Source organism: Amborella trichopoda, chromosome 4 (assembly GCF_054954075.1).
Source record: "Amborella trichopoda isolate Santa Cruz 75 chromosome 4, AtrichopodaSantaCruz75HAP2 v2.0, whole genome shotgun sequence".
Lineage (NCBI taxonomy): Eukaryota > Viridiplantae > Streptophyta > Magnoliopsida > Amborellales > Amborellaceae > Amborella > Amborella trichopoda.
Window position 1 is genome coordinate 44,380,340 of NC_142339.1, and position 72,089 is coordinate 44,452,428.

General features: G+C 35.2%; 3 protein-coding genes across 4 annotated transcripts; all 3 read right to left on the reverse strand.

The window, feature by feature from the left end:
* Positions 1–29,477: 29,477 nt before the first annotated feature.
* Positions 29,478–32,239, reverse strand: LOC18435833 (uncharacterized). Its single transcript, XM_006845871.4, has 3 exons — positions 30,926–32,239; positions 29,966–30,194; positions 29,478–29,853 (listed from the first exon to the last, which is right to left on the reverse strand). Exons 1-3 carry the CDS (start codon positions 31,786–31,788, stop codon positions 29,689–29,691), a joined length of 1,257 nt encoding a protein of 418 aa, XP_006845934.3. The 5' UTR covers positions 31,789–32,239; the 3' UTR covers positions 29,478–29,688.
* A 15,178-nt stretch (positions 32,240–47,417) lies between these two features.
* Positions 47,418–55,301, reverse strand: LOC18435834 (Pyridoxal phosphate (PLP)-dependent transferases superfamily protein). The gene is made up of 2 exons (XM_006845872.4): positions 55,200–55,301; positions 47,418–48,923 (listed from the first exon to the last, which is right to left on the reverse strand). Exons 1-2 carry the CDS (start codon positions 55,248–55,250, stop codon positions 47,775–47,777), a joined length of 1,200 nt encoding a protein of 399 aa, XP_006845935.2. The 5' UTR covers positions 55,251–55,301; the 3' UTR covers positions 47,418–47,774.
* A 9,396-nt stretch (positions 55,302–64,697) lies between these two features.
* LOC18435835 (Peroxidase superfamily protein) lies at positions 64,698–70,682 on the reverse strand. Of its 2 annotated transcripts, XM_020668193.2 has the most exons (3): positions 69,910–70,682; positions 68,802–68,993; positions 64,698–65,484 (listed from the first exon to the last, which is right to left on the reverse strand). In XM_020668193.2, the coding sequence occupies exons 1-3, from the start codon at positions 70,138–70,140 to the stop codon at positions 64,864–64,866; spliced, it is 1,044 nt and encodes a 347-aa protein (XP_020523852.1). In that variant the 5' UTR covers positions 70,141–70,682; the 3' UTR covers positions 64,698–64,863. The 2 variants fall into 2 exon arrangements, with proteins under 2 accessions (XP_020523852.1, XP_088721453.1); XM_088865327.1 differs by lacking the exon at positions 68,802–68,993 and having other exon boundaries at positions 69,910–70,388.
* Between the last annotated feature and the right edge of the window lie 1,407 nt (positions 70,683–72,089).

The following is a 72,089-nucleotide window of genomic DNA, read 5'->3' on the forward strand; positions in this document are numbered from 1 at the left end:
TTTGAGAAGTTCAAAAGTTACACTTTTGAATTAGGGGTAAAATAGAAATAAAAAACTCAAAAAGTAAGGCCTTGTTGCAATATATCCAAAAAATCTGTACGTCCATTTCTCTAATATATTTGTAGTGATCAAATTGAATCAATTTTATCACCAAAGTGTTTAATACAGAAATTTATCTTACTCAAGTATCTCCTCAACTATCTTGTTATAAAATACCATAATGCCCATATTATTTAGAATTCAGAACAAGAAAGAGTGTTTTGATAATTTGCCCAACTGAAGTTGCCTAAGACATTCTTAGTTTGGCACCGCGAACACTATTCAATCATTTTGTTCAAAACTACCAATGTTTGTACCAGTTTTCAAACTAGAGCATGTGTTTTTTGTCTTGTTTTGGAAGTGAGGATTTTTATCCTTTTATTTTTACTTATTTATTTTTATTTTTTGTAGTTGGCTGCATTGTTCGACAAATGGCAGGTCCAACTTGGAACCGGCCGAGAAAACTAGAACAGGCCACTGGTCGAGCTAGTTAGGTAGTCTGACCAGTCATTTTTTAAAAATATAAAAATATATATAAAATCTCAAAAAATAAGGGATTTGTTTGTAATGTGTTTTTGAATTTTTTGTTATTATTATTTGGGCAAAAATTGGAATGTTTTTTTGGCCATGAATACTTATTTTTACATTTTTCCTTGTTTTCTAGATTATTTCTAAAATACTTTTGGGCACAGTTGATTTTTCAAAATCCATTATTTTCGCTACTTTTCTACTTCATTTAGATGTGTTTTATTTAGTTATGCCTTAATTATACTTTTGATGTTGTTTTTAGGATCTTTTTATATATATTTTAATTTTGTGAACTATTTTTGCTCGCCCTGAACCTGCCTAGTCAAGCCGGGTGAACCGGCCGGTTTCCGAGTTACTTTGTCCCGGCCCTTGGCTGGTTTCCGGGTCCAGTTCGAACAATCGAACACTGGTGGGCTGCCCTTATGAAACAGAGCAAATTATCAAAATGCTATTGGCTATATTTTCTAAATCATAAACAAAAGCACTTCTTTTTTTTCTCTTTTTTAACAAAGTACTTCAGGAGTTCCTTGAATGAAATGTCATTATTTATTAATAATAAATTAGTTAAGAGATTGTCAGCAAACAAACTATTTATCTTTGGGCATGGCTTGTATAGAGCCGAGGCTCTAAACAATCAAAGTAAAACCCACCTTCAAATAGTATCGAGAAATGTAGTTCCAATACTGAAAATCTTTGTGATAGCCTTAAAATATATTTTCACCTTTAGTTATAAAATTTAAAGTTTAAAAAATAGTGTAGATCAAGCAGATATATGAACACTTGAAAATCTTGAAAATTGACGGTCCAACGATAGGTTACAAGATACACTATTTCCAAAACTTAAAATTCATTTTTTTCTCATGTCCATGCATCTTGATATCGAGATGATCAATTTGAGGATATTTGGACATCAAAACAACTTCTTCTAATGAAATTTTTGAGGTGGGCCCTAATTTGATTATTTAAAGCCGAGGCTCTATATAAACTATTTACTTTATGTTTTGTACATGAAAGTGAAAATTATTCCGACTCATTAGATGTTAAATTAAAAATAATTTTTGATCCTTGGCATGCGGATTCGGCGTCACGCCGTACCCCCATGATAATGTACCCCGCATGCACAAAGACAGAATGAACATCATATGATCAAAAGAAAGAGGTCCAAAAAAAAACAAAAAAACAAAAAAACAAAAGAAGAGACGGAAAAACCTGACCACTTGGAGTCGGAGATTAAAGTGTACTTTGAAGTACGTAGGAGGAGTAAACCGTTATGCCACAACTCAGCACAAATAGAGGAATGTATATAAAAGTTTTGGGGTTCTATAAAGAATTATTTTGCCAGAAGGGTTCATCAAGTGGGCCAAGTTGAAATGACTTTCATGTTTTAAACCCAAAGACCACTTCTGCGCCTGTGCTAGCGGACCGTCATTGCCGGCATAGAACTCCCAATAATTTTCAATCATCATCTCCCACCCCTTGCTCAAATAAATATTAGAAAAGTGGCTGAAAGGTACTAATGGGTCGCGCAGGTCGGGTCTAGGTCACCTCCGACCTCACTGGGTCCTAGTTGGACGTGCACCCAACCTGAACTCGTGGCTGATCAAAGTCATTGGACCTGGACCCGAACAGTCGGGTTAGGTTAGGTGGCAGTTTACGTCTGCATCTAGATAAATGTATAGGGCTTAGGTTCTAAACAAGCAAAGGCGCATCCTCAAATAGTTTCGAAAGATGCTGTTTCAGTATAAAAAATATTTATGGTGACCTGAAAATTAGTTTTCTCTAATTATAAGTTTAAAGCTTCAAAAATATTGCAGATCAAGGATATCTATGAACCTATGAAAATCTTGAAAATTGACGGTCTAGATAATGCATTACAAGATGCATTATCCTAAAACTTGAAGTCCCTTTATTTATTTATTTATTTTTTCGTCCATGTATCTCAAGGTCAAGATGATCGAACTTGAGGTTTTCGGCACTGTAAAAACTTTTTTATTAAAATTTTGAGGTGTGCCTTAAGTTGATTGTTTAGGGTCTCAATCTTATATAAACTTTTTCCCTAGATAAACGAGAAAATCTCGAGGACAAATTTACTTCGAGAATTTAGATATACACTAATTTTATTAGTAAGAGGCAAATATTGCCTTGTGATAATAATTTTTTTTGCCCGAAAATAATCATATTTTTTCTACCCCGTTACACCGACTATTCCAATAATACAAGACAATGGTGTGCGAAATATGGAGTCCTCTATGGCATCCATCAAGATCATGAACCAAACCTTTGCTAGACTCAATTGCTTTGATGGCTCAAATTTTAGAAAGAGAACAACCAAAGCTTCTATTTTTGTTGTCAATACCCAATGTAGCTTATGTTCTTCATAATGAAATGCTGGAGGAGCCACCACAAGTTAAATGAGATACCAAGGAAGAAACCAAGTTACATGACGAACAAAATATTTTTTTCTTGAAGTGGTTTGATAATAACTACATATACAAAGTCCACTTCCACAATCTCTTAACCGATCTGAATATCTGATATGTATGTTTAGTAATTTTGGTGAAAAGACCTTTGGAACCCGATAGAGAGTATTCAGATTGAAGATTTAATGGAACAACCTAAATATTTTGAAGAAGTCTCTATCTCACTTTTTTGAACTTTTACGTGAGATAAAGATTGTATATTTATAACACAAGATATATATATTTTTGGATATACATGGGATGTGTTGTTACAATAATATTTTGAATGAGTGTGACTTTATATTAGGGATAACTCAAATATTTGGATGATTATGGGGTTATCCCTTTACACGGCCCCTCAAGCTCAACGTATTGTCACAGATGTTCAGTTCGGATTGTAGATCTTGAAATCTGCTGCCGAATAAAGTTTTTGTAAAATATCAACAAGTTGATCCGTTGTTGAGATAAATTGCACATCAAGATCTTTTTTCCAGACTTTGTCATGAACGAAATGATTAGTGCCTACATGGAAAATTGGGTTGACAGTAAGATAGGTGGCCCCCACATTGTCACACCAAAGAATTAACGGTTTGTAAGAAGATGCCAAGCTCCCCAACGAGCAATTGCATCCAAGTTAATTCTACAGTGGAACTAGCAAGCGCACGATGTTTCGCCTCTAGGCTTGAATGGGCCATTGTCTGTTGTTTACGAGAGCTCCAAGATATAAGATTTAGTCCCATAAAAATAGCATAACCGCCTGTGGATTTCCTGTCATCAGGGCAACCGGCCCATTCAGCATCAGAGAAGGCAGAGAGGTCTAAGTTATGGGGCCAGTGAACAAAGAGACCATATGTCATGATTCCCTTTAGATATCACAAAATTATTTTCATTGCTGCCCAATGATCAGACGGGCCTTTGGCTGAAAGTGTTTTGTAATCAATCCCTGGTTGTTGATATACCCTTTGGCCTGTGTCGCTCAATCTATCCATCGGTCCAACGCTTTATTTTGAAAATCCATTTGCAGCTTATAACATTGATGTTGAGCGGGGATGGAACAAGCACCCATGTTCCATTTTGGATTAAAGCGTTAAATTCATTACTCATAGCATCTCTCCACTCCTTGTTTTTGCTAGCTTGAGAGTTCAACATCATGGAATCCGGAATTGGTAATGGTATATTTGGATGAAAGATAGGATTTTGGCTTAAAGATGCCATTTAGAGATCTAGTGCGCATGGCATGCGTTCGATGTGGATTAGAAGGGTGCTCATCAATGGGTATTGTCGGGGCAATGATGGGGCAATGGTGGGTCACAATATTGGGTACAGTAGGAGCAGTTAGATCAACACGTAATGGGTTAAGAGGCTATGATATTTGAGCTCTGTCTATACTGGGTGGTGTAGGTATGGTGGTGGTATTGGAGTTTGGTGGGGTGAAGTGAGGAATATGGGTATTTATGAGTGGTAGAGCTGCTTGGTTGGAACATTTACATCGTAGAGAGTGTTGGTTTAGAGGTCCATTGTGAGGTGGACTATCTGATGGAAAATTAGAGAAACTTGCCAGGCTATTGTGTTGTCCACCTCTAGGTTCAAGGTGAGGCCTCCCTTGATCAGGTAGTGGTATAGATGACCCCACTAAAGGTGGTAGTACTGGAGTGAGGGACTACGCAAATGTGCGTACTAGTAATGGAAGATGATGACTTTCCTTATAGATCTATAAAAGGAAATTATTTTCATCCAAAATTACATGTCGTGAAATGATGAGCTTTCCAATGGTTGTAGCCTTTATGACGTGAACTGTAGGCGAAGAATGCACATTGGACTAAGCGAAACTCCATTTTGTTTGAGTTATATTGTCATATATAAGTGTCGCATGCACAACCAAACACTCGTAGAAATGAGTACTCTGGTGTGATCTTAAACAACTTGCCAATGGGTGTTTCATTTCCAATAACGGGAGAAGGGAGTCTATTTATTAGAAGAACAGCTCATTCAAAGGCATGATTCCAGTAGTTAAATGGTACTGATCCATAAGCAAGTAAGAACATGCATGTTTCGACAATATGCATGTGTTTTCGTTCAGCATAACCATTCTGCTTATGAGTATGTGGGCAAAATAGACGATGCTATATCCCACAAGAAGCTAAATATGGAGATAGACGACGATATTCTCCACTCCAATCTGTTTGTAAACACTTGATACGTCTTTCAAATAAATTTTCAACCAAAGCCTTAAACTTTAGAAAAGTGTTATGAACATCTGATTTTTGAAGAAGAGGAAATATCTATGTAAATTGACTAAAGCTATCCAAGAGCCTTCTATAGATGCAACTGGTGCAAGTCCCTATACATTAGAAAATATTAAACCCAATGGCTCAGTACTAATAGTGGATGAGTGTAAAAAAAGGAGTTTATGAGTTTTCCCTTTCTGATATGGTTCACAAACATGGAGAGCCTTATTACAAGAAACACATAATTTATTTTTAAAAATTATTTGCCTAACTGTGTGCATTGCTGGATGGCCGAGTTGATTATGATATTCCGTTATTGTAACTTTTTCTCCAATGAATGTTGAACCCATACTCTTAATATTCCTCTTCTTTGCTACCTCCAGTTGGTATAAACCATTATTAGTTGACCTGTGCAATAGCTCTCCCCATTGATCGATTATTTACAACAAGATGGGAAGGGTGAAATTCAAACACAACATCATCATCCTTCGTAAGATGTTTAACTAACAATAAATTGCGGTAAATGGAAGGAACATGTAGAATATTACGAAGAGCAAATGTAGCATTGTTTGTAATGAGGTTTGATGAACTAATATTTTTTATACTCAAACTTGTACGATTACCAATCTTTATCTGTTCTGGCCCTGCATATTCTGAGTGGAGAGAAAGATTGGAGAGTTTATCAGTAATGTGGTTAGAAGCTTCTGAGTCTGGATACCATGCATCGTTGATGCTGGAAGGGGTCGCATGAAAGGCATTCGTGTTTACATCCAACTCAAGTTGAAATGCTTTGTTAAAGTATTGTCGACATTGGAGGGCCGAATGACCCACGTGGTTGCATAATTGGCAAGACATGCGAGGGTAGTTACCTTGTTGATTTCCAAAGTGGGAGTTATTGTTTTGCTGCTGACCATGGCCTTGACCACGACCACGACCACGACCACAACCACGGTCATCGTATCCACGATTTGGAAATTAACTACCACGTCTCCTTCTTGAGTTGTAGTTTAGTGTGGTTGCAAGATTGACCAATGGAGAGCCAATATCCAGCATGTCATGTTGGTCGGAGTGTCGAATCTCTTGGCTTAGCAACATACCATAGAGATTATTGTGGGTAATTGGATCGAACTTTGTAGTCGTAGAAGTCTAAAATGAATTGTACTAAGGGGGGAGCCACCAAGAATGTGAAGTATCTAGTCATTATCAAACACTGGCGTTTCTACTGCAGCGAGATGATCATATATGCTTTTTGTTTGCTGAAAATAATCAGCAATGTTCAAGGATCTCTTCTTGATAGTCTGCAACTGGAGTCGCAGTTGCATTATGCATGCTCGTGAGTGATTCAAAAACGAACATTCTAGTACAGTCCTGTAACAATCCTAAACTTTCAAATAAATAAATAAATAAATAAATAAATAAATATAAATATATATATATATACACACGTATTAGTGGTGTTAATAGAAATAAATAAAATAAAATAAATAAATAAAATAAAATAAATAAATAAAATACTTACAGGAAATAAATAATTTTGAAGTGATAGTTCATTATGTCGAAAATAATTAGTATTCTCTCATAATGATTAGTATTATGCCCAATATTCATTGGCCGGTAACTTTACATTTTTTTTCTTGAGGATGCCAAATAATAGGAGCATTAGCTTTTTATAAAAATGTTTCAATAAAAACAAAAGTTTTGGATGGTGCAATTGTATTTGGGTGGACCTTAGGTCCACCATCAATTGTTTTAAGGTTTTAGATGGAAAGTCGGTTTTCGCCACTTAGGTGGCAACTCAACAACCATGGGACGTGACACTTCACGAATGCCTTTTTCTTCTCTCTCCTTTCATACACCGCCTCTCCCTTTATCTATCTCTATATCTCCTCCTATTTACGCATTCAGTCAACCCGCAAGTTGAGCATAGAAGAGAGTCTAAATAAGAATAAGAGAGAGAGAGAGTGGGAGGAACGGCCCCATAATGAGCTTAGTAGGATTACCCAGGTGGTGTCCTATGGAGCACACTACCTTTGAAAATCCATAGTCATCAAAAGTAAGCGATCTCATTGTCTCGAAGAATAATTTTTTTAGTAAGAATTGTAATATTTTATCTATTGTAAAATATTCTAAATGCTGTAAATTATTAGAAATAAATGTGAAATTTCCGCTTTTAGTAAAATTGTGAGATTTCTTTCTATGGTTTTTGAATATTTAGACATTGTAAATTTTATATGCAAATGACTGCCTTACTGTTTGAAAACTGATATTTTTGCAATTGATTATAACATCGTCTGTGAAATGTTTATTTACGAATTGACATCCCATAAATTGTGATAATTCCGTGTTCTTGAATTTCTATAAGAGTTTTTCTATACATATTAGATTGACAATTATGCTAAAATGTCTTTACGAACTGCTACCTTTCTAAATTTGAGCCCAAAATATTTGACTGGTTATTTTGAAATGTTATTGAAGGTGACTGTTATTAATGGTTTCAGTGAAATTCATATTAATAATTTCAGTGATATGTTGAGTACATGATATTGCTACTTTCGAATGTTTAAAGAGATTTAGAAATACTTTAAGTATGCAAGTAGACTCATCCGGTTCGCCGTGAGGTATAAGTGGACCTTTCCGGTACGCTGGCAGGGATTAAGCGGACTCATCCGGTACGCCGGTGAGGTATAAGTGGACCTGCAGGGATTAAGTGGGACATATCTGGGATGCCAATAGGGATTAAGTGGAACCATCAGGACGCTGATGGGGTATATAGGTGACCTACTTGGGACGCTAGTAGGGTATTTTGTGAAATCTTTTGAATTATGCATTGCCATTAAAATGTTATACACATTTCAATTATTCAAATTGTACTTAATTATGCATTTTTGAAAGTGTAATTGTTGATGCATTTCTGTTAATAGATCTCCTTTTTGAAAATATTGATATCTTTCATCCATGATTATTTTTAGGATTCTGATTATCAATTACTGAGTAGCCAAACTCATCAAATTATGGTAAACATTGTTTCTGGATAATTGCGGTTTCATTTTGCGTGCTCGTCAGGATCAACTCTGGAAGATATTGTAGTTGTGCTTAAACTTTCTTTTGTTACTTTGTAAGAATTCGCCACTGTAAATTTATCCTATTAAGATATGTATATATGTTTTGACTGTCACATCTCAAGAATATCAGTATTGTAAATTCTTGTGGCGTGACAAGACCATACTTCTTGGGAGGTGGTAAGACCCACGATTTGGGCATGGATGCCATCTGTGAGGGCCAAGATAATCCAGCTAAATAATAGTTGGTCTTGTCGCTTCCAATTGAGAAACGTGTGGCTGATCTTGGGCTCCTCATTCTTTTCAGCTGGAGGAAATTCCGCAGGGCAATGGAGGGAGCCATCCACGTCGCCGAGAAGATCATACTCTCGAAGAATGGGTATGAACTCAGTTGTGAGTTTGTGGGGAAGAAAGTGATGAAGGTTCTTAATAGGGGGGTTGGATTTATCGGCAACAAGTGTATGTGCGTTGTTAGTAGCTGTGGCCATTGTTGAGTGTAGCCATTGTTGAGTGTAAAGAAAAAGGTAAGAAAAAATATGGGGAGGATAGGTGGGCACAAAGAAATTGCTGGATGCTAGAGAGAGAGAGTGAAAGAGATTTTAGAGAGAGAAAAAAAGTTTAGATGGAGTTAAGTAAAATAATAGACACAATATGATAAGGCTATAGAGAGAGACATTTTAAAAAAAAATAAATAAATAGCTTAACTAGTAATGAAGAGAGGGATTTGTACGCAGAGAGAAGAACTTGCGTTAAGGAACATTTTCAAGATAGTAGGCTGAGTGGATAGACTCTGCTCTGATATCATAATAGAACAACCCAAATATTTTGAAGAATCCTCTATCTCACTTTCTTAAACTTTCACTTGAGATGAAATTGTATATTTACAACACAAGATATACATACTTTTGGATATACATGAGATGTGTTGTTACAACAATATTTTAAATGCGTTTGACTTTATATTAGGGATAACCCAAAGATTTGGATGATTGCGGGTTATCCCTTTATAAGATTCAAATAACCAAATTCTTTTTATCTCTAGTTCATAAGAATACTCAATCAAATGTACAAGTCATCCATTGATGTGCAATATAGTTGAATTAGGCTTTCCATGCAAGAGCAACCATCCAAAAGTTACTCCCACCATAAAAAAAGAACCAAAAGAAAATGAAATAGAACAAGGTTGATGTTGATTTAATTTAACTTCAATGCTTTCTTCGTATTGAAGAGGATAATAAACTTTAGGAAACAAAGATGAGGCCGTGGATGCATAGTTAGCAAGGGATTATCTAAGGTAAACCTTGTATAACATAAATTGAAAAATAAGGCTCAAAGCAAAAAGCATTTTCCATACTTTCAAAGGGATATTTCTAAAGAAAAGAAGTCAAAAAGAAAGGAAATTATTATACATGTTATAAACCATGGCACTACTATATGGAGTATTAATGGCGAGACAGCGCTCAAGAGCCCCAAAACTAAGCAAACATGACCTCCAAATCCCCAAAATCAAATAAATATGACTGCCGAAGAAGATAAGTTGGTATCTATGATCATTGTGGTCAACATAATGGACACAGAGGTTGGTTAGTGGGCCACCTAATATATTTTCAACAATCAAGACATCTTTAAGACATTTGAACCGGTAGGAGAAGCAAACTTAGTCCAATTGATAACTGATGCTTTGGCTAGGATGCTTAGTAAATGTATGGTGAAACCAAAATCCAGTTCAAGAAACGTTGTCCTTTTGATGAATATGTTATTTTTGCAACATATGAGGAGGAAACTTGTAATAGACTACCTTAATAAACACAATCTCAAAATAGTTATTGTACATGAAAACGTAATTTTGATCAAGAGAGATGAACTTGTCGAGAAAGAGTACTATTGCAACAAAATGTTTGATCATTATTTAACGGATAAAATAAAGAAATCTTCCACTTATTATAAGTGGATGCAACTAAACTAAGTCCTTGAATTTTTCTTCTATGAGAATCATTGGTTAAGCTGGGCCTAATCCCTTAATGTGGCAGTATATCGATAAATATGAGGCATATTGCAAGCCATAATAATAAGAAAACAATTTCGTTCAATGAAAAGGAATATTGAATTATTAAGTCTCGTATATAGTGATATTGGGATCTGAATAATGTTCTCAAAAGAAGAGGAAAAATATACATCTTCACATTCATCAATGATTTCTCTTGGTATACATATATGATTTGTTAATGAAAGATGCTAAAGCTTGCAAAAAGTTCAAAATTTGTAAAAGCTGAAGTTCAAAATCAAAATTCTAAGAATTGACCAAGATGGCGAATATTTATCTAAGTAGTTTTCTATATTTTATGAAAATAGTGGGATAATTCAGCAAGTCACTGTCATATAATCCTCAATGAAATGGCTTGGCTTAAAAAAAGGATGAAAGATTAGTGTAAATAGTTATTGTTATGATCATTATTTTGTATTTGCCTTCATTTTTGTGGGTTGAAGTTAATTCTTTTCACATGTTTCATTACTAATTGAATACTATATAAGAAAGTGAAAGAGGCGCGCCCTACGAACTCTAGTAATAAGGAACAAACAGTTGGGTGAGTGGCCATTGAAGGCCTCGTGAGTGCTTGTAAAATGAAATGGTATAATGGAACCTGAACTCAGTGGGAGTGTGGTCCCTCGTGGACCATAATAAGCAAACAATATTTGCTAATATCGGACTGAGTTTGACGAATTAGGTCAGTCGATTGGAAAAAATCTATGTTACATGAGCATAAAAAACTATTCGATACAGATTCTAATAGGTCATCTTTTGATGAGGTTGGAGTATGCCCGGATGAGTTAACCGAGGGACTGCGTGACTGTTGTGTATGATAGCGGCCTTCAAATACGGGGGCCAAAGCCTCATTGCCGAGCCATCACATGACATGCATAATGATAGTCGTTCGGGAAAGCGAACTATTTTTTAAGGTAAAGCTTATGCATGTGCGAGAGATACCCCCTATGCGTTATAAAAGCTGTGGTCGCATCAGGTCTAGGTGACTTTGGTACGTCTCTGAGGGAGAACCTGAAATCTACAAACTGAGATTACGACCCTTTGGCTCATTGGCCAGACTAGGTGGAGTGGCCCAACATTTATTTATTTAATTCCTAGACCATATAGATCATTGTCCCATCTAATGAATTTAGTTATGTTTGTTTTAATGATATATAATTTTTTTCAGTATTATTTGAATGTTTTCAGATCTCTAGATATTATATTTATTAAATTTGGATTTATAAAAAAAGAGATATTGATTTTAGATTGATTTAAATATTCAAATTTGATTTTATGAATTTCTAAAAATTATATAATTAATTTTAGTAGTTTTAATATTGCATGGGAGGCCCAATATGTTAATGAGCCCACCATTGCATGTAGGTGGGGCCCGTGAAGTACCACCTAGGGCGGCACACCCCACCTTAATGAAACTTTCTTTGTGTTAATTCAAGCTTTAGCTTGAAGAGAAAGCTTTGAAATATTTTGGAAAGATTTTGCCTTGAGGAAGCTTTTGAAGGATTTTTGGAAAGCATGAGAATGTTTGTGCATAATTTTCGTAAGCACTATATTATGAATGAAATTATTTTATTTAATTTATATTGAGGGAAAAATACTTTAGGAATGAGGGACAAAGGTCCTAACACCTTTCATTATATTGATTGCCCATTTATGGAATTGAGGATTTAAATTTCTCACCCCACAAGTCACTCATTATCAATGTTTCATATTCAATATCACAAGAAGAGACAAGCCGATGAGAACCCTAAAAAAACCTAATCTTGTTCAAGCACTAAAAAAAATGGATTGATCTCTACCAAATCTCTTACACCTAATTCCCATCTCTCTCTCATATCCCACAAAGGGGGCACACCCCATTTAGAATATCTCTCTCTCTTAAGAAAGTTTCTATCTCTATCTCTTGAGAGAGACCAAAAGGGGCACACCCTACTCTCTCATCTTTGATATTTTCTCTCATTGTGGTTCTCTTAACCTTGTCATGATCTCTCATCTCTCATTGGGGTTTTAGACTATAGGGTTATAGTAGAAAAGAGAAATATTTCTTTCAAACTAGGCTGCTAAGGGATTCATTTAAGAGTTTGAGATTTGTGATAAAGGAGTTCATAGTACTATTAGAGGGCTTTCCTAAACTTGCTTTCCCGATTGAGATTGAAGGTTGATCGTTGTCCCGTGCCATCGGATGGTGATGACTCCATATGGGGTGTAATAAGCACAGTTGAGGTAATCTTTAATACGCTCTTTTGTTTCTTACCATATTTAATTATATTGTCTTTATATTCTTAAGCATAAGAATTGTTGATATTTTCTTTGTTTAAAGCAAATTGGTTTAATGACATTAAGGTTTTTAAGATCTTGGATTTGTTAGTTTTATTTTTTTAAAAGCAAGAGTTATTATAATAAGATTATTTGTAAGTGATCTTTGCCAAAAAAAAAGAATAAGAAAAGAAAATTGGTGAAAAGAAGAAAAATAAAAAAATTATATCCCCCTGTAAGATCACATTAGTCTTTCTTTCACAAACTTTCGGGTTTTTCAAAGTGTGAGGTTGTTTGGCAAAATATGTAAAATTGCCAGATTTGTTTTAAAAAATTGGGACCCTGAATCTTTAGTTTGTGTTTTTGTTAGGTATATACATAATCAAATGGTATACTGATTTCTAGAATATAGTTTTAATGCTATAATCAAATCTAGAGACGTTGAATTCTGAGAATTTAACTCTCCTCTCTTCCAAGAAGAGATGAACAAGAAACTTGTAATGATCCTATTGAAGATGTTATAGAATAAAATAGAAATAAAAAATCGAGAAAGAATTTATCATATAATTTTGAGCTTATAACTCTTCAGCATTTAAGAGCAATGAACAGTCATATCGGATGAAGTTGAAAGGATGCTTTCTCTCTATATATGGGACTAGAACTTCTCTTTTTTAACACAATTTCACCTATAAATTTCATACTTTCTCTATCTTGTGTGAACCCTCTCTAGGAAAAAGATGATTCAAGCGCTCTAGATCTTGATGTATATGGTGTTTAATCTCTTATTTTCTTGTATTCTGAGTATAAATTTTCCTAAAAAGCTTAGATGCACGCTAATTTTTAACCAAGAGGGACAAATATTATGTTGAGAAATAAAAGTTTTCTTGCCTAAAAATAGGAAGATTATTTTGTCTATTTTTTCCTCCTATAAAGTATTTGCAATTTTTTCGGCATCGTTTAATTTGCTATTTTCAACACACACGCGTACACATACACACACGATATGATTTAGGAGGATAACTAGCCTATTGAATTATAGGTTGGGCGACTCATATTCAATTTGTGAATCTATGACTAGCATGTATAGGCACGTTTTCATTTAAAAAATTTTCTATAAATCTTTGGGAAAATATTTTTGTGTCCCCTAATTTTGGCTTCCATTTCTCAAGAGACCCAACAATTTAAACTATTTTTTACGGCATAAAGTCTCAATCTTTCTATCTTCCTACCCCCTAAACCCTTTTGATTATACATTATCGACCTAAACATTTTGTAAAATGACCGCATTTCTATCTCTCTCAAAACTCTGTATCTCTATCTCCATCAATACAAATAACTCCTTATATAGAGACGTCTGTTATCCCTCTAATTGTAATAGAAGATGATCATGTGGCTCAAATGCCAAGAACAATGACAGAGATATACCTAAAAAGTCATATGCACCCTAATATTGGATCATCAAATGGTCATATACAATCAATCCAGATGAAGACAGATGGGAGTATATTCCTAAATTACATAGACAAATATCTATAAAATTGTGGGATAGATATAATATATATATTTTCCACAAAAAATTTGGTACTAAAAAATATCCCTAAAAAAACCATTAACCACAGGGTTCACATATCGAATTAACAAATACAATATCAAAACCCTACTTTAACTAAAGAAGAGTTTAAAAAACAACTCTTATCACTATTGGATGAGGCAGATAATATGTCCACCTCAGCCACGTCAGCAAAAGAAGAAGAAGATGAATACGTTTCAAGAGGAAAAGTTATGATCCCAACTATGCCTCTCCTTTTTCATCTCAAAACTAAAAGAAAAGCACAAGGGACGGACCGACTCCATCCACTACCCAAGACATGTGTCCGTACTTTTCAAAAGATTTCACTATAGCGGACTTAACATCATTTCGAGTCCACCGACACTACTGTAGTGTACCTGAAGTCACTTCAATTCCACTAATACTCCTGTAGTGGAACTGAAGCCATTTCAAGTCCACAGATATTATTGTACTGGAACTGAAGCCATTTCAAGTCCACTGACACCTTTTACGGACTTAAAGATGTTGTAAGTCCACTACAAACCTCTATAAAAGGGAACCTCCTTATTCTAAGAGGCATCATAAAAATAAGAGTGAGTTTGTATTGTGAGTTGTGAGAGTAGAGTGAGTTGAGAGGGTATTCTTGAGAGTAGGTTTGTTTTCTAAGTATTTCAGTTGAGTGTGCTTTTTTAAGTTACCATCTGTGTATCTGGTGGTATGTCAAGTTCTCTGAGTCCTTCTCCCTTCAAGCTATGTAAGTTTCTTTAAATTTGTTTATGGATGATTCTATATTTGTGTCTTTTCATTCTATATTGAAGAGAATTATGAGACTCTTCAATTTGGTTGTGTAAGTTTGCTGAATTTTGTGAATTAATAAATTATATGTGGTTTTGTCTTTGTTAGTCTTGCTTCTAGCTTTGTCTCTATTAGTCTTGCTCCTAGTTTTATATTAGCTTGTGCTAAGTTGGTATCAGAGCTCTCGACAATAACTCGAATCTATTTTGAGATTCATTAACTGTGATGGTTTTCTCAACAGTCGTTATAATATAATCACTTTCTAAATTCAAATGATCATCTTATATAAACATCACATGAGGGGACCCTAGGAATGTTCCAATTTTGGAGTTGTTTTTCTATATTATTTATTATAATTTCCTCACTGTTGTTTATTTTAAGCTTACCATTCGTATAAGTAAAATTGTGAGACAATGTTATAAAAAAAACCAGCCATTTAAATAACACTCTTATTTAGTAGTGTCTCTTAGCGAGTCAACAAGAACAATGCCCTAACCTTGCCACTTTTAGGACTCACAGCTAATAGGCCACTGCGACTTTGCTAATCGGGATTAGCCTCACTAAATTTCTTTCTTATTTAAATATTTGGTTTTAAGCATATGAATATGTTTTTAAATATACAATATTACTCTTCTTTTCTTTTTATTGGTGTGTGTGTGTGTATGTGTGTGTGTGGGAGGGGGGGGGGGGGGGGGGGGGGGGGGTTTCTAGATGGCTGCAACCATAAACAATCTAATTAAGATGCACCCCTAAATTGTATCATAATATGTAATTTGGGTGTAAAGAATTCTTAGGATTATCTGAAAATATGTTTTCGTATCTAATTATAAAATTTTAAACTAAAAAAAATGGTTAAAATCAAGTAGATCTATAAACTTATGAAAATCATGAAAATCGACTGTCTAAATAATGTGTTGTAAGATGCACTATTTCTAGAATTAAAAAATAATAATAATAATAATAAAATAAAATAAATAAATAAATAAATAAATAAATAAATAAATAAATAAATAAATATATATATATATATATATATATATATATATATATATATATATATACATATTCATATTCATATTCATCCATCTTGATATCGAGATGATCAATTAGAGGGTTTTTCAACATTAAAAGAACCTTTTCCGATAGAATTTTGAGGGGCATCTTTACTTTTACATTTTAAGGTTGTAATCTTATATAAACTTTTTCCGTCTAGATAATGTGTTGTAAGATGCACTATTTTTGGGACTCAAAATATATATATTTTTTCATATTCATCTATCTTGATGTCGAGATGATCAATTAGAGGCTTTTCAAAATTAAAACAACCTTTTCTGATAGATTTTTGAGGGGCATGTTTACTTCTACATTTCAAGGTTGCAAGCTTATATAAACTTTTTCCTTATATATATATATATATATAGTTATGCTCAGTGGATAGTATTAGATATATCAATAGTCCCTTTATTAAGAATAATCTTGTTCTGTCTTAACTATTATAGAATTTTACAATCAATAATCAAGTACAACAGTTTGTTGTTCACATACTTATTATAAATTAAATATTCACACTCGGAAGCCTAGATAACAATAAAATAAACAAAAATGACAGTGCTGTAGATCCTGGCGAAAGTGGTATCAGAGCCATAACAGTGAAACACTATCAACAAATTACAACAGTAAAACTGTTCAACAGTGGAACTGTGTAAACAGTTACAACTGGTGAATTTGTAAAACTGTTCTTTTAACTCAATAAGTTAGTGATAAAGTTACGTTTTACCATAAGATACTAAGTGAGATTGACCTCCAAGAAAGTTGGTCCGAGAGTTAAGACAAGAGACAAGTGAAAGCCGATGCGAAAAGTACTGCCAAGGCCAGGAGAGCCGCTTAGGGAAAAAAGCTAAGGCCACTGAATGTCCAGATTGTCATTATCCGCAACCTACGAATGGCTAATCTCATAAGGAATCTTACAGGAAAAACTGTAGCTTCATCTTCAAAACTTAGAGTAAAGAATAAAGAACAAATTATTATAAATGATATTGAGGAAAATATTCAAAACTGGAATATTCCTAAGGTACCAATTCATGATGTTTATAATAAAGGATCATTTAAACTTAAGATGGGTTATGCCATCAAGACTGTAGAAGAAAGTCTATCAGTAACACAAAACCAAGAAGACTTTCACCTACTTTCAAAGAAAATAATCGAAAAACATAAAGAAAATAATTACTAATATTTACATATTGGCCTTATTCAAATAGCCGTAAAACCTTTGACCCGTTTAGGGTTGAACACTTCTGTGCTTGTATGCCTAAGAGATATAAGACACAATATATTCACAGACTCTCTACTTGGCATGGTCGAATCCAGCCTTTGTAGTGGTCCAATATATTTTCATTGTTTCCCTAATTTTTCTATTTCTTTGACCGATCCAAATATTTTAGATATTTTAACAATAAACCTAAAAACACATGGATTCAACATGATCCATGGTTCACAAAATTTGGCTATAGTATACAGAATATACTATAAAGTTATGAATACGTTAAGTCCAAATACTTTAAAACTTGATCAAAAAGATCAAACAATATTGTTTCAAACAAATATAGAAAAATCTAATATGATTGTCCCAAAAACCATAAAATGGTCAGATATTGTATTACCTCAATCATGGGCATTACAAAATGCCAACCAACCACAAGAAATTCCTCAAAATCATATTCCCAATCAAATAATAGAACATACTAATGGAAATATTGAAATTAAATTTCAACAACCACAAGTACAGGAAGATATAAATATTAATAGGAAAAGAAATATTAAAAATAGAATACCAAATAGAAAATCTTATTCTCACAATCCCAATGTTATTATATTACCTCCTCCTAATCAACATTCTTCATCCAATTCAGATATTCAATTTCAAGGAACACAAAGAACCACAGATAATGTTGTGATTCCCACATACACATCTAAATCTCATACCACAACAACTAATACTGAACCCAGTATAGAAGAATTACAAGATTTTCAAGTATGTGCACTACAAATAGAGGAAGATACTTATGATAATACTTACTATTCAGATGAATATATAGCAGCCTATCTAGCCGCCAAGCTAGAAAGGAAAAAGAGAAAAATAAATAAAGATTATATCAAAAGAGATTATTTATCAGAAGAAAATAAAAACATAAGAGAATGGTATTTGAAAAGATTTCAACCACCAAGACTACTAGAACTGATACATAAAAAATATAATAAAGTTCTACATAAAGAAAGGTTAAACATAGGATTTTTCCAATGGTTAAAAGAAATGTGTATAGAAAAGAATATTACTATTCCCTCATTCGATAAAATTCAAACAATAGAAGAAAAAACATACATTAGTACTGATGGTACTACAACAGCTAGTATCCATCCACCTGAAAAAAGTATTATACTCAAGGCAGCTATTCCACAAAAGAATGAGCCTCCACAACCTCAAACATTATATGACATAGTGGCTACACCATATAAAATCATACCTAAAGAGTTAAATAAAAAACAAGAATACATTCCTCATATAGTAGAACAAAATAATTATACAAATTTATATTTACAATCCCTAGGAAAGCAAACAGAAAGAATAGAAAGAATTGTATCCAAAGAACAATCTGCTGTTACCTCTATTCCTAAATCAGTATTATTTAAACCACCTCCAGAATTAAATAAAAATAAATTCCACATTGGAGATAATAATAAATCCCTTATAGATCAGTTAATATCAAAATTATCCCAGTTAGAGATTAAAGGAGTACCATCACCTCAAATTAATATCCCTCAACCACCTGAGTCTTCTGGCAAAGGAAAAGCCATAGCAATACCTGAGCATGAAACAATGATGCTTACAGAAGAAGAACCAATTATAGAAGATACTATCCAAAACCAAGAAAAAGCTTTTATGGATACTACACCTATAACTGACACTATTAATAAAATAGCCTATGGAAAATATTGGAAACCCATAACAGCCTTACCCTATCATAAGAGATCTACCCCTGTTGATATTCAAATGGAAGAAGATCCGATACAACATGCAGTAGCATATTCAGGAAGATCAATAGTTAATTGGCAAATTGATGGGTTATCTGAGTTAAAAATATTAGATGTCATGAGGCATATGACAATAAAATGGCAGGCAACCATGATCAAGAAGTTGCTAAAGCCATAATTAATGGATTTACAGGATGGTTAAGAGGATGGTGGGATTTTTATGTAGATGATGATACAAAACAAAGGATCCTTAATAATACTAGGCAATGGACAGGAAGAAATGAACAAAATCAAGAAGTTATATACACAGAAAGTGATGCTGTTAATACTCTCATATATACCATTACTTTACACTTTGTAGGCAGTACATCATTACTAGCAGCAAGATCAGAGGATCTGCTCTCTAATTTACGCTGTCCTACTCTATCCCATTATAAATGGTATAAAGATGTATTTTTCTCAAGATTATTAATAAGAGAAGATTGTCAGTTAGATCATTGGAAGGAAAAATTCATAGCTGGTCTTCCATATTTATTCGCAGAAAAAGTTAAAGAAAGACTGCGAAAGAAACATAATGGAATAATTGTCTATTCATCACATACACTCGGAGAACTCTCCGCAGAAATATGTGCTGAAGGCTTAGCTTTATGCACTGATATGAAATTAAAAAGACAACTAGATAAACAAAAGATCACCAAAAGGAAAGAACTAGGTGATTTTTGTGAACAATTTGGATATTACCTAGATAAGAAAAATATGCCTGACAATCTATACAAGAAAAAGAAAAAATACAAAAAGGAAAAATATAAATCCAAAAATAAGGAAAAAGATAAAAAGTATTATAAAAAATCTAAAAGAAAAATAATTAATAAATTTTCCCCCAATACAAAGAAAAGGAAAAAATTACCAGTATGCTATAAGTGTGGTAAAATAGGACATTATAAACACCAATGTAAATTAAAAAAGAAAATAGAATCATTAAATCTAGATGATACAATAAAATCAAAATTATAATTTTGACTTGAACAAATCATTTTTGTACAACTATTTTGTTTATTAAGTTGACAGAAGGAATTGGGACTGTAGGTACTTCTGAGGGTTCAGGAGTATCTATTACTTGATTTGGATCAAGATTTATTAAGTCATTGAATTCTATTTCATCTGTATCAGATTCTTGCTGAGACATTTGTTGTAATTCAAGTGATTGAATTCTACTTTTTAATTGTCCTATTTCTGTTTTTATTTCTTTAATCTCTTTTTTGAGATCTGAGATTGTAGGTTCCTTTTGCTGAGAAGTGTGTTGATCACTTACTCTGATACCACTTTCGCCAGGATCTACAGCACTGTCATTTTTGTTTATTTTATTGTTATCTAGGCTTTCGAGTGTGAATATTTAATTTATAATAAGTATGTGAACAACAAACTGTTGTACTTGATTATTGATTGTAAAATTCTATAATAGTTAAGACAAAACAAGATTATTCATAATAAAGGGACTATTGATATATCTAATACTATCCACTGAGCATAACTATTTTCTCCGATCTTAATATTAAACAAAATCTTAAATTGCATAATTATAACATGTAGGCAAACATATATTTATTACACATGTGCTTTACAAAGGAGATACTACAGAGATATTACAGAACTGTATATTACAAAAGGAGAAAAAGATATAAGATAAAAAAGAGAAAAGAGATAGATCAGACTGGGAATAGGTAAAACAGGGAAGAGATAGGAAAACTTACTGTGTACACAAACAGTAACTGGAAAATAACTTCCAGTGATGAGGGCAATATGAGGGTAAATCGTTGATATTACAATCACTCATAATTAAACAAAGTAAGGTAAGAAAAAACCTGATTATGTTGAGCTATGAGGGCGAAGATAGCTCTAGCTTCAGACAAGGGTAAGGGTTTTTAGAAGGTAGGTTCGATTGCAACAGGTTGGTACAGGTTGCAGAGGTTTTGCAGAGGTTACAGGTTGCAGATGTAACAGGTTACAGGTTGCAGAGGTTACAGGTAACAGGTTACAGGTAGGTTGCAGAGGTAACAGTCTGATGAGCAGAAGAGAAGAAGTGAGAAGAAGGTGAGACTTGAGAGGAAGAAGGGGAGAGCTTTCGAGGAGTGAGGCCATGCCTAATGAAGAGGGTCTGCCTTCCTTTTATAGAGAGGAGGAGTTCCTTCCTTATGAAGAAAGGAATAAAGTGAGAGGTAGAAGACGACAAACGGAAAAGGTTCGTCGGTATAAAACGACAAGGGTGAGTGGAGGTAAAGAGATTCGTCGGTGCAAGACGACAAAACGTCAAGAGAGATTGGAAGCAAAAGGACAAAAATCAAAAGAAAAGAAAAGCAAAAAGCATTTTTGTACAGTGGCCCTTTTGGCCGTATTACATAGTGGAGCACAGTGTTTTGTCGGTGACATGACCATTATTTTGTCGCATATGTCGGTGATGGAATCTTGGCATAGTTCTTTTGTCTTTTATTGCTGATTGTTGTTTGTCTCTTTGTACTGTCATGGAAGATGTCATGGCCTTTGGCTGAATTCTTCTGGATCGTCTTCTTCCAGATCTGTTTCTTCTGGATCTGTTTCTTCTGGATCATTTTGGCTCAATTGAAGGTACCTATTGGTATGGAGTGGAGAGGACTGTACGGTTTCCTCTGAAGATGTTGGCTTTTTTCCTGCTTCGGCAAAAATTTCTTTCATTTTTTTTTCCAGTTCCTCTTTGGATGCATGGGGATTGGTTTGGAGCATATTGCGAAGATAAGTTGGAAAGTCAAAAGAGGTGTTTGCAGTATTTAGGTTTTCCTGGTATTTAGGTGCTTTTGGAGGTATTCTCTTTGGAGTGGCTTTGGTGAGATCCATTTGAAAGATACCCCACCATTTGATAGATATGGTTTTTCCCAAGCGGGGAATATAGGTATAATCATTTGTGGTATTGGGTGATATAGTATAATCCCATTTCATAATCCAAGGGATTTGGTACAATGCCATAAAGTAAAGGTGAGTGTCAACTGAAGTATCAATATTATTGTATTGTATAAATTGTTCTTGCAACTCCTTGAAAGCAGGAGGTAAAATTAAAGCAGTTGATCCCCACACAAAATACCAGTTTTGAAACCATGTGGGGAACCTTTCAAAAATGGGCAGCCGGAACTATAAATACCAGCTGTGTGTATTGTTGGGGTTTTGGTAATAGAAGAATTTGTGCCAAGCTTCTATATACTCAGCATATTTAAAATATTTATAAGAAAACTCTGGGTTTTGTAATTTCTTTCCTTGTTCGGGATTGGAACCCCACTCATCATAAGAAAGAAGTTTTTTTATTTGAACTTTAGAATAAGCTATTATTCTAGTATTTTGTTGAAAGTAGTGGACAACAGAGATGGACCCTGTTTCCATGAGTATGGCTTCATAGTATTCTCGAGTCTTAACCCCATTGATAGGATTAAGATGATTGAGTAAGTATAAGGGTGCAAGCTTACTTGGATCCATGTGAACCTGATGTTCATCAATGGTAATGTCCATTAAAAAGGCTCTTTCAAGATAAACAGATCGTGGAATATTTGATGGAGGAACAGATTTTGACTGTGCTGGTGAGAATGTGGGTGTAGAAGCATGTGCTTCCGGATAAGTTATTTGATGGATTGGAGATTGAGAAGGTGAACGGATATTTAAGGGTGAAGGTTCTCTTTCATATGGTACTAGTGATTTCATGGGCTGTTTATCCCTACGAGTATTGCCTCGGGATCCCATATTTAAAAATGAAAGAGTAGTATTGGTTTGATTCTCTTGGAATAATTGGAGAGCAAGAGATAGTGGAGCGTCGTCGTTGGCGTCAGTGTTGCCCCCTGCAAAAATTCACGGGTAAGAAAATCGGGTAAAGAATTGGAAGACCCGGGAAGATGTTCGATTGAGAAATCAAAGGCAGAGAGAATGGCCTGCCATCTAGCAAATACTTGTTTGGAAACCAAATTTTGCACATCTTTTTGCAGAATATCTTTGGCTGCTTTGCAATCAGTTCGTATGAGAAAGTGTTGGTTTAAAACATCGCTTTGGAATTTGGTGACACAATGAACTATAGCTAATAATTCCTTTTTTACCATAGAATAATTTAACTGTGTGGAATTCCAGGCTTTTGATGTATATCGTAATAATTGTTCTTTGGAATCAATTTGTTGTTTTAAAATACCTCCAACACCTTTATCAGAGGCGTCACATTCTATTATTTTGAAAGCAGTAGGATGTGGAAGAGATAAGCATTCGAGAGTTTTTACCTTACTCTTTATTACCTTTATTGCTTGGGTGTGGATATCAGTCCAAGGAGGATGATTCTTTTTTAGTCTATCATATAAAGGTTTAGAGTCTAATGCAAGGTTAGGATAGAAATCACTAACATAATTCAAACATCCTAAAAATCTCTGAAGTTCAGTTTTATCTAAAATCTTATCAGGGAATTTGTCTGCAAAGGCTATGGATCTATCTATTGGAATAATAGTGCCATGGTGTATCATAAGTCCTAAAAACCTAATATTGGTTTTGAAAAGTGTAATCTTTTTGGCTGAAACTACTAAGCCAGCATGTTTTACTGCATGGATGAATGTGTTAATATGCTTGATGTGTTGGTCTATGGATTCTAAGAAGATCAATACATCATCAATATAAACTATCATGAAATGGTAATAAGCATTGAATACGTCATTCATTATTTTCTGAAATTCTGATGGAGCATTCTTCAAACCAAAAGGCATAACATTCCATTCGTATTGTCCAAATGGAACATTAAATGTGGTCTTATATTTATCTTGTTCTTGGATTTGTATTTGCCAATATCCTGATTTCATATCAAATTTTGAAAATATACATGCTTGAGCAACTCTATCCAATAAATCTTTTTTATTTGGAATAGGGTATCTTATCCATTTTAAAACTTTATTTAATGGTTTATAATTTATAACAAGTCTTGGAACTCCTCGTTCTTTTTCGGCATTTTTGTTAACATAAAAAGCTGTACAACTCCAAGGTGAAGAACTTGGTCTTATGAGCTTTCTTTGTTGGAGTTCAGTTATTTCTTTTCGACACATATCTAATAGAATAGTATTCATTTGTATTGGTCTAGCTTTGATAAGTATTTGTTTTTCATCAAATCCTTGTTGATATGGTAGATTTATACTATGCTTTTTCCTTTCCCAGAAAGCATTAGGATGTTCACTGCATATTGATGTTTCTATTTGTTTTTGTAATGCTTGAATTGTTTGTTGTATTGAAGGAGTTTGTAATTGTTCTTCAATCACTTTATATTTAATTTCTTGTTTTAGTGTACAAAGAAATCTTTCTTTGTCCTTTAATTGGCTTTTGACATTATTTAATTCTTTTAATTTTGGTTTATGAATAAAATTAAACTGTATTGGAATATTTTGAATTGTTGATGAAATTCCTGTTTCATCTATGGTTATAGGATAGAGCAAGGTTAGGAATGGGACTCCTAAGATTACTGATTGGCTTAATCCTTTAACCATGATAAATGGTGTATTAATACACTGATGATTGTTGCATACAGAAGCATTAGATAATTTATATTTAATAAATAATCTACTGCCATCTGCTGTATTTAATATTTGAGTGGTTTTGTCAAAATATTTGGAAGGTACAAGCCCTTCATTTATACAATTTAAGTCAGCTCCTGAATCTATCAGAGCGGAGGTTTCGAAACTATAATTTTTTGTAACTATAATTTTGACTTGAACAAACCATTTTTGTACAACTATTTTGTTTATTAAGTTGACAGAAGGAATTGGGACTGTAGGTACTTCTGAGGGTTCAGGAGTATCTATTACTTGATTTGGATCAAGATTTATTAAGTCATTGAATTCTATTTCATCTGTATCAGATTCTTGTTGATACATTTGTTGTAATTCAAGTGATTGAATTCTACTTTTTAATTGTCCTATTTCTGTTTTTATTTCTTTAATCTCTTTTTTGAGATCTGAGATTGTAGGTTCCTTTTGCTGAGAAGTGTGTTGATCACTTACTCTTTTTATTATGGCAGAAAAATTATATTCATCTAGATTTTTATTGATAGGTAATGGTTTGGATTTATTTTTGGTAATATTAATAAATTGAGTAATGACGGCTCTTTTCTCATTGGGGTCACTAATTTTGTCAATAATATCTAAGATGAAATTATCTTCTTGAGTAAGTGTGTGAACATTATATTGAGGTAAGGGACAACTGCAATCATTGTCTTCTATTGAATTAGAAGATTCTGTATCAGTGGTAGAATCTGAAGCGTTTGTCCATATAAGATCATCATCATCTATTTGGTCTAGGTGAGAAGTACTAGAAGTAGAAGAAGAAGAATCGTCAGAAATTATATGATATAATTTTGATTTTATTGTATCATCTAGATTTAATGATTCTATTTTCTTTTTTTAATTTACATTGGTGTTTATAATGTCCTATTTTACCACACGTATAGCATACTGGTAATTTTTTCCTTTTCTTTGTATTGGGGGAAAATTTATTAATTATTTTTCTTTTAGATTTTTTATAATACTTTTTATCTTTTTCCTTATTTTTGGATTTATATTTTTCCTTTTTGTATTTTTTCTTTTTCTTGTATAGATTGTCAGGCATATTTTTCTTATCTAGGTAATATCCAAATTGTTCACAAAAATCACCTAGTTCTTTCCTTTTGGTGATCTTTTGTTTATCTAGTTGTCTATTCATCATATACACTCGGAGAACTCTCCGCAGAAATATGTGCTGAAGGTTTAGCTTTATGCACTGATATGAAATTAATATATATATATATATATATATATATATATATATATATATATATATATATATATATATATATATATATATATATATAGTAATGATCCTATGAGACCCTCCCACATACATGTGTGTAGGACCCAAAGGATCACCGTTAAATTTGGTACAGATCTCTAGAAAAGTTAGCACATAGGTGTGGGACTTGACTTTTCTAATGATCTGTGTCAAATTTAATGGTGAAAGGTTATTCAATTTCGCCTATAGTTTTAAGAGTTATATATATATATATATATATATATATATATATATATATATATATATATATATATATATATATATATATATATATATGTGTGTGTGTGTGTGTGTGTGTGTGTGTGTGATATTCTAAAAGGTGTGGTTTGTATAGAGCCTAGGTTCTAAAAAATCAAATTAGAGCCTACCTTCAAATAGTATCGAGTAATGTGGTTTCAATACTGAAAATCATTGTGGCAGCCTTAAATATATTTTCATCTTTATTTATAAAGTTTAAAGCTTCAAAAATAATATAGATCGATATATCTATGAAAATATGAAAATCTTGAAAATTGACGGTCCAAAAATGCATTACAAAATACACTATTTCCAAAATTTGAAATCCATTTTTTTCTCATGTTGATGCATCTTGATATTGAGATGATCAATTTGAGGATATTTGAGCATCAAAACAACATCTTTTAATGAAATTTTTGAGGTAGGCTCTAATTTGATGTTTTAAAGCCTCGGCTCTATATAAACTTTTCCATATTCTAAGATACAACACATTCATGATGATATTCTATAATACATCACAATATTGGTGAACTTAGAATCTCCTACACCAAAATTTTTGACAATAAAATGCTCTTACAAATTTTGAAAAGTACATTAGCAATTGTTTGAAAATTTCGAAGATGTATTTAAAAACCCAATCATTATTCAAAAATCCAAATGCATCTTTCTAAATTAGACATTGAGTTGGAAGAATTTTGTAAAGACAAAAATACCATTTGTAAACTAGCAGAACTCGTCAGGGTCAAAAATCATTTTTTCACATACAAGGGCATTTCTGGTAAACCATTTCATAGTAGAAAGTTGTACTCTAAATTTTAGAACGTTAGTCTTTTTAAAAAAGGTGCGGTTTCTATAAGGTTACAACTTTAGACAATTCAATTAAGGCTCACTTTAAAAATTTATCATAACATGTACTTTTGTTATAAAAACTTCTTAATATTATCTTAAAATTTATTTTCATGACTAATTAAATAAATTTAAATTCCAAAAATGGTTAAAATGAAGTAGATCTATAAATATATGAAAGTCTTGAAAATAGACGGTCTAGATAATATATTGCAAGATGTACTAATTCCAAAACTCAAAAACTTTTTTTTTCATATTCATACATCTCAATGTCGAGATAATCGATTAGAAGGTTTTTTCAACATTAAAATAACATTTCTGATAGATTTTTGTGGTGCATATGTAATTCTACATTTTAAAGTTGCAACTTTATATAAACTTTACCCTTTTCAAAAATACTACTAGACCAGATTTACCCTAGGCAACCATAGCAAATGAACAATATGTTCGAGTGAGAGCAGGGAAGCATTTCAGCTATATATTTGACCTTGAGTGGGTCGTGGTCGTGGTCGTGGTCTACTCTGCATCTCACTCCTAGTTTTTGGGTCAATCCCGCGCTTGCTACATTATGCTTTTTTAATATTTCCAAGAGCGAGAGAGAGAGCGAGATCCTAAATCAAATTGCATGAAAAGGCATTCAGGAGATAAAAACACGGGCATTACCTTAGTAGTTCCACTGCCATTAAAACAATAATTCACTGGGTTTATATTAGAATTCACTGATTACAAAGTATGGCATATGAGATCATTGGTAAATTGAAAGAAATATAGGTATATATTAAAAAGGGTGTGGTTTCTATACGGTTTCAACCTTAAACAATCCAATTAAAGCACACCTCCAAATTTTATTATAACATGTAATTTTGGTGCAAAAAATTCTTAAGATTATATAAAGTTGCAACTTTAAAATATAGGATTAAAGTGCACCTAAAAAATCCATCAAAAATTGGAAAGCCATCTAACTGATAATCTCGATATTGAGATGTATAAATATGGAAAAAAGAAAAAAATTGAATCCGAAAAATAGTGCATCTTACAACAAATTATCTGGCCGTCCATTTTCAAAATTTTCATGTATTTATAGATCTGCTTGAGTTTAACCAATTTTTGGAGTTTAAAAATTATTATTAATTATGAAAATGAATCCTTAGAGTATCTAAGAATTTTTAAGACTAAAACAACAATAAAATTTAGAGGTGCGTCTTGTTTAAGGTTGGGACCTCATGCAAACCACACCCATGAATAAAATATAGCATCAGTAAAATCCAAGGCGCATCAAGACATATATTGAAACACTGTCGCGAGAATAGCAACTAGAAAAGGGTTCAAGTTGCAAAATAGAATAGTAATAAGCTACAAGACCTGTGAAATTTCCATCAACGTCGTATTCAGCTACAAAAACGACAATGACAAGCCCGAGGCACTTATGTCATAAAATATGATTATGAATCATATCTACAGTTTTATATCAATCCGAGCATATGATTATGAATCATATCAACGGTTTTATATCAATCCGATCATTTTTATTGCACACTAGTTTCCAAAACCCTAGAAAGCAACCAAAGAGAGTTTATTTGTAGAGAGAGCCCATGAATGAATAGAAAGAGAACAAGGACCACAAAAACCCCAATAGGGTTAAGAATAAGCACCTGCCCATCTTTGAAAACCAGGCCCTTTTCAAAAGGAAAAGCACCTTCCCAATACTGAGATCCGCAAATCTTACATAAAAATGACACACACCATTTCCCAACCGGAAACCGCCTATTATTTTCAAAGTTTAAACAACTTGACTTTATTGCCTATGAAATAATACAGGAAAAGATATTCAACCCAAGAGGGATATCCTTTTCAAATATCCACTCCTATTAGAAAAGGACCCCAAAAGAGAGAGAGTGTGTCCCACTTTAGAGAGAGAGAGAGTCCCAATTTCTAAATATTCAAAGAGAAGCAGGTGAGAATTTAAGTGGTTGAACAAAAACAGGGGAAAAAAAGCAGAGCATGAGACTTGATTGACAGTGTCTCACCCCAAACCAAAACCCCCCTCTTTATATATTCACATAAAGGAACCATGACCAAAGACTGGGTCTCCTGTGGGTTCAGTGAATAACAGAAGATCATCAAAATCTTTATTACCAAAAGATGAAGGCAAGAAAATCAAATTCAGAATCAACAAAAACATACACCCATGTCAACACCACCTCCACCTCTCATGGAGCTTTTAAAATCCCCACTACTGCAAGTAAAATAACCCAACAGCCCCAAAAAAGTTACTATTCCCATGTGCCCACCTATGAAGATGCAATATCAGAGCACATGGGCTCATAGATTTCAACCAAAAAAAAAGCCGAACAAAAAACAGGCACTTTTGAGGGCCGGTTCATATGTCTCATCGCATGAAAATAAAGAAATAGAGAAGTGGTAAAGGTGATCCCAAAAAATTAGGGTTCGTGAGGTTGTCGTGCTCCCTTATGGACATACCTCCATGACCATCTAATTTTAAAATTGGAGAGGGAAACAATGAATGGAACAGGAAAGCAGATGGAGAAAGATGAGAGATATTTCTTTCTATTTTTCTTTCATTAGTAACATGAACATGAGAAGATATCGCTATGTACATATTGAGAAGGGATCCCTATATTTCAAAGATTTGATTAACAGAAGAAAAAAAAAGAAAAGAAAGAGGATCAACTTCTTGTGGGCAAGCTTTTTGCTTGGCCCCACCTCTCTCTCCCTTGAAATTTACAGGGCAAGTATCCTCTTACACATCCGTATCACAAAATCTCCCATGTATTCTGTTTTGAACGGCCTTGATCGCAGCGACTCGAGCTGCAGTGGCAGCTCTACTTGCAGCTACAACAGCTCTGTTCACTCTATCTTCGACTCGTGGAACTGAGAAGGCCTTTTCAGCTGTCTTTCTTGCTTCCTGTCAATGGAATTCATCAAACAATTGTCATAAAATAGAACCAACAAAGGGGAGGAGAGAGTGGAAGAATTAGCAAATTTGTTCAATGGTTGTGTGATCGAGATCAATTTACCTGAACAGCATTTGAGACCACGAGAGAAGCTGATGGATGAGGGTTCTTTAGAGCTCCATTGTCCCACTCTCCAGAACGTGTATCACCACTTCTAAAACTGTAGACTCCGAACCCTTGCTTCTTTCCTTCGTGCCATGAGCCCTCATAACAGTGGCCATTAGCGAAGCGGTAGACCCCGAAACCCTGGGGTTTATCAGCAAAATATTCCCCCGAGTATGTATCCCCATTCCTGCAAAAATTACAGGCCACCCAACTCTAATTTAAGTCAGAAAATACTGGAATGACTGAACGAGAAATGCAATTAAATGATTCGAAGTTGGATTAATACAGAATTGACTATATTGGGTTCAAGAATTGAATATAAATTTAATGATTTTTACCCAAAAAAGGCATAAATTTGATGCAGATTTCTTGAACTATGCTTTCAATTTCCAGTTTAGGACAAGGGGTTTTATAGCAGCTGGTTTCCTAGTGGGTTTCAAGAAAGATCCAAGTAGATGAAGGAAATCGAAAGGCGACTGCAGATTTTTCACTGATTTAACAGATACCTAACTATGGAAAAAAATGCAAGGACAATATGATAGATTTGCAGGAAGAGAAGGTTCCTGAATAGAAGTAGAAAATATTGATACAAAATAAAATTAAATAAAAAATAAGTTTTTTTTCTGATGAACTATAGACTTAAGGAATGTTTCAGGTTGCAAATTGCCTAACTCAAAAAAAATTAACCGGGTCTTCTACATGCTGAACAAATTTGAGAAAAATACAGATTGACAACTAACTAATTAGTCAAAAAGCCAGTTAATTCCCACAAATCAGATACCAATTACAGTAAGACACATGGATAATTCTAAAAAAAGGCAACTCAGATTCAGAGAAAGGATAATTAAGTGAAACAGATAACGAATGAGAGAGAGAGAGAGAGAGAGAGAGAGAGAGAGAGAGAGAGAGCATTCACACCTGAACTGGTAATATCCATAGCCATGCTTCACCCCACACTTAAACTCGCCAACATATCGGCTTCCATCCTCGCAGGACTGAACCCCACAACCATGGCTCTGTCCGTTACACCATTCCCCTGCATAACTATCCCCTGTGTAAAACCTATAAACTCCATATCCATGTCTCATTCCCTGTCTATACTGACCTCTGTACCTGCTCCCTCGTGCCCAAGTCTCAATTCCATAGCCATCATACTTACCATCAATCCAATCCCCTTCATATCTCCCACTTCCAAAATAGTAATAAACCCCACTTCCTGAGCTCCTCCCTTGATGAAATTCGCCTTCGTACATGTCGCCATTACTGTAAACTTCAACTCCCTCTCTTATAATCAGCTTCCTCCTGTCTCTGAGCTCTGATTTCTCCTCTCCGATGTACCATGCAACAGAGCTCCCTTTACGAAACCCTAATTTCCTGTGTCTCTCCTCATAGAGATGAAGAACCAGCTGTTTCAGGAAAGGAACGCTCAATCTCCTTAACCCTAGGGTCGAACCGGCTATACCCCTTCGAACCCAAAGGGCAAACCCAAAGAAGAGAAGCAAAACAGAGGCGAGATCCAACCATATTGCCATAATTGGAAAGTTCTCGACTTGGCTAGGTATGGATCTCAGGTAAAACCAGAGAAGAGGAGCGGAAATCGTCACCACAATGAGCAAGAAGCCAGGCCTTTTCGGGGAAATAAATTTGTGGGTTTTCTTGTAGCTATCTTCTGCTTGCTCTTCCAAAATTGAGAGGCCATTAATGGAGGACTTGACGGTGGGGGATCGGAGGAGAGAGGAAGGGGTTCTGGTTAGCTTCTGGTTCTTGGGGCCTTCCATCATAGTGTTAGAAAACCGCTCCTGGTTTTCCGTTTATAAGCAGTGGATTCTGTACCGCGAGATCCTCTTAGAGAGGCAGAGATTGAGAAAGCAAACCATTGAATGGAAGAAGAAAGAGAGACGTCGTGTTAGAGAGAGAGAGAGAGAGAGCGACTGTGGTTGTGTTTTTAGAGAGAGAGAGACTGTGTTTGTGTTTTTAGAGAGAGAGAGGGTCTTTCCTGCTGAGTTTTGAGGGGAGCGACGGAAAACTGCTCTGTGCGAACCGGAGGCGGTTTTAAAGTGGGGGAGGTAGTGCGGGCTTCCAACGGATTGCTAGCGTTCAATTACGGCCGTCCGTTTTCGATCGGGCGGCCAAGAGAGGACGAGGCTTTCCACAACGAGCCGCCCGGGGCGGAATCGACCGTCGGCTTTTGAGAGGGCTTTTCAGCCGTTGGATCTTTTCTTGAGGGCCCTTGTTTGACGGGATGGTGGGGTTTGTTGGTCCAATTATTTGGTTTTTGCTTTAGCCAAATGACCGTGAATGGCACCATTAATTTCTCAAATGACATGTATATCCTGCTCTCAGCCTCTTACTCTAGAAGAATGACCATTATGCCCTTATGCAGTGAATATTGCTGAAATTTAGTTGTGATCCAAATTTGTTGAAACTTTCGGCCCAATTATCCGACCCCTTGCCAAATAAATTTAGGGAAGTTCGGCACATATTAATAGTCCATTAATATCTCAGCTTCGATCAAGTACGTTTCAAAAGTGTCTTTAAAAGTAATGTTTTGTTTATATTGGGAGACTTTCACTCAATAACTATTTTGGGTGTTATTTTGGCCATGTTTTTTCTGTTTTTGAAGAATTTTAGTATTTTTTTTGTTCTGATCGAAAAATAAATCTGATTTATTTTGTGTCCTTCGCTCAATGAGAAAATGAATCAGATTGTTCAAGATCTCTATGGGACTTAAGAAAGAAAAAAGTTTATATAAGGTTGCAACCTTAAGATGTAGAATTAAAGATACACTTCAAAAATCCATCTAGAATGGTTGTTTTGATATTGAAAAACTCTTTAATTGATCATCTCGACATCGATATGTATGAATATGAAAAAAAAAAAAAAAAAGATTTTGAGTTCCAAAAATGGTGCGCCTTGCAACACATTATCTAGATCGTCCATTTTCAAGATTTTCATATATTTACATAAACCTACTTGGTTTTAATCATTTTTCTAGTTAAAATTTTTATTATTAGACATGAAAATAGGTTTTCAGATAATCCTAAGATTTTTTTATAACAAAATTATATGTTATAATAAAATTTAAACGTACGCCTTAATTGGATTGTTGAAAGTTGCAGCCTTGTAGAAACCACACCCCTTAAGAAATGATGGAATCAAATAACATGATGAAAAAGAGGAAGAGAGAAAATAGAAATAAAAAATTTGGATATTCACAAAAATGACCTTACACACCAAAATTATGAAGCCTACGTCTCCTTCAACATTTTGGGCACCAATTAGGGGGCATCAAACCGGGTGATCTTTCTTTAAATATGGAGGGTGGATTAAGGGCGTTTTAGTCATTGGACCGATCAAATTTATTTTTCATTTTTAAACCTTTTTAGATATACGAAAAATATATTCGGGGTCAATGGCACGTGTGAGTCGGAGCAGCAGTTGTGGTACCAGAGAAGCGAGTTTATCGTGTGCACCGTGGGGCTTTCCTGTCATTTTTAACTCAAAATAAGGTTTCCTTTTTCTTACTACAAAAATGACGGAAACGACGCTGATTTTCTTTGTTTGGTAGATAACATTCCTGCACACTCGAATTTCTAAGTGAGAAATTTGAAAAATCCCCTATCTAATCTTATGGTCTCATATACACCTATGGGTTCATGAGTAGCCTACCAATCCTCAAATTTTATAAATAAATTTTAGCTTTTGTTTTTGGTTTTTTTTTTTTTTGTTTTTTTTCGGTGTGGTTTATATAGAAGCAGGGCTCTAAACAATCGAAATAAAGTGCACCTTCAAATAGTGTCGAGAAATGTGGTTTCAATATTGGAAATCTTTGTGATAGCTTTAAAATATATTTTCATCTTCGATTATAAAATTTAAAGCTTAAAAAATAGTGCAACGAAGTAGATTTATAAAAACTTGAAAATCTCAAAAATTGATGATCCAAAAATGCATTACAAGATGCACTATTTTCAAAACTTTGAATTCCATTTTTTTTTTTTCTCATTTCCATGCATCTTGACGATAATTGATCAATTTGAGCATCACAATAACCTCTTTTAGTGAATTTTTTGAGGTGGGCTCTCATTTTATTATTTAAACCCTCGGCTCTATATAAGCCTTTTTTTTTTTTTTTTGGTTTTTTCTTTCATCAAATTGTTATTTTCTTTGCATATATCACCCTACAGTCAACTTTTAATAAAGTAGAATGACAAACTAGGATTCATATATCCCATTCCAAATATTTGGACAAATGCTATGCCGATGACAGTCCAAATCCCTTTTCCTCATAATCCGTCATCTCTCTCCCATTAACCTTCCATCTCTTTCTTTCTTTTCCCATGAATTTCTGCCCCCTTGCTCTCTCTACATGCGGAGAGGAAAGAGAAAAAAAGTAACATGCAGAGAGGAAAAAAAGGTGGGGACGGTTCATGGGGGTAGAAAGAGAGAGGCGGAGACAATATTATTAAAAGAGAAAGGGATTTGGACTATAGAACAACAATAACTAAAAGTTAAAAAGGACAAGGAAAAAAACATTAAATTGGGATAAGGGGCTGCATCATTTTCCCTTTATATGGATATTCCCACGTTATTTAAAAATGCCCTACTTAAATTTTGTAATTGACTTTTGTTTATTCTCTTCCAAAAATTACTTTTATTTTAGGCCTTGAAGGTCCGTTGAGTCTTCAATTTTTTATCTCATTTCAAACATTTTTCTCACTAATATAATTCATACTTCAAATATCCAAGATAACAACTTTAGACCTCAAAAATCCAAAGTCATCCAAAACCTTAAAGTCAACTTGAGGGAAAAAAAAGAAAGAAAGAACCTATAAACAAAAATTTTTCAAAAGACCTTTTAAATAGAGGTAAAATTGGAAAAAATAGTGTGAATTTATAATTTATAATTTTTAATTTGCTCCTTACTATTGGCATGATAGCATAAATCCTTGGTTTAAATATTCCTCTTTTCCCATGTTTACGTGGGAATGGCAAAACCCCGGCTCAATCCATTGGGAAATTATTACCAATACGTGTAAACGGTGTTTCGAAAATATTTTCCTTGAAAACTGGCATTATCTATGATAACAGGGAAAAGCTAATTTATTGTAGCACCGCAGCACCGGTTTCTTCAGCTCACCATCTTCCCTGGTGAATCGTTTTCCACCCGAATATTTTCGTGCACAATTTCCACCCACCACAAAGAGAGGATCTTGTAACACATTATTGTTTCGGTTTTCTACTTAAATACATGGGCTTCGAAAGCCGGCAGCAGCTTTACAAATTTTTAATATCAAAATTCTAGGAACATGACAAAAAAAAAAAAAGAAAAGAAAAAAAAAAAGAGTCGTCGATCCTCTTACTTGTGATGTCGAACCACACAATCTAACCAAACATGCGCTTTGTACTTTTAATTTTGTTTTTCCTCTGTATAACTAACTTGGATGATCCAAATTGCCGATTCAGCCAATTCATATTGGCATGGGTGGACAGTCGATCTAGCGCACCTATCGTTCTTTCTAAAACACTCGATCGAACCATAGATACTTACAGGTCCGAAGGGGAATGACCTCATCTTTTATAGGATTTAATAAGTTTGAATGAGAGGTTGGTTTGATTTATTATTACTCAGGAGTTGTTCCTATGTTTTTAAGGGAATTTTTTTTAGAGTTCAATGATAGGAATTGAACTTGAGATGTAATGTTGATTTTTTTTAAAATGTTAATAGCAACAGACATATTATGTGGAATACTATAGTTTTTTTGGAAAACCTATGAAAAATGGAAAAAAGCTTAGAGCATCTTGAATTGCAATAGTGAAGTTTGAGGTTAACGGACTTGGGTTGGTTGGTTCCTCGAATGCATGTAATTTTTCACTCAGTATGTAATATGTAGCGGTAGAAGGGAAAAATATCTTTTTAAGGGATCAAAACTGCTTACAAAATAATTGAAGGGTTTAAAACATCTTAATTAATACTGCAATGTTTGTATTTTAATTTTCATTTTACTTAGACACCTCTCTTAAGTATATCATCAAAAGTATTAAATTGACTATGTTCAGGGTTGAAAAACTTCAATAAGCAAGGCAGTTTAGGCCTACCTAAGAGGCTCCAATCAAATGAAAAGAGTACCCTTGCTTGGTCAAGTGGGTGAAATTACTGAAATGCCTTACTTGTTGTTCCCTAAAAAATGCAAATTTGGACATTCTTTAAGTTGCGCAACTTGTTGTTCCCTAAAAAATGGAAATTTGGACATTCTTTAAGTTATTTTTTGATGATGTACTTGAGTGGAATAAAAGGTAAAGAATAAACCCTCTATGGTAATTAAGATCTTTTGACCCATTCAATGATCTTCACAGGATTTGACCCCTAAATTATTTTCCTCAAAAAAAAAAAGAAAAAGAAAAGAAAACTATGGACATGAGAACAGTTGCCATTGTTTGGTTATTCCACAAGGAACCACAAATTCCTAGGAACTACGTTTTAGGTAAATCAATTTATGGGGAAAGTATTTTCCTGGAAAATGTGTTCTATTAGTAATTTTAGTCAAATAGGATAATTGGGACTCTTGTGCTGTTGCTAATCTACCCAACCATTACTTTTATGTAGTTCATGTAGTGCCGCTTTTTAAGTTTGCTTTTGTTTAGTTCTATTTTTTCTTTGCTTTTGGTGGATTACTCAAAAGGTGGCACACTTTCTCTGCCTTTTTTTTTTTCGTTTTTTGGCCAAACTTGCTTACAGGATTCTTGTAGCGAATTCCTTTTCTAATCTAAGTCATAAAACGAGAAATTTTGTTCCTCATGTGCATACTGACGTACTTGGAAAAAGAAAAATATCTTTTCACTATGGAAAATGGTTTGATAGGGGCTGCAACCCTATAAAAATTAGTAAATCCTCCTCACCTCATAACTCATCGAAATTGCAAGTTAAGCATTGAAAAATCTTTACATCGATCATCTCGACTTGAACATTGTGGTTGTGAAAAAAAAATTAGGATTTCAAGCTTTAAAAATAGTGTTTGTTATAACAAATTATGTAGTGTGTCTATTTTGCCTTACAAAATAAGGCACATATCTTAAACGTATGTTTCCATTTTTAGTTTTAAATTCTCTTGCCGGTGTTGGAAATTGATTTTAGAGCTATTATAAAGATTTATGTGACCCAAAGTACTTCCTAGACAAGGATTTGAGGTGAGACTTTATTTTGTTTTCATAAATCCTAGGCCCTATAGAATTCTCTTTCTTTGGCAAATATAGAAATCTCGTCATTTGGCAAATATGTTGGTACTTATAGTATGCTCAGGAGCATAGCTTATTCCTATTCCCTCATTCATAAGACCTATTTGGGGAAAATTTTCAATCTAAAATTTTGTGAACCACTTAATGAAAACTTGATGATTAGTCTTTAAAAATGTAATTTGAGTTTCTAAAACTCAGATCTCACCGTCTAAAAATTGGATGGTCTTTATTCAATCTCGAGGGATATTTTTTTCAAATGCATAGAGGGTACAATTAAATAATATTTTTTTATTGAGGTTAATCTATGGGTTAAAGATGTTATATTCGCAAAAATTCGGTTCCTAAACTTAATCCTAAGTGGGTTTTAGTCAGGGGAGTAAATGTATAATATAATAAGAGGAGAGAGAAGAGAGCATAATAAAAGTTTAATTTAAATGAAGAAATATTTTATTTCTCACGAGTGTTTGATGTACATGAAAAATCAAAAAAGAAAGAATTTTGTCATGAAGAAAATAAGGAGACATGAAAGAAAGCATGAAAATGAAGGGCAAGGTGCACGCATCTTGTACAAGTCCGGGACAAAAAGCCCTCAAGATTCAACCAAAATCAAAATGAGAACAACTGAAGGTCCAGATGCACTCTTGTTATATGTTTCATGCCAAACGGCAGATCTAGACCGTTCGATCCAGCAAGATTCCTTACCCGTGTCGTTTATAGCACCCCGTGACTCCATCATTGAGAGAGACGTAATTAGAAGAGAGAGACATCGTGACACTAGAGTGAGAGAGAGATGACGAGTATGAATTTTAGACCTTGACACTGGTTCAAAGAGGAGAGAAGGAGAGAGACACTCGTGTCGCAAGCTCGAAACACAGAGAGAGACACAAAAAAGATTTTTCTTCTGCACTTGGCAAAAGTAACAAAGAGAGACGAAAATCTCTCATCGGTTTCTTCTCTCTGCACAGGAAGATTTGGTCCGTGATATCAAAATTTTCTTTAATCAAGTGTTGACTCCGAAAAGAACTGCCGGAGATGGAGACGGTGATAGGAACCGTTTCATGTGACGAGAACAGCGATACCTATCGGAGGGTCATGAATCGGCAGATTAGCCTTTGATATTCTGATCACTTGGACAAATTTTGAAGGCTTGTATGAGTGTCCTCTTGATAATTGCTAGTTGCTAGTACTGCAACACGCTTCTCAATTTAGGAATTTGTGTTGGGTATATTTTTGGATTCATAATGCAAGGAATAAAGACACTTGGGAGGTTTATGATTAAGGATAAAGGACAATTTAAAAGGATAGAGTGGATATAGCCGGTGAGGTCATATATAAGGCGAATATATATGATCACAAAAGATACAAACAAAATATACTGCAAATATCATATTAGGAGTCTGGGATTTTCCATCCAAGGTCTTGATATTCCTTGAAATGCTTGTCAGCCAATCACTATGCATATCTTCACAACCACTCCCTTTCAAAGACAATAAAAAACTCTCGATTCGATACCAAACTTTTGGACATATATTTTCATGACCCCTCATATGCCTTTCCATACGATATTGGAGGAGTTCGGATACAATTTGATACGTCTTGAAGATTATTGTTGTTAAGAAGGGTTTGGCAACAAGTCCATGACAAACCTCATCAAATCACAATACAATGAGGTGGAACTTGACAAATGTTCATAATGAGCCCTCATATGCCTCTTGTCCAAGACATCGTTTGATGTATTTCCTAATTTACCAATTACCAGGATATGCCCTGAGCTCGGTTGCCTTATGATAGCTGGGAATTGGTTTGATGAGGCATGTGACCCTCTTCACAAAATTTCAACCCGATTCGACCCCTCAACGGTGCATTCGCCTCCGCATTGGTTTCTCCATTGTAGATATCAATTGCACATAAGCATCAAGTTTTTATTGTAAATTTCATCAAACATATTACATAGCTCTTATGAGAATGAGCCTTTGCCATTGCTCCACCCAAAACCAAGTTTCATGAGTCTCCCTCGATGATGGAGCACTGATGCTTGCTTTTTAGGAGCCTTAGATCATATAGCAAAGAGCAAGCCCGTGCCATGTTGGAGCAGCAATCTATGAGTGGACCAGAATGGTAAAGAATGGCAGCCATGCGGTCCCTGTTTGTGTGGTTTTTGTATCATATAAACATGCATGTCTCATTTCGTATTAGGCACATGTTCTTAGAGACTGTTATATTGAGGGAACTTTTTAGTGTTTATGGATTAATCATCCATGCCTAATACTAGGCTCTGGCAAAATTGTAGGCACCCCCATTTGAAATTAGCTTGTTTCCTTAATTCTTGAAACCCAAAATTTCCGAGTGACTACAACCTTGTACCCTAATCACTTCTAAGACCTAAAACCCAGACTTTTAACCCATTTGTCATTCTAGAGACCCCTAAACCCAATAAAGGGAGGAGACTGACCCGAATTCCAATCCGACACCCAAAAACTTAAAAACCTTTTAGTTTTATAGACCCTTTTAAACTCACTCAAATTGAGCAAAATTTGTTTTTAAATATTTTTAGAAAGAAGCTTTCTAATGGTTCAAGAATCACTCAAATTTGATGCATACTTTACAAGTTATGGCCTGAATAAATTTGTAGTCCAAGAACATAATTCGGATCATTTGACCAATGAATGTGGTGCCATTTTGCTCCATTGGTTCCAAAAAATTTCTAAAATTTGGAAATATTGTTTGGGTTTTCTTCTGGAATCTTCTAGAAAATTCTTGGACGTGGTTTAACATCGAATTTGATCCAGACTCTAGGACTCAATCCTCTATAAACCCCTAGAAAAATCATTAAAAAATCTTTAGAAAATCCCAAAAAACCCAAAAAACTAAAAAATATATAAAAAAATCATTAAAAATTAAAAAATCCTTAGAAAATTTAGAAAATATCCAAAAAATCTACAAATTTCCTATGAAAATTAGGAAACTTATAACTATCATCATCATTATCATCATAGCCTAACCCCTAGATCTAGGAAACCCTATAAAACCCTACATTAAACCCTAGCGAATTCTCAACAATTATAAAACCCTAATTACAAATTCATAAACCCTAGGATGAGCATTCCCAAAGTACTTCTCAAATCCAAAGTAAAGTTTCAGAGATTGAAGATGAAATGAAGACATTTCAACCATTAATCTATTCCGGGCCACTAGCTCCAGGTGCCAAGCTAGAGGGACCAGATTCAAGTATGCCTTTCCTTTATTTTGATTTTTCTTTTACTTATTTTTGCATTTATTTCTTTCCTAAATTTTTGGGTTTCTTGATGGATTTTGCGTGATCTCAATCTGGCTCTGCTGACAATTCTTAGAATGAAATGTTCTCTCGGGATCAGGATCTTTTTCTGAACCATAATTTGACATACACCACCATTCTTTTCCGGTCTTTAATTTAAATGGTTTAAACTTTAAAGCATAAATTCGATGAGGTTTCATTTGAGATCTATTTATATTTGCTATATAAACGGTTTGGCCCCCACTGAGGCAATTGAGCTAATTTTTGCATCAAGACATGTTCTAAAAATAATTTGTATATCTATATAACTCTAATCTCGGGGTTCAAAAAACAATAGTAGAGAGAGAATTTGGGGACCCTTGATCTAAAGATGAGACGAAGCCCGTCATCTGGAGATTTCTCTCGCAAGACGCGCTTCATGTAGCCTATGGCACATATCTTAGAAAAAAAAATTGGGGATCCTTAATTTCCCTCCTGAGCTGTTGTACGGTTTTTAAAAGGGTGTAGTTTGTATAGAGCCGAGGCTCTAAACAATCAAAGTAGAGCCCACCTTTAAATATTTTCGAGTATTGTGGTTTCAATACTGAAAATCTTTGCGATAACCTTAAAATATACTTTCATATCTAATTATAAAATTTAAAGCTTAAAAAATAGTATAGAACGAGTAGATCTATGAAGGCCTGAAAATTTTGAAAATTGACGGTCCAAAAATGCATACAAGATGTACTATTTCCAAAACTTGAAATCAATTTTTTTTCTCATGTCCATGCATCTTGATGTTGAGATGATCAATTTGAAGATATTGGGACATCAAAACAACCTTTTCTAATGAAATTTTTGAAGTGGGCTCCAATTTGATTGTTTAGAGCCTCGGCTCTATGTAAACTTTTTCCTTTTTAAAATCAGGCAATCCTCTCCAGTGCATTCAGGTCTCATTAATAGGTGCCATAAGATCTCATCCCTCTATTTTCATTATCCCAACAAATTCACGCATACAAACTTGATGCATACTTACTTAAATAAGTAGGGAACAAATATTATTATGAGATAGCATGAAAATCATATGGTACATAAGCATGATCCCTTAAAAGAGCGGCTAACATCCAATATTTTAGTTAAGGCTGGCAATGGGCCAAGCCGCCCGGCCCTAAAAAAAGTAGGGCCTAGGCTACAAACTATAGCCTGAAGGCCGGGCTACCCGAACATGGCTAAGCCGGGCTTGGGCTGGCCCTTTGGGAACGGGGCCGCGCCACAGCAAGGGTGGCCTTCACCGCGGTCATTTGCATGCTCAAATTCCATTTTAGTCTTAGGATTATTACTCCATCTTGTAGGCAATCTTGGGACCATTGTCACTAACCTTTGGTAGTAATGTCCCGCATCAAATCATGTATGGAACTCATTTTCACAAAGGCTATAGAAGAGATTTGGGTGGCTTCAAATATGCTATAAGAAAGGACGGTTTTGTTTGTTTACAGAGAAAATGCCGCCAAGCTTATGTTAATGACGAGCTTAGTGTTAAAATTGTTAAAGTGTATTTTCTATAATCATATTAGTTTTAATGTTATTTTATTATGACTGATGTAATGAGGTTGTACTTGTAAGTATGTGTAGTAGGAAGTTATGAAACTACTAGCTGGTTAGTTGTTGTTGTTATAAGTGGTAGTTTTTGTAGTAAATATGATTGTAAAAAACCTCTACTTAAAGATAGGTATATGGTAAGAAAATTGGGTCACATGTATTAAGGTTAATCTTAGATGTCAAGATTGTAATGCCTTTGTGTACCCATGGGTCACGTGTATTAATGTTAATCTTGGGTGTCAAGATTGTAAAGACTCGTATACCCCATTTTTCATCTTTCAATGGGAGTTTTTCTTCTTTCTATTTGTTTGTGAGTCTTGGGCTAGTGTGACATTGCTACACTAATTGGGATGTGGATTGTTCCGGTATTGTGGCATCCATCTTTCTCTACATTTAGTTCACAAACCTTCTATGAAACCTCCTAAGCCATACTTTCAAAAGATAGAAAAATGTTAAGCACAACGATCAATTTGGAGTAAATATAAGCATTTGTACTTTATTGTCAAGACATTGACCCCTAAGAAGATTATGAGTGGCCTATGTTGTAAGATCGTCATCATCATCCAAGTTTATCTCAATAATTTGGAGTCGACTACATAAATCCTATTATGTCATTTTGCTCTACCAAGGGCTATATCCTCAGTCAAACTATAAGTCATCTCTTTTCATTCTATCATTGTCCTTTTGGGTCTTTCTTTGGCCTTTTAGGGCTTTTTACTTGAACGAAATCACCTTCCCTAAATAGTGTTGTTCTAGGTGACACTGCACATAGTCAAAACATCTAAATTTACTTTCTCTCATCTTATCGTCTATTGAAACTACCTTTAAATAGCCCCAAATGTATTCATTCTAAATTCGATCCTTTTTTTTCTTACTTGTTTTGTCGTTCATCCATCTCAACATCGTTATCTTACCTATACCATACTATAGATATGATGTTTCTTGACTATCTAACATTCCATCTCATAAAGTATGGTGAGTAGTTTTATGGCCCTTCTCTCAAACTGATATTTTGTTAAATACGTGAGGGATGGGTAACTCCTTTCATTGGTTTCTTTCGTTGGCATGCCTTGTATAGCTTGTTCCAAACAAGAACTGCTTGCCTCAAGAGAGCTCACGTTCCTTCTCTCACTCGAACTAGTGAATTTACCAAAGGAAAATGGTTTGATTGGGCTATCAAAATAAGAAGTGTCACCTCATGACACATCAAAGTTGCAATTGAAGTATTGAAAAACTTTTAAATTTGAAAAAAAAAGAAATCAGGATTTCAAGTTCTAAAAATAACGGAAATTGCAACAAATCATCTAAACCATCCATTTCTCCTTAAAAAATAAGTGTTAACATATCTGCAAGATCTGTACCTCTTTGTTGAGTTTTAAATTTCATTCTTAACATTGGAAATTGATTTTAGAGCCATCATAAAGATTTCCGATGCCCAAAGTGCTTTCCGGATAAAGATTTGAGGTGAGGTTTTATTTATTTTCTTAAAACCTAGGCCCTACAAAAACTTCTTCCTTTACCAAAACACTCATTGATGCCTCTCCACATCGGAACATTTACTTGTTTGATTTCATCAAAACGATCTGGTATTTTCCGAGGTTTGAGTTTGGAGCCTGATGTAAGATAAGCACTAGTGTGTGATAGGCTTTTTACCTTATACAAAAGTGGGCAAAATGCCTTACGCTCTAAAAAGCTGCACTCATGAGCCATAGAGCATGGGGCGGCCTTTCCATATGAAAAAAACAGAAGAAAAAGAAATCTCAATCAAAAGGTGAAGAAAAGAGCATCCATCCAAAAGCCATCGCAATATTCTCAACATCTTTTTATCTCATGGAATGGATTGAGCCCCACATGGGGCTAATGAAATTTGATTGGTGCCGACCATGGAGGAGGATTACATGCTTCCATGGTATGGATAGGGTACACATGTAGTCTTGATACCATGGTAAACAGTGTTGTGGACATTTCATAGGAGCAATAATAATGTTGTCCACATCTTTTATGAGAACATATATTATGCTCCTTCGGGAGCATAGTTTATTTCTACTCCCTCGGACAGATGACGTACTTGGGAGGATGCTTTCAGTCTGAATTTTTGGTAATCACCTTAGAATCACTTGATGATTATTCTTAAACATAAAATTTTAGAATTTGAGTTTTGTAACACTTAGATCCCACCTTGTGAAAATTGAACCGTCTCCATTCAATCTTGAGACATTTGTTTTTTCAAGTTCTTAGAGGGTGCAATTAGGTAATTTTTTTATTGAGGTTAATCTATGTGTAAAAGGGATTACATCCCTACTTTTGGGATCCTAAAACTAATCCTAGGTAAGGTTTTAACTGACAGATTAAATAAACAATTACTCCCGAGGGAGTAGAATATCTTTTGAGCTCTTTTATTAACAGCAATCGATTCGAGGTTGACAAGAGCTTAAGCGCCGCTAAGGTTGGAATCCTGTATTTGTCTCTTCATGAGAGAAAGCATCTCTCCCTTACTTTTTTATTTTTTTCCATTTCTAATTAAAAAGGTTAAATCCGTGATACTCTTAAGAGTCCAAACAATGCACGAAACACCCACTTGGGAGCATTCTTTATACGATGAGGAGTGTACAGGGTGTTATCTTTATTATGTAGAAGTATAGTGGACCTCTAAAATTTATTTGGAGATAGTAATTTTGGTGTCAGAAATCTTATGATGCTTTAAAAATCTATTTGTATCTTAGTTATGAAATTTAAAATTTTGAAAATGATACAAATTGAGCATATCTATAAATATTTGAAAATAGACGATCGAGATGACTTTTACAAGATGTGTTATTTTTAAGACTTTAATTTTTTTTTTTCTCCTATCCTTGCATCTTGAGGTCGAGATGATCAATTGGAGTGATCTCCAATATTATAACACTCCTGTAGAGGATTTTTGAGTTACACCTCACTACAAGGTTGCAACCTTGTATAAACTTTTTATTCTTGATATTTGAATTCTTTGAAACATTTTTGGATTCACATGATGAATTTACCAATAAAAATATTTTTCAGTTCTTAAAAACCAAGATGTCGCCTTTAATTAAATGCATGGTCTTCGTTCACTATAAAGAGGAATTGCGTTTGGGCAAGACCTCATATTTCTCTAAAAGCACAAATTTTTCAAAAATTTGCCGATTTTTTTAAAAAATCATGTTTTAAATAGAGACTTGCTAACTATGCTCCACCTACTCAATGATGATAAGACTTTGTTGCTCGATCGACTCCACCAAGCTACTCCACCAAGCTATTGCTTTTAAGGACATGATTATAACTGTAGGACTAGAAGCTCCAAGCATGAGTGACTATAGCGGTAATGGCTGCCATATTATTACTCAGATGGATAAGGTTTCCACAAGGATTAAGCGTTATGAAAACAAATTAAAGCCTTACCTCAAATCCTCATTCGAAAAGCACTGTCGGCAATGAAAATCTCAATGATGGCTCTAAAATCAATTTCCAACACCGAGAATAAAATTTGAAATTAAAAAAATGGTAAAGAAAATGATTAAAATCAAGTGGATATATAAACATATGAAAATCTTGAAAATGGGCGGTCTAGATATGTGTTGCAAGATGCACTATTTGTAGGACTTAAATATTTTTTTATTTTTTTTTCATATCATACATCTCGATATCAAGACGATCGATTAGAGGATTTTTCAACGTTAAAACAACTTTTTCTGGTTGATTTTTAAGATATATCGTTAATTCTACAGTTGCAACCTTATATAAACCTTTTTTCATATTTTTATATGATAACTGCTCCCATGGATGCTCTTAAGTCTTTGGAAAAGTCACGAGGGGTGAAAAGACTCAAAATGAGTATCCTCAACAATCAAGAAAATCAATCTCTTTTCCATAATAATTGTGTAGTTTAAAAAAAAAATTCATTTGTTTACCCTTTAGATAAATATTTCTTTGACAGCTAATATCCCGATATATATATGATGCAACCTTATAATGTAGAACTACAGATGCACATCAGGAAATGTAGTTTTAATGTTGAAAAACCCTTTGATTGATCATCTCGACATCGAGATGTATGGCCATGAAAAATAAAAAGATTTTAAGTCTAAAAAATAGTGCATTTTACAACATATTATCTACACCGTCCATTTTCAAGATTTTCATATGTTTATAGATCTACTTGATTTTAACCATTTTTTAATTTAAAATTTTTATAATTAGATATTAAAATAGATTTTGAGATAATCCTAAGAGCATTTTATATCTTATATACCATGGTAAAATTTGAAAGTGCACCTTACCTCGACAGCTACGGATGTATCCGTATGCCAACTACACCCATATATATATATATCCACACACACGCACAAAAATGATTTCATGTTGCCATACCACTTTAATATAATGAAATCATAGTTTAGAAAAACTATGTTTGTGGCATTTGTATGAACTAATAATCAATCCTAAAAAAAAGAATTCATTTTGTGCCTTAGATTTGGTCAAAATGAGTCCCCTTCAACACTGAATCTAAATCCGTGTAAGAAAAATCGAGCGGTTCAAATCAGAACTGCCCAGTTAGATCGACCACTGGCCAGTTCAGATTTCGTTTGGTTTTGTTGAATCGGCTGGATATTTTTTTAAAAAATAAAATATATATATATATAATCCCAAAAAATAAGGGATTTTATTTGTAATGTATTTTTTTAATGTTTTTCATCGTTTTGATAAATATTAGAAATTGTTTTGGCCAATAATATTTATTTTTATATTTTCTTATCTTTTTTTTAAAAAAATTAAAAATACCTCTAAATACAAATCTATTATTTGAAAAAAAAAAAATTTATTACTTTTCAACTGTGTTTGAATGTACATTGCTTAATCATACTTTAAATATATTTTTTATATTTTTTTAAAATTTTTTATATTTTTATTTTTTTAACACTTTTTTGATCGTCCGAAACTTGACTAATTAGACTGGTTTACCGGATAATACAAAAGAACCACTTAAGGCCCCATGTCCAACCATTCTGAATCGATTTTTCCTTCAAGGGGAGGGAGAGAACTTGAGTTTTGAAGAAAGCAGGTCGAGAAAATTGGCGTTGCCCTGCAAGGTGTTATCGCTTGTTCCATAAATCGCTAGGAATAGAGGGAGGAAAGAAAGCGAGAAGCCTTCATAGAAAATCCCATAAACCCAAAGCCAGTCACTTATTAGAGAACAATAAGAATAGAGAGAGAGAGAGAGAGAGAGAGAGAGAGAGAAACACTCGAGTTATAAGAGACGGAGAAAGAGTGAGGAGATTTGTGGGAGAGAGAGGATACTCCACAAAGACATTTCTCCTTCTTGCCATCTTATTTTTATTTCTAATTTCTTTCCTCAATCTCCAAACTTCAGATAGCTACAGTATTGGAGAAAATAGGAGAATTTTTCCCCTTTTCTAATTACCAAACATGACCTAGAAATACCAGTTTCCCACCGCCCTTGTATTTTTCTCAATCGACTCAATGGCAACAACGCCAACAACCCATACCCACCCAACCAACCAAGCATCCGCTTGAAATTTTTATTCAACAAGGACCCATCAGATTTACCACTGCTTTCAATACACCCCTTGGCTATGCCACTAGTATCATAAACGCGCACAATAACCAGAACCATAAATCTTAAACCAAAATGATTAAATTAGCTCCTCATCTCCTTAGCTTCTCCTTCATCCTCTCCACTGCCTTCCTTAACGTATCCTCATCCTTACAAAAAGTAAACCTCACCAGCTTCTTACCCTCCTCGGGATCCAAATAAAACACACTAGCTGGTATGGCAACCACCCCAACATGCTCTATCAAATGCTGACAAAATTCAATATCACTTTCAAACCCAAATGGCGTGTGGTCAACCACAACAAAAAACGTCCCCTGCGATGGGTAAACCGTAAACCCCACCTCTCTCAAACCATTCACCAATATCGCCTTCTTCGCCTTGTAATCTCTCTTCAACTCCTCGTAGTAAGAGTCAGGTGCCCTAAGTGCTTCAGCAGCAGCCCACTGCATGGGCGTTGACGTTGCAAATGTGAGGAATGAGTGGGCCTGCCTCACACCCCATGTTAGGTGGGGTGGGGCAACAGCCCAACCTATCTTCCAACCAGTGAGAGAGAAAGTCTTCCCCAAAGAATTCATGGTGATTGTCCTCTCATACATACCAGGAAGAGAAGCCATTGATATGTGATCCTCCTCTAAGGCCAACTTGTCATATACTTCATCAGTGAAAACCAAAGAGTCATTCTCGATACAAAGAGAAGCAATTGCATCAAGTTCTTCTCTGGTGAACATTTTCCCAGTGGGGTTATGTGGGGTGTTGATCAAAACTGCTCGGGTTTGTGTAGAGAAGGCTGACTTTAACTCTTCGATTGGGACCGAGAAGTCGGGGGGTCGGAGATTGATGGCCTTGATTTTAGCCCCTGCCATTAATGCAGTGGGCTCATATATGTCATAGAAAGGTGCAAAAACGATTACTTCATCACCAGGGTTAACTAACCCCAACATGGTGGCTGCAATGGCCTCAGTACAACCCGAGGTTACTGTGACTTCCTTTTCAGGGTTTACTGAGATGCCAGTGTCTTTCTTGAAACGGTCGGCTATGGCTGAGTTTAAATTAGGGATGCCATAACCCCTGGCATATTGGTTCTTGCCTTCCCTTATGGCTTTGATGGCAGCCTCCTTCACAAATTCAGGGCCATCAAAGTTGGGGAAGCCCTGGCCGAGGTTTATCGCACCATATTTGAGGGCGAGGCTACTCATTTGGGTGAAGATTGTGGTCTGGAACTTCTCCAAGCGCTTAGCCACCTGCAAGGTGTGACCTTGTCAATTGAATTTTCTTACAATATGGAACCATGACCTTCAACAAGATTGATGCTCCTGCCATGGAGTGCATGTTTCATGGTTCACAAGCAGAAGCACACGGGAATCATGGTCAAGTGAGTCTTACCATACATACTAACACACACTTACATTCATAGATAAATGTATATATGGTGTGCATACTGGAAACACATAAGTACACATACATATCACCCCACAGTTTATATAATCACAAGCATGTATAGGTCTAATGTAATATATTGCTTAATTTATGGATATATGGAACAAGGAATTACTAAAGAAAAGCCATCCAGAATAAGAGTAGCAAATATTAAGATCCACCAATATTGTATGGTGATAACGTGATTGTCAAAAATGCCGGAATGCAGCAGTATTTAAGTCTCTATTTAATTCTCTATTTAATTCTTATGTCATTGCTATTATAAAAATCTAGTTCCATTTTCGTATTTTTTTTCGTTTTTCCTAAGCAACAAGCAGCTAACAAGCATCTGTTGGCTGGAAACTAACAGAGGCCCAAAGTTAAGCTTGTTTCATCAAGAAGATCATTGTACACCACCTCCTCAGAGCCTCTTTAGTGCACCCTCATTTACCGATAACAAGAAAAACAAGACAACCTCCCATTTCAACAGCCCATCGAAAAAATTGCATTTTTCAACGAATGACAATCTCATTATCTTTCCCTTTTCTTTTCTTTTCTTTTTTCACATGGAGGAAAATTACTAACAGTGCAACAGGAAAGCTATAGGACATTTAAGAGCAACTCTCATGCCCTGATAAGTAATGGATTTTTAAAGGAAATCTGGGGCATTTAAAACTTTTGGATGCTCTAAGCACCTCTAAAATAGCATAATTGGATTTTCATGTTGAGAATGATGCCCCTTAAATTTCCAAACTAAGGGACAGAATGGAGTGAGCTCCACTAACGCAAATGCCCCTTAGTTCGAACAAAGGAAAACATGATGCAATGATCAGATAACTATGGGTGTAATTTGACAAACAGCAATGCGAGATTCTTAGTTACAAGGATAGGACACAGGATTCATCGGCAGAAGTTTGAAAGCTTGACAAAAAAGACCGTCAACTATACACAAATTTGGTAACGTTCTGAGAAAATTGTGCCGGATATTCCAATGAATAATTGCCAGTCCGAAGTACATGAAGAAAAAGGTTCACATTAGTACAAGTTTCCAAAGTTTCAGTCTTGCAGCAGAAAATTTTTCAGCAGACATAAAAACTCCAGTTTTATAGTAGGCTCTGCATAGCACACTGGTCCCAAAGTCCAACTTCGACAGCTCCACTCAAAATTAAATTAACGGTATCTGAATCCACCATAGAAACCGATGAAACCAAACTGGCCATGTTCAGAAGTTGCACAGTCAATAAAATAATGCAGAAACATGTGAGTGGAAACCCAATAGTCTCTCTCTGTGGAAAGCAGAGCTCAGGATTTCCATGGAAGGAAATCCAAGAAATTAGGAAGGAAAATCAGGATTTCTGAAAAAATGACGGATTCAAAATCACCAATAGTCTCACCATGTGGAAAACAGTAGGATTTCCATGGAAAACAAAGCTCCCTACCTCTCTTCATCTCAGAATGGAAATGGAACCATTATGGGCGGAACTTCTGTATATATTCTCTGCCTAAAAACCCCAAGAAAGAGAGGAGAGAGCCCCCTATTCATTTGTGACCATTTCCTCTCTTCTATTGACCCAAACACCCAGAGAGAGAGAGAGAGCGAGAGAGAGAGAGAGAAGGGGGGGGAGAGAGGGAGAGAGAGAGAACCTAAAAATGGTCCAGAGAAAGAAAGGGGGAGAGAAAGAGAGGGGGGGAGAGAGAGAGCCCAAAAAAGGTCTAGAGAGAGAGAGAGAAAGAGTCTAAAAATGGTACAATACCAACACCAGTAAAAAGTAATTGTAGAAGCAGACTCTGTAGGCAATCATTTTCACCTCCTCTCCTCACCTGCAGAACTCAGGTTTGATGATGTCTACTCTGAGGTTCAAATGACTCTAGTATTGAATATGATGATAGCTTTCTGGTGTTGAAATATTATGAATTTGCTAAATTCGGGGTAGAATCATTTCGGGGTTTAGAAGAAATATAGAGTTTTCGAGGGACTCAAACCAGTCCCTCCTCAGCTTTCAAGACTGTTTATATTTGTCTTTTGAAAAGCAGTCTCAAAGCCTCTACCATCCCACTTTCTTGCCAGTTGGCGGTTTCTAAAAATATGACTTTCTTTTTATGGGGGGGGGCAAAATTAAAAAATGCCATTTAAAATTAGATAAAAAAGAATGATGGGACATTTGGAATTAGTTCAAAATAACTAAGTGACAAATAATTCAACTCTTATGTGTCGTTTCATAAATTTCTCATGTGAAATTAATTCTCAGTCTAAGTAATGAGATCCACACCATTTTTCTGAATCTAATAAAGTATTAGAGCATGACCCAAGCATTCTATATGTTTTTTCCTTTTTGATAAATGACTAACCGCTCTTGATAGGAGACTCAAACTTAAGGGAGTAAATTTTTCAACGTGCAATCAACAAGGCCAACCGCTAGATTAATTCCTCAGTTGAATAAATAAGAATTCTACAAGCCAATAAGTGCTTCCAAAATTTTGAAAGAGCCTAAAATTACTATTTAAAATATTGTGGTGGATATAAAAACCGACACCCCTTGAATCAGCAGGCTCCTAACACCTTCTTGTCTCAACATATAAACTGTCTATCCATCTAACGGCTTTTCCTTTTCGTTTTTGTCAAACATATAGACTACAGGGCAAAGTTTCTAAGATTTAATTTTTTCCTCTTTGGGTAAATAAATTCCTGAGATTTGAATATCAAATCCAACAATTCATGGCCAAGTAAAACACTATAGCAAACCAACCTCCTTCATACAAAGCAACCCTGATCAGGGAAATGATCAAGGTTCATGTCACACTAAGTGGAACTAAAGGAGCATTATAATAGCCTCTGCAAAACCTTACACAAACCCCCTATGAGACTTATAAGGGTAAAATAAAAAATTCCTGCCTCTGCTCTTTTCAGAACTACTGCAATGAGGAGCATTTGAGCTCTCATGGGCATCCAACCATGCATTAATCCTAAAGAACTTAATTAAACTGGCCTCAAAAGATCAAAATTATGCTTTCTAAAGGATTCAATTAAACTGTCCTCAAAATATCAAAATTCTAGGGAAGAAACCACCAAGGGGAAATCAAGCCGTACAGCCTTACCACTGGGCACACTAAAAGCCATGGTCCTAACTCAACTTGATATCAAAGGCCTATCCAACCAAATCGCACAATTCCTAGGCATGGTCCTAATCTTAGGCCAAGGGCAAACTCCATTGATGAGTAGACATTTGAAAATCCCACCATGACAACAACCTTACCTCCATCAGATATGGTCTCTGATCAACGATAATGTTCCACAATGATTTTCCTAATTCTAGCACTAGCCAATTTAAGGAAGAAAGTAGTATTGTAATCCCCTTCTTTCTAGCACAAAGCTTAAGACTTCATCATGAATGAATCTCCTCTAGATGCAACAAATCCTGGTAAGAAACTCTCAATGGTACTGTACAACTATCCTCCTCTTCCAAAATAGGCATTTGTCCTCTTCTTCCAGAGTGGCACCCTTCAAGAATCTTTGCTTTGTGTCTCTCCATCTCCTAGTGACCTCCGCACTATATGTCTAAATTTTAATTTTTCCTTTATCCACTGCAATTTCTGCGGGACTCTTAAGATAACCCAACCTTGACCATGATAGACCCCATGCCATTTCTTTACATCAACTTTAAGATTCAGATGCTTAAAACCAAATGCAGTCAAATATAAAGGGGAAGGGCCAGCTACCCAGAAAAGCAATTAACAAAGAGTGGTCGAGGATCTGACAAGGGTTTAATTAGCTAGTTTTTAATACATTTAGTAAGAGTTAAAAAATCTGTCCTCAAAAAATCATTGATCGTCATCGTAACTTGAGCTTCTTCATTGCTCATCTGAGAAAGACAACGAGACCACACAACATAAACTCTGAGCACTACCACACTGTAGAAGTCATCCTACCCCTATGAGTCTGTAACGCACAAATACATGCATATGTTTGACATATTGGCAGTGAAACTATATCAGGTTCATACTGAAAGTGATACCGGATTTCCAAATGGTAATAGGATACGTGTAACTGTAAAAAGAAAATCTCAAATTAACCTTGTTCAAGATTGCAAAGCCTAAACAATCAGAGGCATTTTAATAAGTTGACACCCAAGAGGCCCAACTGAAGACAATAATACTTCTGCTTGTTCAATATCTCGCAAAAAGGAATACATTGTTCTACTAATTAATAACTAGGGGTATTTTTGTCATTTGGCACCCAAATGCCCTACGCATGTGTAAAATCACATAAATACCCTAATTGTTCCTCATTCGGAACTATAAACAGTGTGCTCCTTATTTGTAAACCTGAACAAGCAGAGCTATTTGGATTATGTGGTTGGGGCCTCCTGGGGGTCCGAATTAATGAAATGCCCCTACTTGTTCAAACTTCCCAACCCAAAACAAGGGCAAATTGGGAATTTTCTAGTACTTTTTTTTTTTTGAGGAGGTAGCTGAGAAAAATTACCTTTGTAAGAAGAAAATAAAAAAGCAACACTTAAATGCTAATTAGGATCAATGTTCTCCAACTCAGTTTGGGCCATGGGCTCAACCTTTGCCCGAGCCAAGTTACTGGGGAGAGTTCAAGTGGAATTGGCCTAGTAGTGCATGCCTCAAAAAAACCATACAAAAGAAAAAAGAAAAAACAGGTTCCCAAAAAAAGGGGAAAAATCAAGTAAAGGGCAGACACAGGCCAATGTTAAATAGGATCAATGTTTTAAGGAGGTACTTGAGTAATTTTACTTGATTAAAATGAAAAAAAAAAAAAAAACACACTCAAATGTTAATTAGGATAAATGTTTTATAACTCAGCTTGGTCCATGGGCTCAACCCCAAGCTGAGCGGAGTTACTCGGGCGAGTTCAAGTGGAGTTGGCCGAGTAGCGTAAGCCTCAGAAAAACCATTAAAAAAAAAAAGGATTCCCAAAAAAGGGGAAAAATCAGGGGGCAAAGGAAAGCAAGGGTAAGATTTCTGCCTCCTTTGAGTGAGAGAGAGATGAATAAGGGGGTGGATCTGGCCACCTCTTAGAGAGAGAGAGAGAACAGCGAGTGGATTTCTTCCCCTTTGTACGAGAGAGAGAGTTGCAAGGATGCAGATATGCGCCCTTTTAGAGAAGACAGATGAAAAGGGGGCAGTTTCACCCCCTTTGAGAGAGACAGATGGATAGAGAATGAGAAATGGAAAGGGTCAGAACTGCACCCTTTTTAGAGAGAGAGGAAAAGGAGGGCTGATCTGCCCCTCTTTGAGAAAGAGGGAGAGATGAAAAGGACACCCTTTTTAGAGAGAGATGAAAAGGAGGGCTGATCTGCCCCTTTTTGAGAAAGAGGGAGAGATGAAAAGGGGGAGAAGATCTGGCTTATTTTTAGAGAGAGAATTCCAAGGGTGTGTTGGCCCCTCCAATCACCTCGGCCATAGGCCACTCAACCGAGTCTTGGAACACTGAGGAGGATCATTTGACCCCTTAAATTTTTGTGCAAGATGTTTCAAGTCCTTAGATGATACTTTTCCTAAGTTAGGAGAACTCCCTATGAACAATCTTGTGACATAGTACATCCTGTGTTTTAATCCAAAGCCTTATGAAATGTTCTTCAAGTAACAAAATATAGAAAACAGACATTTTTAAGACTACTTGATATGATGGTGTCTGCTAATTCCACAACAACTATGACGAGACGACAACAAGAAAAAAGGAAATAAAAAGGAAGAAACAAGGGTTTGCCCTGGCTTTTGCCATAAGCAGAAAATCTAGGCAGTCGAGGTGTGATAGTGTCGCCCGTGTTTTGGGTGAGAAAAGCAAAAACGCAAGTAGAGATGGTAAAAACATGGGTACAAACAGCAATGCCAAAATAAAAAGGAATCCAGTTTCAGACCAGTAATCCTCTCCGCAAACAAATAAAATGACTGAAGTTCTCTCATAACGGAACAAATGAAAGAATACATCTCATAACGGATCAAATAAAAGTATACATCAGTTGAGTGCTCAAAATACAAGCCTAACAATCACATAACTAATACCCAAATCAAGCAATTCAAACCCATAAACACCAAGAAGAATAGATTTAGGGTTTATTCTCGTTTTTACTTACCTGAAGAGGAGGGGATTTGGAGGCCTCTTCAACAGGAGTAACAGTGGACATGGCTGCGGAAACAGGACGAATGCCCTTCCTTTGAGGAAATTGCAGAGCTCTAAGGAGTGAAGACGGTGGAGCTGCCAAGGTTAGGGTTAGCGTGTTTTTGAGTGACGAAGTGCTAAAAGTGAGAAACGGCATCTCCATTGACCATACATAACTAGACGTGCAATGAATCTTAACATAAAAATCAAGCGTAATGAGCTTTCCGTTTCTTAGGTGGCGAGATGCTGCACGCCATTTTCATTCTTAATTCAAACATTCAACGATTTACCGGAGGAAAATTGCTTCATGCGGGCTGCACCGCATTTCTACATATACGGTCCAGAAAGTGTAAACCATCATCTTGAAGATGGATGCACGTAAACGTTCCATCTAAAAAGACCGGAAGCGAACAGTCCAAATGTTTTCTTGTTACGTTTTTTAAAATTTATTTATTTTTTCATATTTATTATCTCCAATGTTAGAGATTACATGGAGATAATGTTAAAGATTACATGGAGATCATCTTAAAATCCATCTCAAAAATAAATTTATTAAGAAGCTTGCATTTCTACACACGTGAACTTGGCCACATGGAAACTAGGTCCTTTTTTTTTCTTTTTTTTGTAACACTTGAAATATGGAGAGACGTGTCCCAAGGTCTAGACACGTGGTTTGATTTTTTAGACACTTTTATGGAGTGTCTAATGGCAGTTTTTTTTTACACATTTTTTTTTTGGAATTTTTGTTTTTGAATTTTAAAAATGTCAGTTTTCAATGAACAATAATTGTTTTAAAAAATAAAATATATCTGAATAATAAAAATAAAAACTATTTTTATTTTCTATTGAGGATGCAAGCAATGCGATGGTATGCGTTGGATTAAATACATTACATCCCTATTCAATAGCTATGCAAGAAGGTGCCACATTTTGAACAAATAATTAACTAATAGTTTTTGGCTTTAATCAATATTCACTTGCCCGGGTCAAATAGTCTTACTCTTATTTTATATGAGAGCTAGGACTTTTTGCTGCGACCTTTTTATTTTATCTTATTACTTTGCTGTAATTTAAGTCAAGAGATATGGCCACAAGAGTTTCATGGCACGAATAAAATTGTGATTCACGGAGTAACATATTTTTGGACTGTTAAGTTAATTTATTTGTTTCTATTATGCTTAACTAGAATTGTCGAATATTTAAATGCACATGTGAATTGTTTGAAAATTTTCAACATATGTATATGTAGACATGTATATATACATGGACACGCATATATTTTACAAATGTGTCATGTATAGATGTAAGATTTTTGGGTTCATGTTTGTGATACTCGCATTCTTATCACAAATAGACACGCATGTCCATTTCAATGTAACATAGCGGGTAATGAAGTACAGATTTTCCATAAAACTAATATCGGGAGGAACTTTTATCCACGCAATGGTTGATGCAAGAGTATATGCCCAATAGTCTAGAGCAGTGATTAAAAAAACGCCGGTTCGACTCAGGAATCGGTACTAGACGTGCCGAATTGGTCAAAAAACACGGAATCACCCAGTTCTAGAGAGAACCGGGCGATTCTGTACAGTGACTCGCCGATTCACTGTACGGAATCGGCGAGTCCCGTGAAGAACACGGGCTGCACAGTGTTCTTCACGGGATTCTTCAAAATTTGTCATTTTTTTATCATTTTTTTTGTTTTTTTTTGCCCTGTGATCGAATATGCAGGCTTTATACAGATTTTTTCAGCCTTTTCATGGATTAAATGGTGGAGAAATTTCGTTTTTTTTTATCATGAAAGTTGGGTTTTTAGGGTTTCCGCCTTTCCCTGTGTTTCATGCCAAATAGAGCATGAATCTGTGAATATTTGTAGTCATTTTGATCGTAAAGTTGTTCATCAAAACATTCTGTTATGAATTTGTGAGAATCATTGAGAAAAACAGAGTAATTTGGAGATTGAAGGCCCGAGTTCACGAAACCAGGTAAGAACTTTGGGTTTTTTTTTTTTTTTTCCGCCATATGATCAATTTCACTGCAGATTTTGAAAATAATGAGTTACATTTGTAGGGTTTTTAATCGTTATTGTGTCTTTTATCATGTAACATATTCAATTTTGTTTAATTTGCTCAATTACAGCCTGATTTTTTAGATGAACACAGTGATGTCTGGGAAGAAAATTTCTGCTGTTTTTTTTTTTTTTTTTTTTCCGCCATTCGATTTTTTGTTCATGATATATTACAATTAATGTGTTAGATTTCTAGGGTTTTTAATCGTTATAGTCTTGTTTATAATTATATGTACTCAATTTGATTTGATTTATTCAATTTGAGCTTCATTTTTTAGATTCAATGATTGTTGTCTGTGAAGAACTGCGTTTTTTGTTTTTTTGCTCATTTTAATCGATTTGATTTGATTTATAGATGATAATGTGTTCAAAATTTAGGGTTTTGATTTCTTATATTGTTGTTTATCAGAAAATGTACTCAATTGGATGTAATTTATTTGCTTGGAAGTGGATTTTTTAGTTAAAATGGCTTATGTAAGATGGCTCTGTGAAGAACAGATTTTTTATTTTTTATTTTTTTTTTATTTTTTGTAATCCATGATCAAATTGTTTTTTTGTTTTTTTTTTGTAATCCATGGTCGAATTTTATGAAAATTTGCTGTATTTTTTTTTTTTTTTTTTTTATCCATGATCAAATTTTTTGAAAAATGATGATTTTCCGAAAAGATGTGAAAATCGTGACAAGGTTTAGATTATCATGAGGTATTAAACCATATTTTAAATTTTTATTGTTAAAGTTTTTGTTGAAAAAATTGTATGTTGATAGATTATTTATGCAAAAAATGCATGTTATTATATTTTTAATGCAAAACTGTATTTTTTTAATCTGTTGTTAATGCATTTTTGAGTTGGAATAACTTATGTTAGGTGGCTCTATGAAGAATTGTTTTTATTTGTTTTTTTTTTTTTTTGTACATGATGGATTTTATTTTAAAAATCTGATTTTCTGAAAAGATGTGAAAATAGTGACCAGGTTTTGATTATCATGAGGTATTAAACCATATTTTTAATTTTTATTGTTAAAGTTTTTGTTGAAAAAATTGCATGTTGATAGAATATTTATACAAAAAACATACATGTTATTATATTTCTAATGCAAAACTGTATTATATTTTTTATGTAGTTTTGCATTGAAAATGTATTTTCAATTTTTATAATTTTGAACGCAAAAAAATACATGTTGTTAAATTGTTGTATCGTGTGGAATTAAAGTGAATATCATTGTAAAAAAATCGTGGCATATATGACAATTATATTATCCTGCATTTTTTCAAATTTATTATTGATTTTTAAATGTAAAAAATGTATGTTCTTGATAATTGAGTTGTAGCCATGTTTGGAGCTTGCATTTTGTATGATATTATCCTGTATGTTTGTAATTGATATGTACGAAAATATTATTGTCAATAGAGGTATTTTGCAATAACAAATAACGACAAATATGACTACAAGAACTACCCCAACATATTATCACTACACATGGTGATTATTTTTCTTGTTGAACTGTCAGGTTAATTTTTAACTTTTTACATATTAAAACAGTTGAATCATGTCAAGATCTGTAGAAGACTCTGCATGGCAACATGGGGTCAGACTTGATCCCAACAAAAAAGACAAAATTATTTGTAATTACTACCAAAGAGTGATAAGTAGTGGGGTACATAGGTTCAAGCAACACTTAGCAAGGGTTAAGAGAGATGTTTCTGCATGCAGTAGTGTCCCTAGTAATGTAAAAAAACAGATGATGGCAATTCTTAATGCTAACAAAAGTAAAAAAATTGCCAAACATAGGATGAATGAGGAGATAGCTAGCTTATATACGTCATCGAGCAGGAATGATACAGAAGAGCAATATAATAATGACCTGGACATGGCCACAAGATTGAGTTTACATGAACAATATCAGAGGGAACGTGGGTTTAGAATGCCTGGTGGGTCTAGCTCAGACATGCATGGTGGGTCTAGCTCAGACATGTATGGCGGGCCCAGCTTAGACATGTATGGCGGGCCCAGCTTAGACATGCATGGCGGGCCCAGGTCGAGCATGTATGACGGGCCCAGCTCAAATATGTATGGAGGGGTTGGTGGCAGTATGTGTCAACAAGAACAAACGTTGAAGAAATAGTTCCTAACTTATCTAGGAGTGCCAGTATTGCAGGTCATGGTCGTATAGACCAATTTCTCTTAAAGCCTAAGTCACAACAGATGACCCTAAAAGGCATGTTTAAAGGTACAAAAAACATGTTGGGGAGATATGTTGGTAAATGTTCTACGATAAATGGATTCCCTTTGATGCAGCCAATAGCCCATATTTTCTACCTATGGTCAGTGCAATCCAAAGAGCAGGGCCCGGGGTAAAACCCCCGACGGCATACAAGCTCAGTGGGCCAATATTAGATTAAGGGGTGGAGGAAGTTACTAAGTGGATTGAAGAATATAAACAGAGTTGGCCAAGGACAAGCATTACTCTCATGAGTGATGGTTGGTTGAATAAAGTTAACAAAAAGGAGTTTTTAAACTTCTTGGCCTATTCCCCAAAAGGTACAGTTTTTTTGTCTAGCAAAGACGTATCAGGAACGAAGAAGGATGCAAACTTCTACGTACGACTATATGATCAGATAGTGGAGGAGGTAAGAGATAAGCATATAGTCCAGTTTATTACAGACAATGTGCATGCATGTATTTCTGCGGGCAGGAAGTTAATGGATAAGAGGAAGCATTTAGTATGGACGTCGTGTGCTGCATACAACATCGATCTTATGTTAGAGGAGATCGGTGAGATCAAAATTGTGAAGGACACTCTAGATGAAGCAAGGTTGGTGTCGAGATTTATATATAACCACTCTAAAATATTATTTCTATTTAAAGAACACTCTAAGAAAAAAGAGATAATCAGGCTTGCCATAACCTGTTTTGCGACCGATTACTTAGTTGTGGACTCCATTCGGGAATCTGAAGGTGCATTAAAGAGATTGTTTACCTGTGAAGAGTGGTTAAATAACTGCCTCTTGAAGTCCAGTACCGGTATAAAAGTGGACGGCATAGTCTCAAATAAGAAGTTCTGGTCTCGATGTTTCAGTGTCGTAAAGGCCACTGCCCCTTTAGTCGCGGTGTTAAGAATGGTGGATGCTGAGAAGAAAGCTGCCATGGGCGTTCTTTATGAAAGTATCGAAAGAGCGAAATCAGCTATTGGGGAGAAGTGTAGTTTTGCTAGCAAAGTGATCGAGATTATAGAACGAAGGTGGAACACCAAATTTGGACGTCCAATTCATTATGTAGGTAAATATATATTTATATCATTAGAATGTTTCTTTGTAAATTATTTTTTTATAAAATTTTAAATGACATTTTTCTATCGATATATTTTCCAGGTTTCTTCTTCAACCCAAAATTTTTCTATTTGACACCTGAACATCCCAAAAAGATTATGGAAGGGGTCAGATACATTATTGTCAGGTTGGAGAGAAGCTATCGAAACCAGGTAGCAGCAGTACACGAGGTATTATTTAATGTTTGGGTAAGAAATTTATTGAGTTGTTATATTTGTGAGGAATAATGCACTAAAACGAAATATATTTGTTTTAGCTTGCTACGTATAGGGATGTTATAGGATCCTTCGGAACTAGACTTACCAGGAATTCTCGAACTAAGATGGATCCAGGTTATCCCCTAGCTAATATTTTGTTCATTCATATATTTAATCTTATGAATTGTTCTTGCCCTTACAATGCTTTTTGCATTTTAATATAGCTGAATGGTGGGAGATATATGGTACTGATGCACCTCACCTAAAGAGGATAGCAATCAATGTGCTCTCCCAGACATGTTCTGCTATTGGCTGTGAGCGCAACTGGAGTACTTTTCAATGGTTGCACTCTGCTAGGAGAAATCGACTCGCTTCGGAGAAGCTTCATAAACTAGCCTACGTTCATTACAACTTAAACCTCCGAGAGTGATAAATACGAAGGAAGCTTGAAAACTGTGGGGCGATAGACTTAGACACAATATTTGTCACAGACACAGTATACCAATGGGTAGTAGAAGAGGAGGAGCCAGTGTTGCACAAGAGAGCGTTCCTTGAGGCTATCGGTGAGGAAGATCTGGAAGAAGGTGATGAGCAGCATGAAAGAGGAAGCAGTCAGCCAACATATCCACAATTCGTCGGAGATGTCGGTGATATTGCACCTAATGAGGGAGAGTGAGAAGGGGGTCTAAGGGAAAATGAGAAAGATGATGATTCCGAGGCAACCCTATCCCAGCCATATTATTCACATATCGAGTCCCAACAGCAACAGGGTAGGGATGAGCACGACAGTGTAGGTGAGCATGAAGGATGGACAAGCTTTCGGGGATTTTAGACTGGAAACACAACAGAACACTCAGGGATTTGGATATAGTCAGACACCTGCTAATATCGATGATTCGTTTTTAGATCGAATCAATGAATTGTCAAACGAATTCAATCAATGCAACCAGCGTGACCAAGAAGAAGAATGACGTCGTCTGTCATTTTATTTTTAGATCGTATTTTACTAATTGTATGCTTTATTGTAGTCCATGGATGTTGATATACTTATTCCATGATAATTCTATGTTTATCCTTTTGTGTGACGTAAATTAAATGGTAAATAGTAGTTCATGCAGGGAAAGAACATATCAATATTCGCATATTCATGCAAAGAAATGAAAATTCTTAATGGAGTACCCTCATTTTTTATTGAATTCCTAAAAAACAATATTTATAATGAATTTTAATAATTTTTTTGGATTTTTTTGAAGCTTTAATCTGACCGATTCACCCGATTCCCGATCCGGATCGTCGATTCGCCATTTCGGATCGGTTTTTGAGGTGCCCGATCCGGGTCACCGATCCGCTTTTTAAACTATTGGTCTAGAGTAACTGTAGGTTGATCTGATAATCATGATTGCATTTCGTATTTAAATTCTTGAAATTTGGAGCCTTCACACTTAAAAATATAAAAATAACTCACAAAAAATATATTGAACATAATACTCCTGTATGTTTTAGGGGCAATTTGGTCAAATTAATTTTGTGTAAATTATTTTTTAATATTTTTATAGGTGTGCCTATTTTTTAAAAGTAAACTGTCAAAAAAGTAATGCGGATTCTTATAAAAAAAATAGAATTTAAAGGCAAAACACAGTTGTTGACGGTTGTTGACGTCTGATCGACCCAAATTCAATTTAGGCCATTTGGGGTGTATACTATTGCATTGGCCTTTGGGCTAACAAAATCTTTTTCCATAATATTTATTGGAGCAAAAAGCTAAAACCTAACCTTCTTTTTTTTTTTTTGGGGGGGCAGGGGGAATAGAGGCCCCTACTCATTTTTTTAAATGACTGTCTACAAAGAGACAATTCATCTTTTGTACATGGAGGTCACAATTTTCACTTATTAAATGGCAATTTGAATGGCTTGGGGTGAGTCACGGAAATCTGAGGATTTTATTTTACACTTTGTGTCTACTCAATGACACTCTTATGAAATTTCAGTGGGATTGGAGAGCACGATATTGGATTAAAGTATTGGGGGTGTTACCCCACAATCCCAATCCCTTCCCAAACTAAAACCTAACTCCTTTATTAAGAAACTCGATGCATAATTAAAGGGAAATCTTCCTACACGTGACTAGGCAATGGAAACTGGCATATGCTACCCATCTCATAACTGTCTAATTTGAATGGACAGCTAGGACGACTTTCAATCATAAAGTCACAAGTGAGCCTATTATCATTTGATCTTAATAGGAAGGCTCAAACAATTTTATTTAGAACAATTGTTTTCATGCGGGTTGGCCCGCATTTCTACAATATGTGGTCCAGAGGCATAAAACATCCATCTTAATGACGGATGCAAATAGGTGGTCCGTCTAAAAACATTTGTAACTAACATTCCAAATATTTTTTTAATATAATTATTATTTGCAGTTTTTAAAAATTATTTATTTATTCATATTCATGATCTCCATGTTAAAAATTAAATATTTTCTAAAAATTAGGATCAAATTATATTTAAAAAATATATTAATTGCCAAGCTCGCATTTCTACATGTGCGTGCTTGGCCATATACTAACCGTGTCCATTTATTTATAGTTTTCTTTCTACATATCTGAAATTTAGAATTGTGTCGTGCTCTCCAGGGCCATACCCAAAAGGAGTGAGGAGCTGAGAGAGACAATAGAAATAGAAGAGAGAGGGTGAAATCAAAGAGAGAGAAATTGGAGAGAGAGATCCCTTATACCTGCGGTGGAGAGAGAGAGGGAGCCAATGGCTTCTCTTTTTTTGTATTTATTTATTATTATTTATTTATTTATTTTTATTATTTTTTATAATGGCCCGAGCCAATCCTATATTAAATTAAAACCCTGTTTGTGTTAGGTTGGATTGTGCGAGGCTAGGCTTACAGAGTATTTCATGCCAACTTGGGTTTGGCCCGAATACACATATTCAGTCCGGTCTAGGCTAGGGCACGCAGCAAAATATAATCGGGCTGTTCCTTAGGCTAAGCCCAAGCCCTTCCAAGCCCGGACCGGTGGCAACCCTACTACCAATAGGTAGAGGGTGATGGAGACTGGGTCCCGCTAATCATGTGACTAATAGATATGCATAACAGCCTTCAAGAATCACCGCCCAAACTTAGTCCAGAATATTGAATGGACAGTAATGAAAACCATTACCATGAGTTCACGCACGTATTAATACTGGCGTACATACTTGAAACCTACTATGACATGGAAAATGGTTTGATAGGGCTGTAGCCCTATCAAATTAAGTAAAGTGTCACCTCATAACTAATTCAAAATTATAATTCAAACATTGAAATCTCAACTTGAATACGATGGTTGTAAATAATAAATAAATTATATATATATATATATATATATATATATAGTAATGATCTTATAGGACCCTCCCCCATCCATATGTGTAGGATCCCCCAAGGATCACCATTAAATTTGTCACGATTTTATAGAAAAGTCAAGTCTCACACCCATGTAATAACTTTTTAAAGATATGCGTCAATTTTAATGGTGATCCCTTGGGGTCCTACACATATGGGTGGGGGAGGGTCCTATAGGATCATATATATATATATATATATATATATATATTATTAAGCTCAAAAAATAGTGTATATTGTAACAAATTATCTTAGATCATTCATGTCGTCCTAAAAATAAAGTTTCACATATATACAAGATCTATGCCATTGTTTAGTTTCAAATTTTATCGTTGGTGTTGAAAAATGATTTTAGAGCCTTTATGGAGATTTTCTTTGCGAACGAGGATATGAGGTAAATCTTTATTTATATTTTCATAATACCCGGGCATTCTTTGTCCCACCTGGGGCCAAGTCGGTGAGAGCAATGGCAATCTCTCTCTGAGTGATATAATTTCCTTGACTAAGTTTGATATTTTCCTTCATTGACCAGCAAGGGTGCAGTGCATATAGGACTTCTTACTCACCATAATCAGCTCATTTCATCACTAATAATAAATCACCTATACTTTTAAAATCCAAAATTCTAATAATACAACCTCGATCACCTAATGCGTAGGAGCCATCGATTCCAAGAGCATAGCATCCAACCATTGATTTACGTGCCGACAGTTCTGCCGCACCTCGCTACCCATGGCTGCCTGGGGTGGCAGCCGCCCAAGCTCCACCATGCCGGCCTTAAATGCCTCAAAGAACGCTGTCTGGTCACGACTAAACCTCAAAACATGTTCTCTTGTGTCCCTTCTCCCACCAGAAAAGAGCACTTGGTCCGAGTTCAAGAACCCTCGCATTCTCACTAAGTCTTTGAAATATTGGTTGTCGAAGAGTTGAGGTGTGGAGTCAAGATCGCCTGTCACGTTCTGGTCACCATTAAGGGGACAGAGATTGTCGAGTCTGTCTCTGTAGACAGGGTCCATGTACGGGTCGGGCTTGCCGGTGTCTGACTGGTTGTAGAGGCGATGCACAATCGAGAAACAGCGGGCTTTGCCGATGCTATGTGAGCCTGAAAGGGCCACAAGGCTCTCGACTGAGAGGTTAAATGACTCGAAGAGTTGGACGAGGAAGGTGGCGTTGGCTCGAGGACTTGGCATGATTCGGTTTGAGTCTTCTTGGTTAGCGGTTAGGCTGTCTTTTCGGCCTAGCTCCACCTCCCAGCTCGGCCCTCCACTCTGAAATTCGCATTCCATAAGAGTGTTTAAGGTACAAGAATTTTGAATTTATTCGATTTGAGTCTTTAAGATACAAGAATTTTGATTTTTATTCCCTTCAACTACGAAAAGCACAAGCCAAAACGACCAATTGGTGGCTGGAAATTTACGCAGGACTTGTAGGTGTTCGACAGTCTCCGTGAGTGCCTAAAATAACTTCCTACTGCTAATAACCACTTTAAAACAGTTCAATTTTACTTTTAGGACAATTTTACCCTCTAGAGATACAAATATTTGTTTAGGAAAAAAACCTGTTCAAAACAGGCAAATTGGATCACGGGGTTAGAAAATATGTCTTGTGAAATCTCGTGACTTTTTAAAATTTTAGATTTGTTGAGAAATAGTGCACCAAAATAAAATATATGAAAACATTTTTCTTATTAAAAATAGGTAGTTCACTATTCGAGCTTGGGATGGAGTGTTACAATCCTCAACAACTAAACAATCAAGCTCGAAATCTAGAACTTAAACGTCCAAAGTTTCAACATTTCGAGAAAATATTATCTAACCGTCCACATATAAACACGGGTTCTTAAGTTTGGGCGAATGAAAATATATTATGATCTACATGACCACATGAAAGTTGTCATAAGGGTTACCGCATCCAATCAGTAGGTTGGTTGGACGGTGTTGGAGAGAGAATGGGAAATAGCAATGAATTAATATTATGTTTGGCAGGTACAATTCTCTCTCACATCACTCAACCCATTATTAAAAAATGATAGGTTATGATTATTTAAGATTCATGTAGCCGAGTCCAATTAATTAAAAAAAATATATAATTGTGCATTCCATATGTTCATGTGGATCATAGTATTGCTAATGCAACCATTATTGCTAATGTAACCAACCTGTTATTCTAAGGGAAAGCTTTCTATATATGTTTTACTGTATAGAACTTATATACTTTCCTCTCATCAAGCTGTCCAATTTGATCAAGTGAGCTACTGACCATTTGATCTCAATCCGACGTTTTTGAGTATTTTATTTTTAATTTTTTAAAAAAATTGTATGAATATGAAATTTGGTATGTGTCATCATCTCAATCGGCAGTACCTCAAAAATTATTCTAAAAATATTTTTAATAAAATAAAATGTCCAATATACCCCTAAAAATTTCAAAGATATTTTGGTCATTTTATATTAGAAATAAAATTTTAAATATTTTTTGTAGGTTCTATTTTAAGAGAGGAGTGGACGTCCAAACTTTGGTGACAAAATATTTTGTGCAAAAAAGTTAAAAATCAAGCTGTGTAGAAAGGGGACATTGTGATTAGGTCCAACTACATCTTTCATTCAAATCGAGCAGTTGGACATAGGGAAGTATATAGCTTCTATATATTAGGAAAAATATAGAAAGATTGCCCTTATTATAGTGTAGATTAAACATTTGATGTAGTGAAGTGGATCATAGTATTGCTAATACAACCAGGTAGAGGTGGTAATGGATCAGTTTGGGCCAAACAATGTGGCTTGAGAGTCAGGCCACTACAGCCCAAAGGCTGGGTTAGGCTTGGGCCGAGATAGGGCCAACTAGGTTCAGCCCAGCCCAAACCTTTTGTTCTATATTCTTTTTCTGCTTTTGGACTTTTTTTCATTTGGACCTGCCTAGTCCCCCATAGGGTAGGGCTTCTTTGCCCATATCAAGGCTGGGCTAGGGTTGAGGCTGGGGCTATGGGAATCAAGGCTGGGCTAGGTCCGGGACGGGCCCAGCCCAAGCCCGGAAATTTCCCACCCTACAACCGGGAATATATTCCCTTAGCTGAAGTGCATGGTACTTAAAAAAGTTTAATGCAGATGGCTCATTTGGACTATAGTTCATTCCTACGACTTGTCCAGATCAATGAGTGAGAACCCTACCAAACTCCTTGAATTTGGGCCCACACACCGTAACATGACATGGACCACCATAGCAATCGGTACTCTAAAATCTAAATAGTACTAGCGAGTAAAAACCTAGAAACCAACAAAACCTAACAAGCCTTGTGTATCGTAATTACCTAATGCAACAAACCGGCACCAATTGTCAAACACAGTGGAGGTCCTTCTAGCACACCTTTGAAGAAAGTAGAGGGATCCTTCATTGAGAGTACGTTTGTTCAAACGGAAATATCTCTCCTCCCAGACAGAGATTTCCATTGACTGCCCCACTTTCCTATGTTTGTTTCATGGGAAAGCAGGCCCTCAAACTCAACCAGGCTATACATTCAGGCATTTTTAGGAATGCGGTTTCATATCTTGCTAGTTACGAAAATAGTTTGCGATTTTTCAAAATTCACCCTACTAGAGAGAGCTCTATAGGAGAGTGGGCCAGTGTACCGGGACCAGTATACTAGGTCTCGGCCGAATCTGATGACTACCCTTATTATGTGACAACTCGTGTACTTAAAAAAGATTCAAAAAATGAAAATATTATAAAAAATAAAGTTGTGTTATACAATTGTTTTAGATATATTTGGTAAAGATTGGTGAGGCTTTTTCCCATAATCATATTTTTATACTTTTTTTTTTGGATTTTTAAATTAATCCGAACTGTAAGTTGTTTTTTTTTAATCCATGTTTTCTCTATTTTTAATTTACTTTTGATCAATGTTTTTATTTTTTTCAGTTGTTTTTTGGGTCTTTTGGCCCTGTGCTGGACTCGGCACTCTGGAGTAACTCACCTCGCCAAGGGATATGTCCCCTAGTCGAGGCGAGTACCAGCACACAGTGGGCTTTGAGAGCCCATTATTGAGAGTAAGAGGTCCATGCCACTAAACTAAGAAACCTACACAAAAGGGAGCACTATAGCTTACCAAGGGCCCATCTCAGTGCACAAAAGAAACTATTTCATCGATAAATGGATTAAAGTGAGAGCATTGGTAATTAGATTAATGAAAGAATTGTGCTTGTGTTAAAAAAAAGGAAAAAGTTTATATGGAACCGAGGATCTAAACAATCAAATTAGAGCCTACTCAAAAATTTCACTAGAAGAGATGTTTTGATGCCCAAATATCCTCAAATAGATCATCTCGACATCAATATGCATGGACATGAGAAAAAAATGGATTTCAAATTTTACATCTTACAATGCATTTTTGGACCGTCAACTTTCAAGATTCTCAAATTCTCATATATATGCTCGATCTACATTATTTTTGAAGCTTTAAAATTTTATAATTAAAAATAAAAATATATTTTAAAGCTATCACAAACATTTCCAGTATCGAAACCACATTTCCCGACACTATTTGAAAGTGCGTTTTAACGGAAAAGGATAGGGGGTGTTGAGAGAGTACCAAGACTACAGCGTCTCTTGCTGCCATGATAAGTACATCTGCACAAGAGACAACGCCTGGGCAAAGTTTTTCCAAAGCCTGTTTGGCTTCATCTACAACCTCATAAGACCTCAGTGAGTTTATGTTGGAGAGGGCCAACTTCTCACCGAGCATGCTGGGCGTGTCATCTAGCAACAGTGAAGCGTCACAACCCTACAAAAAGAAGCACCTTTAGCATCATTCTTTTCATCTTTTTGTTTTATCTTATAAAATTATTAGTGCTTGAAAGTGTGGTTGTTTTATTTTTTTAGTGGTGGGTGGGGCAAGTGATTTTGTTTGCATCTTGTGTGATGAACAAATAAATCTTTGACCTTAATCCAAACCGCATGTCACACCCAATGCACTTTAGTTTATTTGTTTAGGGCTTCAACTTTTTTTATATATGTATATATATATATATTTAAATATGATGCAACACCCGTGTTCGCAAAATCATCGAGGTTGACTCGAAAATAAGAGGGTTATATCCAGAACTCGCGATTGGCCGTGGCCGGTTAGGGTAGTCAACTAGCTAGGCCACTCTAACTTAAAAAAAAAATATTATAATTTTGTTTTAAAAAAAATCTGTTGTTCTGAAAAAAAAAGGTTGGGAAGTATTTTGGACATAAATACTTATTTTTTACAATTTTTTCCTTATTTTTAAAATTATTTCTAAAATACCCCTAGCACATATCCCATTTATGATGAAGTTTGACCTCAAGGAAAGCACTTTTATTTATTTATTCTTATGTCTTAATTGTTTATGCCTCCAAAGGGAAAAACATAATATGCATGCCCATTTTCCCTACTCGTATCTACTGTCCATTGCAGATGTACGGTGACGATTGGACGACGGCACTTGTCATCTCTCCCCTCCCTCGGACAAACCTCCATGCTCTCAAGAGAGCACCTAATATACACATGAATATATCCCTGAATTTTGAAACATAATTAGGCTAAAAAAACCAGGACTAGAGATGCTATTTAAGCTGATCTTAGTGGATCACAGTCTGAAAATCCATGTCTTCAAGAGAGAGAGAGTTAACTACTGAACAAAAAAGAAAACAAATGAAGATAGAGAGAGACAAACATTAACAAGGCAGTCATGAAATTGCAGGCGCATAACAGAGGCTGCGTTCCTGGGCTCTCTAATCATGGCTTGCCGGATCACCTCCCTCACTATGGCCTCAGCCCCTGGGCATGTCTCTATGTAAAACCCGGGCCTCAAGCTCGATCCCAAGCCCAAACTCACCCCGCGCATCGAGTTCAACGCCATGGCCAAACCCACAAAGAAGATAATCATGGAGACCTCTCTGAGCATGGTGGGAGTAGAGGGACACAAAAGGTGAAGGGCTCGGGTTAGAGAGAGAAAGGCAGGTATTGGGTTAGAGAGAGATATGTGGGTATTTAGGAGAGAGAAAGAGGGGATGGCATCAGATTCGGGTTAGGGGAGACAGCTTTTATGGCCTCTTCCTATTCCTTAAAATGGAAGGGATTTCCGAAATGCGACGCGATTCTGTTAGTGCCGTCCTACGACATTTATGATTTATCACGCCTTTCTTTTCTTTTCTTTTCTCTAACTTTTTACTTAATTCCCTATCTTTCTATTCTTTAACACGCACGCGTTGTAGTGGTGGCGCGTGGCATTTTCCGTGATTTTGAGACGTTGGATTGCGTCAAGCTCAATAATTCTCCCTCTCCTCATCTCCTTATTTTTCCCCTCTTCATTTCTCTATGAACCTGCGAACCGCCATTGTGTCAGGACAAAGAACTCACGGAATAAGAGGAGGTATAATGAATGCTCAAAGGTCCATGTCACAGAGAAACGCGCACTACAGTGGTCCGCTGCACCAAATCTACTCTTTACCCTATGCAAAAATAAAAAAAAATGTTACTTATGACCTTAGATTGTCAAATTTTAACTATGGAAGAAATTTGAGCTTCAAATTATGAAAAATGATGGTAAAGATTACTAGAGTCTTGGGGCTCCATGAAATTATTGAAGTAAGTCATTTGACAAGTAGGACTAAATGAAAAAGTTAGTCCAACGCTACCGCTGATATTTTTCTATAATACTTCTTCTCTGTCTCTAATCTCATGAATCCTCCACCCGTCCATTATTGAGATTTAAGGTTGAGGGACCTGTTTATTTATATCCATCCAGACAAGATATAAACGGGTACTACACTCTAAGTTCCCATAAGAAATGGGCAAGCTTTTTATGCTTTCTCTGTATCATAGAAGTTTTATCTTCCCTTTTATCCAACTGTCCATTCTGAATGGAGGGTTAAGATTGTTCCAATCACAATATCACATCTCTACACTATTTTATTTTTAATTTTTTTTCTATAAACTATTTTGACACCAAATTTTGGATGTCCATTCCTCTATTAAATTCGTACTAGTGAAAAATAAAAATTAAAATATTTTCAATAAAATAAAATTATCAAAATACCTTTGAGAGTTTCAAGATGTATTTTGGTCATTATATTTTATCGAAAAATTATTTTTCATATTTTTTATAGATGCATTCTAATGAAAAGATGACACGTACCAAATTTTATATTAATTTGTATAAAAAAACTAAAAGTAAAATATTTTGAAACGTCAGATCTAAGATTAAATGATGCGTGGCTCTCTTGATAAAAAATAGCGGGTTTAAAAGAAGATAAAACTTCTATGATTAAAAAAAAGATGATAGAACTTTTATATTTTAGGAAAAACATAGAAACCTTTCCCTAAAGAAAGCGAATTGATTTTTGTCTAGTGCAATGTGTCACGAAAACGAAAACGATGGAAACCTCTCCGTATTTCATAGTTGCCAAAAGATGGTCTACTCCTTCGGGAGTATAATGTGCGTTCGCTCTCTCGGGTAAAAATTAACACATAGATTAACCTCACCGAGGGGGTAGAAGTAAAATATGCTCCTGAGGGAGCACAGTGTATGTGTTCTTCATAATTTCTTTGTTGGTACTGCAAAGGCAGTGGACAGTTTGAAGGGGCAGAGACAGAGAAAGTTGTTTGAGTTAGGAAGAGGGTTTATTTGTGTTCTCTGTCCCTCTAACATCTTTAGAGACAGAATTGGATGGTTTTAGCAAGGGAGTTGCAACTTCCTTCTAACTTTATATCATATTCCTTGCTGGAATGACCACATTCATACAACCCTTTTAAGAGAGAGGCAAGTCACTTCCTCTTTTTCTCGAGCACAATAAATATCGATAAATGCATTCACACCATAAAGGAAAATACATTGGTTTTAGGAATGCTGCA

Coding starts and splice junctions, on each gene's coding strand:
- LOC18435833 (XM_006845871.4), bottom strand. CDS start 31,788: ATGATGGAAGGCCCCAAGAACCAGAAGCTAACCAGAACCCCTTCCTCT. Junction 30,195..30,925: donor TATGGATATTACCAGTTCAG/GTGTGAATGCTC, acceptor TAATTTTTGCAG/GAATGGGGATACATACTCGG. Junction 29,854..29,965: donor TGGTCTCAAATGCTGTTCAG/GTAAATTGATCT, acceptor TTCCATTGACAG/GAAGCAAGAAAGACAGCTGA.
- LOC18435835 (XM_020668193.2), bottom strand. CDS start 70,140: ATGCTCAGAGAGGTCTCCATGATTATCTTCTTTGTGGGTTTGGCCATG. Junction 68,994..69,909: donor TTCATGACTGCCTTGTTAAT/GTTTGTCTCTCT, acceptor TTCTTTTTGTAG/GGTTGTGACGCTTCACTGTT. Junction 65,485..68,801: donor CAAGAGACGCTGTAGTCTTG/GTACTCTCTCAA, acceptor TGCGAATTTCAG/AGTGGAGGGCCGAGCTGGGA.
- LOC18435834 (XM_006845872.4), bottom strand. CDS start 55,250: ATGTCCACTGTTACTCCTGTTGAAGAGGCCTCCAAATCCCCTCCTCTT. Junction 48,924..55,199: donor CCAAATCCCCTCCTCTTCAG/GTAAGTAAAAAC, acceptor CACACCTTGCAG/GTGGCTAAGCGCTTGGAGAA.